Source organism: Balaenoptera ricei, chromosome 17 (genome assembly GCF_028023285.1).
Source record: "Balaenoptera ricei isolate mBalRic1 chromosome 17, mBalRic1.hap2, whole genome shotgun sequence".
Classification (NCBI taxonomy): Eukaryota; Metazoa; Chordata; class Mammalia; order Artiodactyla; family Balaenopteridae; genus Balaenoptera; species Balaenoptera ricei.
This window is the reverse complement of record NC_082655.1, coordinates 63,834,219-63,906,307: the sequence shown is the minus strand read 5'-3', so window position 1 is coordinate 63,906,307 and position 72,089 is coordinate 63,834,219.

Sequence of the window (72,089 nt, the reverse complement as noted above, 5' to 3'; positions counted from 1 at the left end):
TGTGTCTGCTTCATTTTTCTTATAGTGTTAGATAATGGTCTGGCAGTCTTTCATTCTGGCTCTGGTCCATTAGCATGATGCCCTCAGAAATTTAAATATTAAATCAAATAGATTTACTCAATAGCTGCATCATATATATTTAAGCCTGTACATAGACATTATATTTCCTTCTTTTCTGTGTGACTTTTGGTTGTTAATAATAGAGATAATAAAAAAATTACCAATAATTTATTTAGCTTGTTCAAACACTTCCTGACCCAGTAAGTAGAGTAAAAACTCCTAATGGGGTGAAAATTCTTCCCAGTGGTGAAAAGGGCCAATATTATGATGGGAGAGAAAGCATATCTGACCTGGTTCTTCCTTTTCTGCCACTATCTCAACTGACTCTCCCATCCCCTTCATTTCACATGCTTTCTTAAGGCTGTTTTCTTTGCTTGATTTAAGAAAGAGATAGAGATGCTTCATTATGAATGGCTCCAGAAGTTTCTGGCTTCAGGTTAGTTCTTCATTCATTCATTTATCTTTCAAGCAAGCTGTCTTCCTACCTTCAGGAGGGAAAGGTCATGGCACTGAAAAATGACTTTTTCCTTTCTGTACTCTGAAGGTGAAACCAAGCAGGACCCCATGGAACTTCCAAGAACAAGCCCCTCTGTGTCCCCTACCTCTTGTGTGTGAAAAAAACTTTAGTCTTCTAGGTTTCCCCGAGTTCCAAAGAACAGGCTCAAGCAGTTAATCCTTTAATAAGGGGTAGAAATAGGAAAAAAGAGGCAGTTGAACAAGGAAAAACACAATAAGCAATAAGTCAAATGGTGGATGAGGTTGTAAGACCCCATTTCTCCTTGAAGAAAACAGGTAACAATGTCTGACATACATTCTTAAGTTGTTTTTATAGGAACCAGGCCCTCACCAGGTAAAAACTGCTGACCTCAAACATGTAGACCCTAGACTAATTGGAGTCAGAAGACTGATGATCAAGATTCCTGAAACAGCACCTTGCTACCTCACAACCAGCCAATCATAAAATTCTACATGAGCTAATCATGCATCCTACAACCTTCTCTCCTAACAGTGTCTTTAAAAACCCTTGTCTGGAAGCCACTGGGGAGTTCAGGTCTTTTGAGCATGAGCTGCCCATTTTCCTTGCTTGGCACCTTGCAATAAACACTGTATTTTCCTTCACTATGACCCAGTGTCAGTAGATTGGCTTTGCTGCGTGTCAGGTGAGCAGACCTGAGTTCAGTTTGGTAACAAAGGTCTCCTTGCTTGCATTATTTTAACTCCAAAGGGAAATTATTTTCTTTTGAACATGATAAACATGAATTCTAAAACTCTCCACGCAGCAGATAGCTTAGGGCATTCTATCCTAATTGAAAAAGTCTCCCAAGTTATTCTATTTAGTTGATCCAAATTATAGAACAATGAATGTAAACTTCCTACGACATTTCTGCCAGTAGGTCCTAGGCTGCTCTTGTGTTGATGAGCCAGAAAGTTACTCTGGAGTTCTTCTTTCCAAGCTGTTTCTAGTTAATTTAGGAGAAAGAAAAACAGTTAAAGCAATAAATTTATGCTGACTGGGCTTCATAGCATAAGACCCTAAGCCACTTAAATATTTTTTCATCACTGCCTGTACATTGGAAATGATAACTCTGCACAACTCTATGGAAAGTTATAATATACTGATTAATCAAAGTAAACAAATCAGATGCTTTTCATCTGCAATAAACAGCAGAGCCATTTCCTTACTCTCCTCTGTCCATTTGATGTGTGGTTCTTATTAATAGGTTCCTAGATGCAACAATTATCAGACTGGTTCATGAGGAACAAATCAAGTATATAAACAGACTCAAAGTAATTTTTCAAATGTTATTTAAAATGCATAGTTAATAAAATGGATCCATTTGAAAGTAAAAAAGAGAGAAATTGTTTTTTGGCTTAGACTAAACAAAGACTGATGAACTTGTAATAAATGTCACCATTTCATTTCATCTTGTCCCACACACCTACCACCATTTCCTTCTTCATATGAATGACTACTTTGAAGATCAAATATGTTCTTTTTAAATTCAGATCGGAGGGACTTCCTTGGTGGCACAGTGGTTAAGAATCCACCTGCCAATGCAGGGGACATGGGTTGGATCCCTGGTCTAGGAAGATCCCACATGCTGCAGAGCAACAAAGCCCATGTGTCACAGCTACTGAGCCTGTGCTCTATAGCCCATGAGCCACAACTACTGAGCCCACATGCCACAACTACTGAAGTCCACATGCCTAGAGCCCGTGCTCTGCAGCAAGAGAAGCTACTGCAATGAGATGCCCGTGCACCACAATTAAGAGTAGCCCCCACTCACTGCAACTAGTGGAAGCCTGCACACAGCAATGAAGACCCAATGCAGCCAAAAATAAATAAATGAATGAATAAATAAATAATGAATAAAATCATTAAAAAATAAATTCAGATTGGACACTTTCTCTCCTACAATTCAGTATTTCAAAAGATGTATATAGTTTTATTTTCAGGGTAGGGTAAAGTGAAAGCAAGGAACTGAAGCATTTTTTTGCCACCATGTAGAAATGATCATAGTTATCTGCACTTGCATTTTTCACCTAGCTCTTCAGAAGTTATTGTCCACCCGTTCATTATCAGTAAGTGAATACATATGCAGCCTGCTCAGGCTGCTATAACAAAATACCATAGACTGGGGCTTAAACATCGGAATGATTTCTCACAATTCTGGAGGCTGAGAAATCCAAGATCAAGGTACCAGCCAATTAGAATCCTGGTAAGGGCCCTCTTCCTGGCTTACAGACAGCTGGCTTCTTGCTGTGTCCTCAAATGGTGGAGAGAGAGGTGGGGAGAGAGGAAGAGAGGGAGGGAAGGAACTGATGTCTCATCTTCTTATAAGGGCACTAATCCTATCATGAGGACCCCATCTCCATGACCTCATATAAACCTAAATTACATCCCAAAGATGCCACCTCCAAATACCATCACATTAGGTGTTAGGGTTTCAACATATGAATTTGGGGGGGGGACACAAACATTCAGTCTATAACAACATGTCTACTGAGCACACATGGATGTTGAGTACTGTGCTAAGTCTAGTGCTCAGAGATTAACAGGGCTCCCTGCTTAAGAGTTTAGTGGGAAGCAAAATAAATAATAGAAGGTATAGGATATGTGAAGTGTAAGTGGTTATAAAAACATGCAGGAATGGGATAGTACCTAACCTACTTCGTGAACAACTTCATCTGATATTTCAATCTTATTTTAGTTGTAAAAATATGATAAAACTGTCACTATTTGCAGATGACATGAAGTTTATATAGAAAACCTTAAAGACTCCATCAAAAACTGTTAGAAATAATAAATAAATTCAGTAAAGTTGCAGGATACAAGATCAATACACAAAAATCTGTCATGTTTCCATAAACTAATAACAAACCTTCAGAAAGAGAAATTAAGAACACAATCCCATTTACAACAGCATTCAAAAAATACCTAGCAATGAATTTAACCAAGGTGGTGAAAGGCTTGTATATTGAAAACTGTAAGACATAAATGATCGAAATTAAGCCAAATACAAATAGATAGAAAGATTTTCCATGCTCATGGATTGCAAGAATCAATGTTGGTAAAATGTTCAATGTACCCAAAGCAATCTATAGATCCAATGCAATCTCCATCAAAGTTCTAATGGCATTTTTCAGAGAAATAGAATAAAAAATTTAAAAATTTGTATGAAACCACAAAAGACCCTATATAGCCAAAGCAATCTTGAGAAAGAAGATTTATGGCATCATGCTCCATGATTTCAAACTATATTACAAAACTATAGTAATTAAAACAGTATGGTATTGGCATAAAACAGACATACAGATCAGTGGAACAGAATAGAGAGCCCAGAAATAAACCCACACATATATGGTCAATTAATTTATGACAAAGAATAAATGATATTGGGAAAATTGGACAGCCACATGCAAAAGAATGAAACTGGACCATTTTACACCATACAAAAACATTAACTCAAAGTGGATTAAAGACTTGAATGTAAGACCTGAAACCATAAAATTTCTAAAGAAAATGTAGGTGGTAAATTCCTTGACATAGGTTTTGATGATTTTTGAATCTAACACAAAAAGCAAAAGCAAAAATAAATAAGTGGGACTACACCAAAGCTTCTGCACAGTGAAGGAAACCATCAACAAAATGAAATATATATAATATCTTATATATTTAATATACATAATATATAATAAAAAATACTCTTTGGGATTTGTTTCCATATTCTTAGGTATGTCCAGTACCTGGCACATAACCAGCTTACCACAAATAATTTAAAAAGAATTACCAATAATTTTGGATCATAATATGATAATTCTTTTCCTAGGATTGTTCTAGGATTTCATAAAGTATCAAATTTTGCACTTCCATCCAAACAAAGCACCCAGTTCTACCTGCCTTTCTCACAACATGTGATGGATCTCTTAAAGAATGAGGTGAGAGTCAGATGTAGAAAGCAAACTTATGGTTACCAAGGGGGAAGGAGGAGAGGGATAAATTGGGAGATAGTGATGGACATATACACACTAATATATGTAAAATAGATAACTAATAAAAACCTGCTGTATAACACAGGGAACTCTATTCAATACTCTGCAATGACCTATATGGTAATAGAATCTTAAAAAGAGTGGTTATATGTATATGTATAACTGACTCACTTTGCTGTACAGCAGAAACTAACACAACATTGTAAATCAACTATACTCCCATTAAAAAAATTAATTAAATTAAAAAAAAAAGAATGAGATGAGAGAATGAAGACTGCTTGGGGTCTTCTTCACCACTCCTGGGAGACATTCTTTTGTTTGTGAAGGACAGTTCCAAGAGGAACTCTGAGGATAGTCGCTGAGGGAAAGCAATATCCTTTGATTGTTTTAGGGGGGTTCTTGAGGGATGATCCGGTCAACATGTGTGAGAGGCACACACTGCCCTGCTTCTATCCCCAGTCTGGTAATCTTAGTCTTGGTGAATAATATAGAAATATTTTGAACCTGAGGGATTAAAAATATTTTGCTATAGGGATTGTGATTTTTAAATATTGCTGGGGTAAAGTGAAAGAAGTTATATGTCTTTTTCATATTAAAAAAACAACAATTATGACTGGGTGCTATGGTAAACATTGAATTTATAAATTTTTGCTAAAAATAAAACCATAGCTATTGGTTTCTCCTATTTCAGGACCCATGGCATTCACTGATTGGATTCTGGATATAATCTAGATTCCCCATTATTAATATTTCTGAATACAGTGGGTTATCTTTGGCCTCATGGAAGAAAAACTATGCTATCTGGTATGTCCACTGTTAGCAAAGGGGATAATGTGAAAGTTGATGTAAGGAGCAGAGGTGTGGCTTAGTTAGGTGGTCTAACTGTTGACTCAGACTTTCTGTAATTCAAATCCTGATTCCACATTTGCTCAGTATGTGAGTTAGCTCCTTACTTAACCCCTATTTCTCAGTTTTCTCATCTGTAAAATGAGGCAATGGCAGTATCTACCCATTAGAGTTGCTATGGCACCTTCAGAGGATTTTTGTGAGGATTAAATGAGGTAATGCATGTAAAACATGTAGATCAATGTCTAGCACACGATAAACTAGATAAATATTATTTATTATGCAAAGGAGTTCTAGAACCTCTATAAACATTTTCCAGGGAATTCAGCTAAGTCTGGCTTATTGAGGAGCCCTTGTCATTTTCTTTTATTAATTGGAGAATATTACAGGCTTTCTCATACTTCCTTAACTAACTTAAATACTTATCTGGGTTTCTCTCTAAATGAACAGATTCTGCCCTAAGCCAGTGTATTAAGCAGGGAATATATCCAGACCTTCTTCAAGTTACTTTCCATAAAAATCCAAAAGTCTCTGGACATGCAGTACTATTTGAAGCAGCATTTAATCTCTGGGAGGATTGCGGTCTGTTAGTCTGGAACTACGAAAGCCATCGAGGTATACATTTTGTGTCCAAGTATCTCTGAGTGACCTCATGTACTCAAGTCCTGTGTTATGAACTTGGTACATCAGACCACAGGTGAATTTGGGAGAGATCACATTCACTCATTCAAAGCACAGGGAGGTTCCCTATTCTGACAACAGCAACATTTAACGATGGTGAACCTAAGCCTAGGCAGTAAGGGAGGAAAGAAAAAAAGAAAGCTTGTGACAGACTTCTTGAAACAATAAGTTAACAATAGAAATCACAATAAAAGATAGTGTTTATATCATTAAATGAAAAGAGTTCCCTTCCCTGAGGATGCGGCCTTTACATTTTCAGGTATTTACTGTTACTTGTAAGCACTGCCTCAGGTGACTAGTAGGTGGCGGAGGGGATATCCGTACTGTCCTCTGCTTTCCCTGAACTGTCAGCACAGAGTTCATGTCAGTGAGAGACAGAGTTGTCTTATCTCTGAGGCTGAAATCCTGGATGTTCTCAGGAGGACAATAATTGTGAAAAACAAGCTAGCAGCAAGTCCATATCTGGCTCCCTGGGGTAATTTCTCAAAGCCTACTGATGAGGCAAGTTTACAGCATCCACTCTCCCTGAGCCAGCATGTGACACCAGCACCTCTGGCAGAGAGAAGCCTGGCTGTAACTTACAAGTGTAGGCCAAAAGGGCGGGTTAGGAAGGCTTGATGTGGTTTATCTCATAAGGGAAACAGAAGAGAGTTATGACCTCACCCTTAGTTTGGAGGCTTTATAGTGTTTTGGCAGAGAGACATTGGTCTTGGGGTTAAGCTCGCAGAAAGCCCACGTCAACAGAGGGAAACTCTGTGGCCACCTGTGTACTTTGGCTGTAACAGTGTGTATGCAACAAGTGCATACGGAGGCCTGGGAAAAGCACAGGGAAGCAGAAGTTGGGGTAGATGAGGCTGAATAAGATGAGTTTTCTCATGATACCCATGAGCATCACTTAGCAACACCAGGCATTTAGATTGGCTGACCTGCTTAGATTCACCCCAAAGCCTCTTGTGAACCTGAAAGGAAGGCAGTTGACAACTGGCACGTGCTATGGAGGGATCCTGAGGTCACATTGACCAGGACAGGTGATCTAGGTAAAAAATGGGGAGAAGAATCTGAAGCACAATTGAGGATGGGTTCCGAGGAGGGTTGAAGGTCAAGTTGAAAGTGAAACTGTGAAGATGAGTATGGAACTTGAATCAGGGAGGTCCCAGAGGGGCTGATGGTTTCAGACTGATGCTGTGAATACAGAAAGTGCTTCTGATTTTAGTTCCTTCTAATGCGGGGGATGTTTATGCGGCAGGTAGGTTGCTGGGAGGCGGGAAAGGAGGCTTAAGGAGGTGTGCAGGCAACATCAGCTCAGAAACCAAAATTTCCTACCTGCACATTCAAGAGTATTATTACAACTGACCTCAGGCAGCAACTTAAAAATAAAGCATGGTTTTAGGCAGCTTCTCTGTTAATGAGTGGGGTTGAGGACACAGGGAGGGGGAAGGGGAAGCTGGGACAAAGTGAGAGAGTGGCACGGACATATATACACTACCAAATGTAAAATAGATAGCTAGTGGGAAGCGGCCGCATAGCACAGGGAGATCAGCTTGGTGCTTTGTGACCACCTAGAGGGGTGGAATAGGGAGGGTGGGAGGGAGACGCAAGAAGGAGGGGATATGGGGATATATGTATACGTATAGCTGATTCACTTTGTTATACAGCAGCAACTAACACAATAATGTAAAGCAATTATACCTCAATAAAGATGTTTAAAAAAAAGCATGGATTAGAATTAATTACTACATTACCATTCGATTCAGTTATACCTTGAAGAAGTGGAAAGGAAATCTGACTTTAAAAATCTTTTCCACTGATGTAAAAAAACAAACTTGCACAGCCGTAATCACTCCAGTCTTGTGTTGTTCTTGGTTTTGTAGTCCTTGCCTTTTGACAGGCACCCAGATTACACTGCTTTTGGATGAACCAGTAATAATAATAATGCCACTCGTTTGTAGAGTTCTTTACAGAGGATTAAAATGTTCTCACTTCTATGACCTCATTTTCTCCTAATAAGTCTGGGAGCTATTAATATCAATCTATTTTAATAGATGAGGCTCATTTTATGGATGAGATCACAGGGCTAATAAATAATAGATACAGGACTAGAATCTAGTACTTCATTTAGATTATAACACAGAAAATGTATTGTTTTCTGAATTTTAAGTTAAAACAACCTCCATTACAATATCTTGGCTTGTCTTATATATTTATTTTATTTTAGTTGTTTCTCCCTCCCTTTTTTACTGTACTACAAAAAGATGTTTGTGTGAGTATGTGGAAAAAGAACATAAATATTATAATTTTATACTCAGGACAGATTATTTCTTGAAATCCTCAGCCTGTGGTTACTCAGGCCCACTTCCTACAGAACTGGAAACTTCGTAGAGTCAAGTGGTCATTTAGAGTCCATTATCTTTGAAAGCCTTTAGTTAATATTTAATTCACTGGGCAACATATTGTAATATACCAAGTGGTCACCTGAGGCTTTGAAAGAATTAATGTGCTTACACCAGTTTACTTCCATGGTTTGCTGATTTTGGTTACTGCACTTTTAATACTATTTTCACCAATATTGGTTTCACTTGATTATGTGTCTTGAGGCACAGCACTCACTTAAGATGTGCAGACAGAGCCCAAGCATTCTGAGCCATCAAGAGACCACTGTTACTGGGAGGATGTGCATTCTATTCTTTTGGCAGTATAGATGAGCAAGTGGGGTGCACTGGGTGAAGGCCAGAAGTAAAAGCAATTACCTCACTGCATTTATCACAGGGGCATATCTGAGTACTGAGAAATAATTTGAACCACATCTCAAGTAATTTCATTAAAAAAAGTTAGATATATGCTTTTAGGCTTGATACCAGACTTCGAGAAGAGAGGGCAGAGATGTCCCTGGAACTAGAAGTGGAAAAAGTTATTTCAAACTTTTATTACCAGGTGGCAATAGAGATGAGTTTGGGTTTAACTCATCTCAGCATTCTTCATAGTGGCGGCAACAAGATAAAGAAGATCAGTTTAGATCCTTATTCTTAGTGAGGACATTTTGCAGATGGAGAAATAGTTATTGGGATCTGGGCATATTTGAAACATAATTCCAAGCTCTAGAGTGCTTAGTCTTGCTGGGCTGTTGGATAAGCCAAGGTATAAATAAATCACTGAGGTTTGATTTCAGGAACACATACTAAAGATTCTTTGTCTCCCAAAATACATCTCTACTTTATTAAAACTTAGCATCATTTTTCTCTCTTTGGGGTTTTTATAGGAAGGCTGTGTTTTTTATTTGCTTAAGGTGTAGCTAATCTGGAGAAGGGTAGCTAGTTATCATTTTTGAAGAAATTAGTTTATCTGATTGTATCATAGACATCTGCCTAATGGATACTAAGGATCTAAAAGTTGAATAAATATCTTGGGAAAATTATTCTGTGGAAGTTTTGAAGTGGGCCATCATTTGGGGGTACAAGTAGAACAGGTTCTGAGAAAAAAAATAAGAATCATGAAAACACAGGAAATCCATGGGTTCAAGAGGAGAGGGGCTGGGGAACGATGTAAGATGACGTGGTGCAGGTGTGAGTGACATTTGAGATAGATGACAGGGACTTTTATGTATCTTGGATATACTGTGTTTGGGGCGGGACATCAAATTATGTTTGTCTAAATTGCTCACTGAAAAAGTGGACCTGGAATTCTGGAGAGAAGGACATGCTAGGTGGATGTCACAGGCACACAGATGGCAGCTAATGTCAGGAAAGAAGTTGAGGCCATTCCAGGAATTCCTGAGGAATAAACATGAGTAATAGCAGCACTTACCAGGTGAGCAAGGGAAAGGGTGTCAGACACAAAGCATTTCCATGGGTACAAAGACAATCAAAAAGGTACAGTGTTTTAAAGAGGAGATAGTGATAAAAAATGCTAAACGCCATGGGGAACTTAAGATGGTGGATGAGGAGTATTATTTGGATTTGAAAATGAGTGAGATCCTATGTTTCTGCTCGAGAAATTTCAGTAGGATTTTGAGGGAAGAATCCGCAATCTGGTGGTACATGCATAAATAGTAATTGGGGAAGCAGAGGAATGGAATATAATGGTTTCAAGAGTAGATTCAAAAACCAGAATGCCTAGGTTTGAAATGCAGAATGCTCTGCATTTAGTAGCTATGGCCTTGGGCAAGTTATTAACCTCTTTGCATTTCAAATTTCACATCTGGAAAATGGCAGTAGTCATGGTTATGAGGATTAAATGTGCTATTTTGTATGTAAAATACTTAGAATTGTACCTGGTCTTTAGTAAGTGCTGTCTATAAAAGTTTTAGCAGTTTTCATTATTATGCTTTGAAGAGGGACACCTGAGAGTTGTATTAGTTTTTAATTGTTGCATATCAAATTACCAGCAATTTTGAGGCTTGAAACAATTGCCATACTTATTATCTCACAGTTCTGAAGGTCAGGAGGCCAGATAGAGCTTGACTGATTTCTCCGTTCTGTTTCTCACAAGTGTGAATCAGGGTGTTGGCTGGGATGCTTTTCTTTTTGGATGCTCTGGAGAAAAATCTACTTCTAAGCTCATTCAGGTTGTTGTCAGAATTCAATTCCTTGTGGTTGTAGGACTGAGGTCTTTCTTTCCTTGCTGACTATCAGACAGGGGCCACTCTCAGTTCCTTGCCATGTGGTCATCTCCATCTTCAGAGCCAGTAATAGAGAATTCATGCATTAGATCTTTCTCACTTCCAATCCGTTTTTCATGGAAGAGCTCCCTCCCTTTTAAGAGTTCACCTGACTAGGTCATGCCCACCGAGGATAATTTCCCTTTCTTAAAGTCAACTGTACCACATAACAAGAGTGGATTACAGGAATGATATTCTATTATATTCACAGGTCTCTTCTGTACTCAGATGGGAGATTATACAAAAGCATGGGTCATTAGAGTTCATCCTAGAACTTCCACCTATCACAGTCCAGAAGGTTAAGTTTCGTGTGGGTTAGATTAGTATGTTTGCAGGTAAAGGGAAAATAACCAGTGGAGAAGGAGACATTAAAGACAGATAGAAAGATAAAGATAGAAAACAAAGATGATTTTTTTTTCTAGTGTAATATCTTGAAAAGAAGTGGTTACACATGGGATTGAGGACAGAGCTGGATAGGTAACACTGGGGAAGAGCAGAGACATTTCTGAGACAATAGAAAAGGTGGTTAGAACATATATTATCTACCACTTCAAAACCGGTGGTGCAAAAAAATGACCAATTATTTTTCATGCATCTCAGGGTCCAGCTGATTTTGGCTGAGCTCCCTCATGCATCTGTGGCTCAGCTGGTCCAATCACATGTCTGCATGTTGGCTCCGATCCACACTTGTCTCATTTTCTTTCTGGTACCAGCAGAAAAGCCCAGGTAAGTCCTTCTCATGGTGACAGTAGAGGCACAGGAGCACAAACAGATACACAGGCAATGGTACACCGCCACTTCTGACTTATTCTATTGCCCCAAATTAGTCTCATGTCTAGCCCAGTATCAGAGCACAAGGGTACCACAGAGATATGGGGGCAGTGAAGAATTGACACCATCAATACAATCCACCAGAATGATAGGCAAGTTTGGAAGCAGAGCTGTTAGATGGTGATGAAATTCACATTTAATGGCATCTAAGTTTTTGGTGATATGAGAAGACGATGTAATTTAATTTTTAAATTTGAAGAAAAGCCACAAACAAAAGAAACTCTAGATGTTTACAGAAGATAGTAGTTTATCTTGATTAAAGAAAGTATAAAGGGGATTTGTGGTGGATAAAGTAAAATGGTCATCTGAGGATAGATCAGAAAGCCACTTAATATTAAGATAATGTGCTGGATATTTTCCCTCCAAATCCACTTTCTACTTTTCTCTACTCTTTGCTGCAGGAAGCTGCGCTCTGTGGATTGTTCTCTGTTGGTCTCTGGGTTCTATCTGGGCTCAGCCAACAGGAAGTACTGGGGGTGATCAGCATGGGGGAAGGGAGAGATGTCTGGGGTTTATTCCCTGGGTTCCTTCTCTACAGGTGAGTCCCTCTGCAAAAGGCCACGTGTAAAGCAGCCCTTTCCACATATTACCAAGTCTAAGTTCTATTAATTTTTTCTTCATCTTGCGTTTTCAGGATTAGGCACAGTGAGACTTTCCATTCTTGCTAGGCTTAAGGTTCTATGTTACAGTTGGTTACTTTCCTTACATTCTTCCCCTGACACTTAGTCAAATTTTTCTAAACTCTCCTCAGTGGTCTAGTTTTAGTATGTCATCTGTTTCCTGCTGGGACTCTGACTAATACAGTTAAGGGCTTTGGACTTCATTTAGTAGGTAATAAGAAACCACAAAGTGTTAGGAAAGGGCTGTGAACTAAACTGTGTTGTGGGAAGACTAGTATGGAAGCCACATATAGAATGTATTAGAGGAGGCAGGAGACCATATAGGAAACTCACAACTGTCCAGGGGAAAGCGTATAAGAGCCTAAGCGGGAGACAGGGCTGTGGGAATGGAAAGGAGGAATGGGAGTAAAAGCAGTTGTGAATGTAGAATAGATCAGTATCATGGGGTTTGGTAAGCGGTTAGATGGTCAGAATGAAAGAGCATATTTCCAAAATTTCCAGGCTTGAGAACTAGGAGATTAATAATACCGTTAAGAAGAACTAGGGATTACAAGAGAATAAAAGGTTCTGGTTTTGACATTTAGAATTTTCCATGTGATGTTTAGTGTCCTGTTGACTTAACCAAGGTTGAGCTTGGGAGACAGATCAGGGTTGAGAGTTAATTTGAAAACTGTCCACATAGACTCAGCAACTGAAGCCATTAAAGTAGATAAGATTGGCTAGAATTAGATACACAAAAAGAAGAAAGCAACAGAAAAAAAAATGCAGAAAATAATGACACTGAGGAATGAGAAGCATAAGAGAAGCCAGAAATAAAAAAGTGCTTAAAATTTAGGTTGAGAAACAAGAGCATTTAGTGTTTTGGAGAGTTTCAAGGAGGGTGGTGGTACCTTTTTAATGTAGTGTTACTTTTGAAGTGTTGTGGTGGAAGCCAGGGCACAGTAGGTTGAAGACTGATGAGAGGTAAAGAAGTAGGACTAGTGTAGACTGTTCTTTCAGGATGCTTGATTTCTAAGGTCTCAAGCCTTTCCTATGAAGGACTAGATAGAAAATATTTTTGGCTTTGTGGGCTACAAGGTCCCCGTTGAAACTACTCAACTCTGCCATTTTTGTGTGAAATCAGCCATAGAATATCCATTAAAAAAACGGCCCAGGCTGTGTTACAATAAGACTTTATTTACAAAAACAGATGGAAGGTAGAATTTAGGCTGCTGGTCATAGTTTACTGATCTCTGGATAAAGGTAAGAAGAATGTTCAGCAATTATAAAAGAAAGTGCAGTAGTTATGAAGATAAATCAGGGTTTAGGGAAGGGTTTTATTATTTAGTATATGAGAAACAGTAATTAAGTTGAGGTACTGGGGAAGAATCTTACAGAAGACAAAGGGCACAAAATACATGATCTAGGCTTCATTTGGAAGTACAGTTTCTGAGACTGGAGGGAAAGGAGAAAGAAAAGAAGCAGATATACAGACTACTAATTTTATTTCAGTTTAGTATTTATTTCAGCGTTTTTTGGGAATTTTTTTCAAGAAACTAAGGCTTTAGGGATAAGGTGGGGGGGTTGGTAATTTTTCTGTTTTTGTTTTATTTTAAAGGCCAAGCATCTTAACATGGGTTTTAATTTCTCTCACTAAGACCATGGGACTGGGGGGTCACTTATTTAAGGAACTTCTTAAGTGCAAACATTTTCTTCTTATTTTGCATTTACACTTCTTTTTTTTTTTTTTTTAATATTTATTTATTTTATTTATGGCTGTGTTGGGTCTTCGTTTCTGTGCGAGGGCTTTCTCTAGTTGCGGCAAGCGGGGGCCACTCTTCATCGCGGTGCACGGGCCTCTCGCTATCGCGGCCTCTCTTGTTGCGGAGCACAGGCTCCAGACGCGCAGGCTCAGCAGCTGTGGCTCACGGGCCCAGTTGCTCCGTGGCATGTGGGATCCTCCCAGACCAGGGCACGAACCTGTGTGCCCTGCATTGGCAGGCAGATTCTCAACCACTGCGCCACCAGGGAAGCCCCTACACTTCTTTATTATCTAATCTATTTCAACTGAGAGGTTTTTTGAGTAGTTTTTTTTTTTTTTTTTTTTGTAATACGATTTCATCTTGGGGCAAATAAACTACAGAAACATGGGGGAGCACCAGCAATCCATGTCCATAAAATTTATAATATCTTCTGAATATTGTTGCTGTTCATCTTGCTACTTTGCCCATATTCTCTATGGATTTCATGTTATTCAATGAATATATTCCTATATATATAAAAAAATCTAGGTCATTGGAACGTTGTGTTTAAATCTACTGGAGGCATAGTTGTTTGAAGATAAATTCTTTAGAAAGTTCACTTGTAAAGTAAATCAAGTCCTCTAATTCACCTGTTTTGAATGCTTTCCCATCTATAGACTTCTTTTGAATTGGCTTTTCTTCAGTTGAGGCACACCTGTCCACACTTTTTGCTTTTTTACTTTTTCTCTTTCCCATTATCAGTTGCACATCTCAGGGTGGGGTTTAAGCAGAGAAAAAAAATTTAAAAAGAGAAAATAAGGAATGAGCCTTTTCATACTAAATGTTTTAGTTTGTGTATAAGAATAATTTTCAGCCTTAAATTTCAGACAACTAAATACTTTTGGTGATCTTGGGGTGTTAGTTGGGAACTTGCCTTTAACACAGATCTCCAGTATATTACTTAAATCAGCAATACAAGATTTGCTATTTATCTCTTCAGTCCATTCTCATGGGGCAAACTACACCTGGTTTCAAGGAGAGAAGTGTCATAAGGAACTTTTGCTAATGGTCTTCTCACGTGTGTGCCCAGCACAATCAGTAAAGATCATTATAACACACGTCTGTTTGACTGAAGCACAGTTTAACTTCCACCTCTATAATGAAATGGTTTTCATATGTGGAGATATTTCTTTTCTGAATTATCACTTGCTAAAACCAATCTTCATTACTTAACACAAGGTCTTTGGTCAAAGCTTATGCTCTGATTCAGGAACGTGAACCTCTTTGTCATTTTGTACTGTGTCTGTTAGTAAATCAGACTACCATATTTTGGGATCTCTTTTCTCTTATATGGCACATGGAATTCAACTTAGAGTGTAAACAAAGAGGTATTAAACCATCTGTTGAGAATTCTAAACACTCCAAAAGTCAAAACAAAGTAAACGAGGCATTTTGGGTTGGAGTACATATCCTTCCCATGTGTGAGGTAATGTAATGTGCAATGCTATGTGGAGATTAGTTCAAGCTCATGTGACTGGTGGGATCTCGCAAGGCTTACTTTAAATGTAGGGTTAAAAGATATGTTTCCAAATCCAAATGTATGTAGGAGATAATATACATAAGCTGTGCCAAAACCATTTTCAATTAAAAGAAATACAATTGCAAAAATGTATGTAACCTTCCAGTGAGAGGTGGTTTAGAACAATGAAAAACAATTTTATTTTGTGTGTGTATGTGAGACAGAGCACTGGGGGAATTGTGAAATGCTTCATGTTAACTCTGGGACCTCGGACAGGAGACAACACTTTGAGCCTTCATTTCTTTAACTGTCAACAGGAAAAATATCTTCCCTAGTTACCTGTATAATAGGTCAAAATGTGATTATGTGTTTGATAAATTATGAAGTTATATATATATTTACCCAGTAACATTTACACAGCACCTATGAAGCACTGTTCTGGAATTAATAGACTTAGTATAAACAAAGATAAATAATATATCTGTCTTTTAAGAATTTATGATCTTATATGGTCAGTGTGTGTGGGAAATAAACATGTAAAAAACAAATAAAACCTACTGCAAATGTATGTGAAAAGGATATGGTGGCGGTATTAAGTGGTCATTCAGTTAATGAATGGTCATAGGAGGAGGGAAAGGATTTCTACAGAAAGTGATCCGAGTACGTGTTGCCAGACAGAAGGAAATGAAGGTGTGTTGGTAGAGATTCTTTTAGGCAGAGGCCAGTATAAACAAATGTGTATATGTTTGAAATGACATGGTTCATAAGAAGAAGTACAAAAATGCACAAGTAGGTTTTTTGTTCTTGATTAATCAAAAAGATATATGCACCCCTATGTTCATTCAGCATTATTTACAATAGCCAAGATGTGGACAAAACCTGAAGTGCCCATCAATGGATGAATAGATAAAGAAGATATGGCATATATATATATATATATATATATATATATATATATATATATATATATATATATATATATATATATATAGTGAGCCCAAAGGTTCATTTGTTTTTTTCCATAAGATGGCTCTAGTAGCACTTAGTTGTCTTTAACTTCATTCGAAACAATTTTGTTAGATTGTATGTGACAGTTGTCATATCAATGTGCATTTAAAAAAAGACTTATCAAAATTGGTGTATTTTTGTGTAGCCATTTTAATACTGAAGATGGAAGAAAAAAAGCAACATTTTCAGCACATGATGCTTTGTTATTTGAAGAAAGGTAAAAACGACACTGAAACACACAAAAAGATTTGTGCAGTGTATGGAGAAGGTGCTGTGACTGATTGAAGTGTGAAAAGTGGTTTGCGAAGTTTCAAGCTGGAGATTTCTCACTGGACAATGCTCCTCAGTCAGGTAGATCAGTTGAAGTTGATAGTGATCAAATTGAAACAATAACTGAGAACATTCAACATTATACCACGCGAGAGATAGCCAACATACTCAAAATATCCAAATCAAGCACTGAAAATCGTTTGCACCTGTTTGGTTATGTGAATCTTTTTGATGTTTGGGTTCCACATAAGTTAAGTGAGAAAAACCTTCTTGACCATATTTCCACATGCAATTCTGTACTGAAACGTAATGAAAACATTCCGTTTTTAAAACAAATTGTGATGGGCGATGAAAAGTGGATACTGGCAACAACGTGGAATGGAAGAGATCGTGGGGCAAGTGAAAGGAACCACCACCAACCACACCAAAGTCTGGTCTTCATCCAAAGAAGGTGATGTTGTGTATATGGTGGAATTGGAAGGGAGTCCTCTATTATGAGCTCCTTCCAGAAAACCAAACAATTAATTCCAACAAGTACTGCTCCCAATTAGACCAACTGAAAGCGGCACTCAACAAAAAGCATCCAGAATTAGTCAACAGAAAATGCATAATCTTCCATCAGGATAACGCAAGACTGCATGTTTTTTGATGACCAGGCAAAAATTGTTACAGCTTGTCTGGGAAGTTCTGATTTATCTGCTGTCTTCACCAAACATTGCACCTTCAGATTTCCATTTATTTCGGTCTTTACAAAATTCTCTTAATGGAAAAAATTTCAATTCCCTGGAAGACTGTAAAAGGCACCTGGAAGAGTTCTTTGTTCAAAAAGATAAAAAGTTTTGGGAAGATGGAATTATGAAGTTGCCTGAAAAATGGTAGAAGGTAGTGGAACAAAAGGGTGAGTAAGTTGTTCAATAAAGTTCTTGGTGAAAATGAAATGTGTGTCTTTTGCTTAAAAAATTGAAGGCACTTTTTGGCCTACCCAATATATATCTATATACAATAGAATATTACTCAGCCATAAAAAAGAATGAAATATTGCCATTTGCAGCAACATGGATGGACCTAGAGATTATCATACTGAGTGAAGTAAGTCAGATAAAGACAAATATTGTGATATCACTTACATGTGGAATCTAAATAATATTACAAATAAACCTATTTACAAAACAGAAACAGACTCAGACATAGAAAACAAAATTATAGTTATCAAAGGGGAAAGGGTGGGAGAGATAAATTAGGAATTTAGGAATAACATATACACACTACTATATATAAAATAGATAAACAAGAAGGACCTACTGCATGGCACAGGGAACTATACTCAGTATTTTGTAATAACCTATATGGGAAGAGAGTCTGAAAAAGTATATAAATATATGTATAACTGAATCATTTTGCTATACACCAGAAATAACACAGCATTGTAAATTAACTATACTTCAATTAACCTCTCAACAAACAAAACTCCAGAACCAGATGACATCACTGGTGAATTCTACCAAACATTCAATGAAGAATAAATACCAATCCTTCTCTAACTCTTCCAAAAAATAGAAGAGAAGGAACACTTCCAAACTCACCTTACCAGGCCAGCATTACCCTTATATCAAAACCTGACAGGGCACCACAACAAAAGGAAATTACAGGTCAATAACCCTGATGAACATAGATGCAAAAATCCTCAAAAAATACTAGTAAATTGAATTCAACAATACATTAAAAAGATCATAAACCATGATTGAGTGAGATTTATCACAAGGATGTAAGGATGGTTCAACATCTCCAAATCAGTCATTGTGATACACCCTATTACCAAAATGAAGGATAAAAATTATAAGATTATTTCAATAGATGCAGAAAAAGTTTTTGACAAAGTTCAACATCCATTTATGATAAAAACTCTCAACAAAGTGTGTATAGACTGAATGTACTTCAACATAATGAAGGCCACATATGACAGGCCCACAGCTAACATCATACTCGACAGTGAAAAGCTGTTTCAGAAAAAGACAAGGATGCCCACTCTCACCACTTATATTCAACATACTATTGAAAGTCCTAGCCAGAGCAGTTGGGCAAGAAAAAGAAATAAAAGGCATCCAAATTGGAAAGGAAGAAGTAAAATTGTCACTGTTTGTAGATGACATGACATTATATATAGAAAGCCCTAAAGAATCCAACAAAAACTGTTAGAACTAATAAATGAATTCAGTAAAGTTGCAGGATACAATATCAATACACAATAATCTGCCACATTTCTATACACTAATAACAAACTATCAGAAATAGAAATTAAGAGAACAATCCCATTTATAATTGCAACAAAGAGAATAAAATACCTAGAAATGAATTTAATAAGGAGGTAAAGATCTGCATTTTGAAAACCACAAGACATTAATGATAGAAATTAACGACATAAATAAATGGAAAGATATTTCATGCTCATGGATTGGAAGAATTCGTACTGTTTAAATGTCTATACTACTCAAAGCAATCTACTGATTCAGTAAAATCTCTCTATCAAAATTCCAATGGCATTTTTTCACAGTAATAGAACAAACAATCCTAAAATTTGTAAGGAAACACTAAAGATCCCCAGTAGCCAAAGCAATCTTGAGAAAGAACAACAATGCTGGAGGTATCACATGCCCTGATTTCAAACTATATTACAAGGCTACAGTAATCAAAAGAGTATGGTATTAGCCTAAAAATAGATGGACCAGAATAGAGAGCCTAGAAATAAACATATGAATATATTGTCAATTAATTTATGACAAATGAGGCAAGAATATACAATGGGGAAAGGACAGGTTCTTCAACAAATAGGGAAACTGGACAGCCACAAACAGAAGAATGATACTGGTGACTAAATTAACTTAAAATGGATTAAAGGCTTGAATGTAAGACCTGAAACCATAAAACTTTTAGAAGAAAACTTAGGCAGTAAGCTTGTTGACATCAGTTTTGGTGATGATTTTTTTGATGTTGAGTTTTTTTTCTTGGATCTGGCACCAAAAGCTAAGACAACAAAAGCAAAACTAAGCTAGTGAGAGTATATCAAACTAAAGTATTTATGCACAGCAAAGCAAACCATCAACGAAATGAAAAGGTAAACCACTGAATGGGAGAAAATATTTGCAAAGCATTTATCTGGTAAGAGGTTAATATCCAAAATGTACAAAGAACACATGCAACTTAATAGCAAAAACAAAACAAAATGAAACAACCGCCTGTCCTCCACAATCCAATTAAAAAATGGGCAGAGTGTCTGAGGAGACATTTTTCCATACAGATCATCAGGGAAATGCAAATCAAAACCATAATGAGATAGTACCTCACAACTGTGAGAATGGTTAGCATCAAAAAGACAAGAGGTAACAAGTGTTGGGGAGGGTGTAGAGTAAAGGAAACCCTTGTGCTTTAATTGGTGGAAATGTGAATTGATACAGCCACTATGGAAAACAGTATGGAGGTGGCTCAAAAAATTAAAAATAGGAGTATCATATGATCCAGCAATTCCACTTTTGGGTATTTATCTGAAAAAATGAAAACACTAACTGGAAAATATATCTACACCCCCATGTTCATTGTAGCTTTATCTGCAGTAGCCAAGCCATGGAAACAACTTAAGTGTCCATAGGCAGATGAATAGATAAAGAAAATGTGGTGTGTGTGTGTGTGTGTGTGTGTGTGTGTGTATACAATGGAATATTCTTCAACCATAAAAAGGCAATCCTGTTGGGACAACATGGATAAACCATGAGGGCATTATAATAAGGGAAATAAGTCTGACAGAGAAAGACAAATATCATACAATCTCAATAATATCTAGACTTAAAAAAACCCCAAAAAACCCAACTGAATAAGCTCATGAACACTGAAAAGAGATTGGTGGTTGCTAGAAGCAGGGGGTGTGGTGTGGCTGAAATGGGTAAAGAGAGTGTGAAGGTACAAACTTCCAGTTATAAAATAAATAAATCATGGGGATGTAATTCGCAGCATGGTGACTTTAGTTAATAATACTGGATTGCATATCTGAAAGTTGCTAAGAGAGTAGATCTTAAAAGTTCTCATCATAAGAAAAAAAATTCCCTAACTGTGTATCGTGACAGATGTTAACTAGACTTATTTTGGTAATCATTTCACAATATACAAATATATTAAAAAAAAATAAATGAACAGAGACGTAAAAAGAAAAAAAGAAATCATCCAAGGTTACACAGCTAGTTAGTATAGAAACTGGAAGTAGAATCTAGCTTACTTTCTGTGTGCTCTGAGGTTTCATCTTTACTCAGATGATTTACAGTGCCAACTTGAATATCTTGAAGGTTATATTATTAACCTGGGCAGATGGCCTTCATGTTTTGTCTTCAGTTTTCTGTAGATATACTCTGGAGGAACCTTGGTTCATTGCTAATCAGAGGTGGGAGCTCCAGGACAGACTCAGTTATGTTGTCTGGACCCTTCCATAATCAGAGTAGTAGAACATTGTACTAGGAACTAGGATGCGGTCCCACTGGAGAGATCACTGCATTTCCTCCAGAGTGGGACTGCAAAGTGCATTGATTTCACGCTCTAGTCAGTAGAACAAATGAGCCTTTGAGCCCCATAAGCTTCCCCAGGATCTTCACCCTGCCATGACCCTGTGTTTTCTGAATCCTTCCACTTATAGCTAGCAGTCTGGCAGGGTGGTCTTTTCCAATGACGGGACAACGTTTAGCACTATCATTGCGAAATTTCTAACTTGACTTGATGCTATTTCTATCTCTTGTTCTTAGATTTAAGGCTAGGCCTGACAAAAATATCAGAATACTTGCTAGGCTGGGCTGCTCCTCCTTTAGTATGCAGATTCAAAACACTCCCAGTTCCCTCAATTTCCATAGTAACAGGCCCAACCTCAATGTGTGTGGGTCCCAGGGCAATATCACAAGTGGAGCTCCACTTTCTGAATGTCTAAATAGTAGGAAGCAATAAATCAAAACAATAAACTGTGAAATAAAACATGTTCTATCCTCCTACCTTGATAAATTTATCTAAACTGTGAAATAAAACATGTTCTATCCTCCTACCTTGATAAATTTATCTAACAACAAAATTTTTAAATATGTGTAAAGCTGTGATTTTTATATGACTGCAAGTCAACAAAATATCGAAGACACAAATTTTATTATGTAGGACGTGTTTGGTTGATGGTCTTGCAATATCTAGATGAGTAACAAAATAAAGACATACATAATTCACTTGTTTAAAAAAAGTTGCTAAGAGAGTAGATCTTAAAAGTTTCCCTCACAGGAAAAAAATAAAATTGTGACTATATGAGGTGATGGATGTTAATCAAACTTACTGTGGTAATCATAATGTAATATATACATACATTAAATCATTGTACTGTATACCTGAGACATATAGTACTATATGCCAATTATATCTCAAGAAAACTGGAAAAAAATATTTTAAAGAAGAAAAAAGCCTATTGAATTTCAAAGATGGTAAATCCAAAAGAGGAAGAGCAAATATAATGCAATAAATACATTAAAACTGTAAACAATTTTTCACCAGATAAATGCAAACCAATAAATGATTCAGATGCCCAGATATCTACTAGATTGCTGAAATGAGATTCTTGGAAATGCCAAAGAGATTCTTGGAAATGCCAAAAGTGTACACAAGATATGTTTCACAAGGACATTTCAAACGTAAATTATCTCTTCTGAATGGTTGTTATGGTGGAAAATTATTTTCCAAATTAGCCAGTGCCATCCTTCTAAACTCTTGTCATGATAAGTTCAAAATGAAGGAGTAAAATTGATTTGACTTGAGTTTGGTAAGAGTTTTAACTTTGATCTCAGCAAATATAACACAAATGTGAAAAAATAATTTGGTCAAAGTTAGGACAGAAGAAATAAAAAGAGCAGAAGCAAGAGAATAGGTTAACTTTTATACTAATAACCTATTACTAAAACTATAAGAGTTTTCCACATAAGTTGACTTTCTAAAATTCAGTTGAATTTAATTTGAACTTTTTGACAAAATTATATATCCTCTCCCACAAATATATTAGGCATCTTAATTGTTGAAATAGAAATTTCAGGAAATATATAATTTATATAAATATTTATGTATCATCTATTTAAATATTATTTTGTACATAACAAAATAAAATTGAAAAGACCCATTCTTCAAGAGTTCCTTAATATATTTATTGTATTTTGTGTTGACTACTTTCATTTTGGTGCTTCTCAGTTTTCACACTGATATTTTTTATATCAAAGTTTTATATTTTTAAAATTATTTGAGTAGGTTTTATTATTATTTTTCTAGTTAGACAGTATAACAAGACAGTTTTAGTTTTATTAACTAGCAAAAGCCTATTATATTAACCAGGATTCATTTGGCTTCAATTGCGGTCCTATTAATTTATCTGATATAGTTAAACTTCAAACTTTTAGCTTATATTTGAAGTTCAAAAATAGCATCATTGTATTTTCTTACCATGTCTTAACATCAGCTAAAATTTTGCATATTTATGTTTAACAAATATACATGTTGCATCTATTATGAACAAAACACTTTTCTAGGTATTTTAGGAACTATGCAGATTAATTAGACATGGATCCTGCTCTCAAAGTGTACACAGCATTTAGGGAAAACAAGATTTGTACCAATAAAATTAATGCAAGTGGATAATGAAATGTAACATAAAATGTAAGGTGATATCAGAGTAGAGAGGATTTTAACTCACCTGGAAGCATAAAACAATGCCTTGGAAGATATGTCCCATGAGGACATCTTTGAAGGGTAGTTAAGATGATTGGTGATGAGGCAAGTGTTTTCCAGTTGAGTAAGTGGAATGGGCAAAGCAGAATGGGCAAAAGAATTCCATGGAATTCTCTGGGGGAAAAAAGGGAATAGTTCTTCAAGCAAATATGGGAAGATAAGGTGGGACATTAGATTAGATTAATACAGTGGTGTGCTAGAGTTGGCTGGTATTGCCTTGAGACAGCTAACTGTTACATTTTTGAAAATTTTATTAGACAGCTGACATCATTTTGGTAGCTTAAAATCAGCCAAGATGGAGGGAGTATTTACACCATGGAAACTGTCAAATGCTACAATTCAGGGCTAAAATTGTTTGGTCCAGAAAGCTGGTTGTCAAACATTTACCAGCACACCACTAGCTCTATCTGGCCTTGAACACCAGATGCTTAACATAATTCATCTTATGCTATTGGGTTTTGATATATGTTTTACTATTTTGAAGGAGACACTTTTAGAAAAAAAAATACTTAATTGGACATAAGCAAGAGTTAAATTCAGAAAGTTGCTTGAAGACAGGAATGTTTTATTAAATGAGATAAAAGCCATAAAAGTGTCTCCTACTGCACTAAACACAAGATTGAAAAGAGGTTAAGACTGGTGATGTGACACTCATTGGCATGATAGAAAAATCTAAAGAGCATATATGAAAATGACAAGTTTTAACCATGAGTAAAGAGCAGTAGTTATTAAAGTGAGTGAACAGCTTGTCATAAATGTCTATAGCTCTGCCAACACATGGTTCATATTGCTGCTAGTCTTGGGGGAGAGGGAATGAGCTACCGTTAGTTGTTTCTTCTGAAAGAACTGCCTGCATGGTGTTCTTTTCTCCTAATGACTGGAGAAGGCAGAGGGCAAGCTTCTGTATGGTGAATTGCTCTCTCTCCTCACTGATTAGAGCTCTACTTAAAACAGCACAAATTGCAAGACTAGAGCTTGAAGGAATCCCTAGAAGCAAAGTGCTGTGTTCACAGATCATCTCCTGTTCCTCCTGTCTGATGAGAAGGAAAGCTTTATTAATTATTTTCATCAGGAATGAGCTTGTTTACCAGAGAGGGAGGCATTCTATGAATAGCTTAGTATGAGTGACATTCCAATAACCATAAAATAAGCATGAAAAAATTCCCCGAAGTCTTAACATTTGGCTTCAGGTGTTTAGGCCTTTAGGAAGCAAAAAGAACAAAACAAGAATTGCTATCACAACTTTGGAATTCAGTGTAGAGGTCTTTATTCTGCACCACAGTGGGCTTCAGGGCATATGTAAATACCCTGGAAATATAGGCCAAGTTTTGTTATGTGTGTCCATGTATTATTCTTGAAAGAGTATCCATAGTTTTTCTCAGATTCTCAACTGGATCTCTGCTGTCCAGTCTTCTTATTGCCTGTCCAATCTATTGATCTCCCTGCCAGTACCCAAAGGTCAAGAATCACTTGGTTTGGCTATTCTTGGATATACTTGAATGTTTTTAGAAGATAGGAGGAAGATTCTTGTCTTTTATCAAATAGAGGAATGACTTATTCCCAAAGATTTTTTTGTTTTTTTTTGTTCTTTTAAGAAACTAGACATGAGAAAGGCTTTTAAATGTTTTGAGGCATGGTATATTTTCATATATTCTATCTTTTGATGCTTATGAGATAAGTGAACAAGGTATTATCACTTCCATTATCCTGAATTGAGAACTAGAGAAGTTAGGGCTCAGTGGTTCTTAACCTGGATTGGACATTGCCTTGGAGCTTTAAAAAAAATATGATACCCCAACACCTAAATATTCTGATTTAATTGATCTGGAGTGGAGTCTGGGTACCTACGTATTGTAAGAGGTTCTCCAGGTGATTCTAGTGTGCAGCCCAGTTTGGACACCACTGTGTTGGGTCAATTGCTTTAGGAATGGAATTTGTGTTTGATGTGGGCATGAGACTATTATAACTTCTACTATATCATTCTGTCAGTTAGACAACTAAATAATAACCAGTTACCATGTGAAATTAGTAAGACAGGAAGTGTTATTGACAGGAACAAAATTTTAAAAAAACTCTTGAGAAGTAATGGAATACCCTCAAGAGGAATTTTTGGACAAAAGGACTAGAGCAATGAATGACATTATAAAGAAAAGGAGAAATGAGACTTGCTAAAAGAACTATCACTAATTCCAGAAGAATTTAAGACTTTAAACACAGTTTAAAAAGAAGTCAGCATAAAATAAAATTCTATATGAATGATAATTGTCAAAAACAGCAACTTTCAAAACTTTTAAAATAAACATGATAATCTTTGATTTTATGCATACTATGACTTTTATCTTGTTGGGTGCTGGATATTTTTGTATTCTTACATATATCCTGAGATTTGCTCTAGGTTACAGTTAAGCTACTTAGAAATGATTTGTTTCTTGTAGGTCTTCTGATTAAAATTTGTTAACAAGAGCCAGAGCAGCATTTAGTCTAGATCTAATTGTTCTCCATTAGGGAGACAAGAATCTTCTGAGTGCTTTAGCCAATGAATTATGAATTTTTGTCCTGTTTGGTTGGAGGGAACAAGCTCTATTCCTGGTCCCACATGTACACCTCTATGGTTCCTTCTAACAACTTAGCCAACTTGTTTCTTCTTCTCAATTTATCCTTATTTATCTGTATTTATACAAGCTTCTTTACAGCAGAGGCTCAATATTTTAATCTTAAATTCATAGTCTACTACTATTCAGCTGTAATCAATCATTCGAGCTTTATTAACTTTATTATGTCTCAAAGAATTCCAACTGAGATTTTCTCATTCCTAGAAACCGTTCTTCATGTTCTCATTTTGGTATCCTTGTTCTTGCTATTCTATACGAGAGAGTGTGCCCACAACACAATGATAGGCTGCGAATGGTAGGCATTTCCCTTTCTCCTAAAGAGACTAACCTACTGCCTCATCTGCCTCATCCCACATTTAAAGATTCTTAAGGAAGTTTTCTTCAGTGCTTTCAATTGGAATAAATCTCTATAAGTTCATTTTCCCCATAGATCTTCTGATATAATATTGATCAAAATTTATATTGCACTAAAATTGACTAATGTTTTTGACAAACATTTAACTCCTACTATGTGTATAAAACCTTCCTGGTTTTATTCACTAAGCTATACTATATTTTAGGATAGGAACAGGTATCACTAATTTTTGTATCCCTTGGGACACAGCAAAATGCCCAGGAAAGCAAATGTTTAATAAATATGTGATTTGGTTGTGAGGGGGCATTGGCTGGCTACATGTACTCTGACTAGATTCTGACTGACTTCTCTTGCATTACTCAGGAGCATTATTAATCATATTTAAATGAATAAATCTCAGCATCTTCTCACCAAGAATCATACTCCACTAACCTTGTGAAAAGCAGATTGATCGTAAATTAATACCTACATTTTGAAACTTTTGCCTTAGTAAATTTTAATCAGTGTTCACATTTGAAACTACTGTTTGATTAATTTTTTTTGTCTCCATGACTTTTAATACCTACATTCTGCCTCTCCTGATCATCAGTCACATGAAATACTTGTTGCCTCCTAATTTTATTGCTCTAGAGAAGTGGTCCCCAACTTTTTGGCACCAGGGACCGGTTTCATGGAAGACAATTTTTCCACAGACGGGTGGTTGGGGGGATGGTTCAGGCGGTAATGTGAGCGATGGGGAGCGGCAGGTGAAGCTTCCCTCGCTCGCCCACCTCACCTCCTGCTGTGCGGCCCAGTTCCTAACAGGCCACGGACTGGTAGGGGTCCGCGGCCCGGGGTTTAGGGACCCTGCTCTAGAGGACAGCTCTTCTTTTTGCGTTCCTTAGGGCCCTTACTTCTCTACTCTCCAAAGTTGCACAGTCTATATTTTATGTTACCATGACTTATATAGTATTTTTAATTGACCGGGTACTATAGAGTCAGAAAGAATTTAAATATTAGCTATGATACAACACAGACACAGCAAAGTCTACCCAGGGAGGAAACTTGTAATCTGACACAAGAACTTCATTTCAAAAACATGGGCAAAGTACAGACCGAGAAGAAAGATGGGAGTTAACCTGGAGCTAAGCAGGGGAACACATAACATCACTGCTTACTGATTTGATTCCTTAGGGCATTTCACAATGAATCATTGAAATATTTCCCATTTGTTGTGGTCTTGTGACATTTAGGAGAGAACTGGAAATAGGCTTGTGAGTTTCCTATTTAAGAGTTCCCCTCTAATTTTATGAGTATGATTTCCCTCATGAATTTTATAAGGAAATCTAAAGTAGGGCTAGTTGAGAAGAAAATACTTGGAAATAAGACACTTTGAAAATAATGTCTATGTTTTGGGAAGCCATGCTGAGGAACATAGCTACAACATGACTTTGGAAGAAAACATTTTAGTACTTTGTAAATAATTAAGTAATTTTTACCAAAAGAGAATTCCAACAAAGAAAAAAATATTTTTAAGAGTCAAAAACTCAGATTTGAATGAATCACAAGCTGGACTCACACAAAGAAATTAAGAGCTCTGGACATGGTAACAACAAGGGCAAATATAAACATTATTTTCTTAATATTTATATCCCTTTAAAAGATAATCAACTGTTTAAATAAATTGTATCAGCATATTGTGCCATTTATAACATATATAGAAATAAAATGTGTGACAACAAAAGCACAGAGGCCAAAAGGGGAGCAGTGAAAGAATGCTATTATAAGGTCCTTATATAATATGTGAATTAGTATAATATCACTTGAAGGTAGACTGTGATAAGTTAAAAAATTAACCATAAATTCTAAAGCAACCATTAAAATTACACAACAAATAGCTACAAAGAACAAAAGAGAGATTAAATGAAATCATTAAAAGAAAACCCTCAATTAATCCTAAAGAAAGCAGAAAAATAGAAGAGATTAACATCAGATGGGACAATACGAAAACAAATAGCGAGAGGGTAGATTTAAACTCAACCATATCAATAATCATAGTAAATGTAATTGACCTAAAAATCCCAATTAAAGGAAAAAATTGTAGATTGGATAAAAAAGCAAAACCCAATTATATACAGCCTATCAAGACTTCTTTAAATATCATGATCCAAATAGATTACAGGGGAAAAAATGGGAAAAGTTTATCCTGCTAATATTAATAAAATGAAACCTGGAGTGGCTATGTTATATCAGACAACGAAGACTCAGAGCATAAAAATAATACCAGGGATAAGATCACTATTTCACAATGATAAAGAGAGTAAATTTTTCAGGAAGGCATAATAATCCTAAATGTTTATGTGCCTAATAACAGAACTTCAAAATACACAAAACCAAAATTGACAGAATAGCAAGGAGATATAGGCAAATGCACAATTTTATTAAGGGATTCAATTCCTCTCCTTTATTTTCATAGGATAAATCAACAAAAGAAAATCTATAAGAATACTGAAGTCTGCATAACACTATCAACCAGGTCAACCTAATTGATACTCATAGAGTACTCCATGCAAAAAAAAAAATTAGTGTACACATTCTTTTCAAGAGTCATAAGTCAAGACTCAATAGGTTTAAAAGGATTCAAGTCACAGAGCATATGTTGTCAGGCCACAATTAGGCATCAGTAATAAAAAAAACTGAAAAATCTTTGAATATTTGGAAATTGTAAACACAGTTTTCAAAATACTGTGTGTCAAAGAAAAAGGCAAGTGGAAATTAGAAAGTGTTATTAACTGAATGAAAATGAAAATGCAGCATATTTTTTATAGTTGTGGAATGCAGTTAAAACAATACTAAGAACAGTATGGAGGTTCCTTAAAAAACTAAAAATAGAACTACCATATGACTCAGCAATCCCAGTACTGGGCATATACCCTGAGAAAACCATAATTCAAAAAGAGTCATGTACCAAAATGTTCATTGCAGCTCTATTTACAATAGCCAGGACATGCAAGCAACCTAAGTGTCCATCATCGGATGAATGGATAAAGAAGATGTGGCACATATATACAATGGAATATTACTCAGCCATAAAAAGAAACGAAATGGAGTTATTTGTAGTGAGGTGGATGGAGTTAGAGTCTGTCATACAGAGTGAAGTAAGTCAGAAAGAGAAAAACAAATACAGTATGCTAACACATATATATGGAATCTAAGGGGGGGAAGAAAAAAGGTCATGAAGAACCTAGTGGCAAGACGGGAATAAAGACACAGACCTACTAGAGAATGGACTTGAGGATATGGGGAGGGGCAAGGGTAAGCTGTGACAAAGTGAGAGAGTGGCATGGACATATATACACTACCAAATGTAAAATAGACAGCTAGTGGGAAGCAGCCGCATAGCACAGGGAGATCAGCTCGGTGGTTTGTGACCACCTAGAGGGGTGGGATAGGGAGGGTGGGAGGGAGGGAGACGCAAGAGGGAAGAGATATGGGAACATATGTATATGTATAACTGATTCCCTTTGTTATAAAGCAGAAACTAACACACCATTGTAAAGTAATTATACTCCAATAAAGATGTTTAAAAAAAAAAACAATACTAAATGAGAAATTTATGGCACTAACTACCTATATTAGAAAGAATAAAGGACACAAATCAATTACCTCAGGTTTCATTTTAAGAAAATAGAAGAATAAGAGCAAATAAAACCTGATTTAAGTATTATTTATGTTGTGAAATATAAATAATAAAGACCAGAGCAAAAATTAAAGAATGAAAAAACAAAAACATAGAGAAAATTAATAAAACCAAAGGGTGATTATTTGATATCAATAAAATTAAACTTTTATCCAGCCTGATCAGGAAAATAAGAGTGAAGATACAAATTGCCAGTATTAAGATGAGAGAGGTGACAAAAATTCACTACAGAATTTATAGATATAAAAGGATTAAAAAGGAATATTATCTGAAAGTATGTCAATAAATTTAACAACTTCTAGGAAATGAATAAATATCTGGAAAGACAAAACTACTAAAGTTTACTCAAGAAGAAACAGATAACCTGAATAGTCCCATAATGAGTAAAGTAATCGAATTTGAAGTTAAAATCTTTCCCACACGGGAAACTTCAGACCCAGATGGCTTCACTATGGAATCCTGTCAAACACTTAAGGAAGAAAAAATACCAGTACTGTATACACTCTTCCAGAAAATTAAAAAAGAAAAGAGAAAGTTTCCCAGTAAATTCCACAATGCTAGCATTATTCTGACATTGAAATTAGACGAAGACATTACAGGGGAAAAACTGCGTACCAATATTCCTCATGTATAAAAAAATTCCTAACAAAATTTTAATCAAATTCAACAATGTATAACAATGATAATACATCAAGGTTACATATAGTTTATCTCGAGAATGTAAAGTTGGTTTAATATTTGAAAATCAATCTAATTCATCAAATTATCAGACAAGAAAAGAAACAATATCATCTTATTAGATGTAAAAAGACATTTGACAAATCCAATATCTATTCCTGAGTAAAAATTCTCATCAAGCTAGGACTAGAAAGAAACATCTTAAACCTACTATGGACATCTATGAAAAACCTACTGGTAATATGATCCCTAACAGTGAAAGATTGAACTCTTTCCTCATAAGATCAGGAAAAAGGTAAGGATATTTACTCTCACCATTTATATTCAACATTGTACTGAAAGTGTTAGCTAGCATACTAAAACAAAAAATTAATAGGTGCTAAGACTGAAAAGGAAATAGTAAACCTGTCTTTATTTACAGACAAAATAATCATCCACAAAGAAAAGTCTATACAATCTACAAAAGATACTAGAGTTAATAAGCAAGTTAGCAAGTTTGTAAGATATAAGATTAATATACAAAATTCAATTGAATTTCTATGTGCTCAGAACCAACTGAAATTAAAATGTAATACTATTTCAGTAACATTCAAAATATGAAATTCTTTGAGAATAATCTTCAAAAGATATTTAAGGTCAGTACAATGAAAAGTATAAAATATTGCTGACAGAAATTTTACAAAACCTAACAAATGGAAAGATGTAACATGTTCATAGTTTGGAAGACTTAATATTATTCAGATGTCAAGTCTTTCTTAATTGATCTATAAATTCAGTATGATCACTATCAAAACCCCAGAAGGCCTTTTCTTTTTTTTTAACAGAAATTGACATGCTTATTTTAAAATTCGTATTAAAATGCAAACAACCTGGAATAGTCAAAACAACTTTGAGAAGGAGAAGCAAATTTGGAGGACTTACACTATCTGACTTCAATAATTTTTATATAACAATAGTAATTGAAACAGTGTGATACTGGCATCGGGATTAAAAAAAATAAGTCCAGAAATAGACTTACATATGTATAGTTAATTGATTTTTGACAAAGATACAAAGACAATTCAATGAATGGATAGTCTATTCAATAAATGTTGCCTAAGAGTCCCAACTATCCTTATGCAAAAAAACCCATAAATACTTCAATGTCTACCTCACACCATGTATAAAATTTAACTCAAAATGGAGAATAGAGCAAAGTATAAAACCTAAAATTTTATAATTTCTAGAAGAAAACATGGGAGACATTGGGTTAAGTGAAGATTTCCTAGATACAACGCCAAAGACATGATCCATTATAAAAAAAAAAACTTGATAAATTGAACTTCATCACTATGAAGAATGACAGCTCTTAGAGAAATGCTATTAAGAGAATCAAAATACAAGTCACAGACTGGGAGAGAGTCTTTGCAAACCACATATCTGATAAAGGATTTATATGCAAAACATATAAAAAAACTTGTAAAACTCAAAAAAATTTAAAAATGAGCAAAATATTTGAACATACGCTTCACCAAAAAAGATCTACTGAGGGCAAATAAATACAATAAAATACTAAACATCGATATTCATTAGGTAAGTGCACAATAAAAACACAATGAGATACCACTACACATCCATTACAAATGTCTAATATTAAGACTGACCACGTCAAGTACTGGAGAGGATGTGGAGCAGTGGAACTTTCATACACTACTGGTAGGAATGTAAAATAGTATAACTACTTTGTAAAATAACTTGGCAGTTTCTTAAAAAGTTAAGCATAAATCTATCATATGACATAGCCATTCTACTCCTTTTTGTTTACCCATGAGAAGTAAAACTTATTATCATGGAAAGAATTGTACGTGAAAGTTCATAGCAGCTTTACCTGTAAGAGCAAAAAGCTGTAAACAAAATGTCCATTAACTGGTGAATTGCTAAACACATATGGTTTATCTGTACAACGGAATGTTCTTCAGAAATAAAAAGAAACTTTTCAATAAAAAGAAACATTCATGAAGAATGTTCTTCAGAAATAAAAAGAAACTTAATAACACGGGTCATTCTGAAAGTAATCACGTTGAGTGAAAGAAGCCAGACCAAAAAAGAGTACATACTGTATGATTCTATTTATACAAATGTATAGAAAATGCAAACCAATATATAGTGACAAAATTCAGATTAGTGGTTGCCTGAGAAGACAGTGGCAGTAGAAAAGCCTGGGCAGAAAGGAGCAGGAAGAAGAGAATATAAAAGGGTATGAGGAAACTTTTGGGGATGAATGATATTATTCACTACCTTGATCGTAATAATGATTTTATGGATATATATCCGTATATATAGACACACACATATATAAGTATATATATGTACATGTATACATATGTATCTATATCTATACATATCTATACAAATATAGATACAATTGCAGTTTAAACATGTCAATTTTTTGTTTGTCAATTATACCTCAATAGAAGTATAAAAAAAGAAAAAAATTAATCCTTCCAGGTAGTTCCAATGCCTGATAAAATTTGAGTCAAAAATCAGTTCACCAGTCTTGGGTTTCTCAAATCAGTAAAATTCAAAATTATATATTCATAGTCTCATACCTGCTGTTTTGATAGAGTCATCAAAAATTAGGACTAAAATTTAAGAAGTGGTTGATGGGACTTTCAACTATTTTTGAAAGCCCATAGGAGAAATATTTTGAGGTGTCTATTTCAGCACTTCTCATATCACATTTTATTGTCTGTGGCTCTGCCATCTCTATCTAAGCTCACTCTTAAGTGAGAGTGCCAGGGATTTAATGGAGAGTTGACATATCTTAGCTTGGGTTGGGAGAATAGCTATAGTTGGGTAGATGAGTGCTGTCCCCTAATTACCTTCTACTTGGACAAAGGCCATGCTTACTACTAGGTAATTTACATACTGTATACAATCTGAAAAAACCAACATGCAGTTGCAAGCATGAATGATGCTCTGGCTAGCCATAGAAGAAAAGAGAAGTATTTCTTCTAACTTCCTTGCCCTTTAGAAAGTTTGGAAAATAAACTATTTGTCTAATGACCTAATTATTAGTTCTACCTAAGTCTTAAGAGTCACTTCATTGTATTAAAACATATTTCTTTTAATATGTTTCAGTTAGTTTTTTCATGTGATGGAATAAAAGCAGGAAAATAATCTAAGATATATTTATTAAAAATAAAATGTTCCTCTCCAGTTCCTGTGAGATCCCAAGGTCCAGAGACACAGGTGTAGACTTTGGAGCAAGTGGAGAGCCAAGAGAAAGATTCAGAGCTGGGGCAGAACGGTTGGAAAGATCTGGGAGTACAGCTGAGCTGTGTGGGAAGAAAAGTCTCATTAAGGACAAACAGCTGTTTGAATCAGTGAAACCTCAGAAAAAGGGAACAAAAGGAGACCATTGTTCATGAAAGAGGCTATAGCTAGTTCAGTTCAGAGGGCTGTGAAAGCTTAGATTGAAATTTTTCATTTGAGATTTGAAGGATTGGAGACTGGGATCTTCAAATATAACAATTGTGTTTCTCCTGGTTCTCAAAATACACTTAAGCCACTTTATGATGACTGATACTATATGAATACCACACAATATTGTAGAAAGCCATTAATCTCAGTTTAGTATTCAAGAGTGGTAAGGATTAAATGATGATTAGTTATAATATTGTTATTCATTTATTTTAAGCTCAAAATAATTACATACCATTTGTGAAGAGAAAGTACATGTGCTTAGGCTAGTAGCAATGACTATGCTTCTCTCATCTATATTTGACACTAGGCTGAGTGGAAAGAGAAAAGGGATAGCTTAAGAGACTTGACAGAAGGAATGTGATTTTCAAGACATTAAGAGGATTTGTTGATATAGTTTTGAAGGTTTTTTAAAAAACTACATTGGTCAGATCTATTCAGAAGTTCCAGGCTGTGAATTAGGTATGTACTGGTTATTCCACTGAATTTTAGATATTTACATGGATTTTGTTGATGGAGACAGTAGTTTTAGATACCTCTTCAATTTTTATCAGGGTTTCTTTTTTCCCCTCTATTTGAGACATCCTAAAAAATAATTCCATATCTTCCTCAAAGTAAAATAGAGGATTAAAATAGTTGTTCAGAGGATTTAACGGTTGTGCTTTTACTGAATTGCCTAACATTTAAAATTATTAAATTAATGTTTTCTCTCCTTTGTTTTCAAAACTGGAGCATATAACTTTGAGAGAACTATATGTTCTATTATTGAATCTTTTCTGTTATCCAGCTACTGGGCTCTATACTGTAAAAACATCAATTGTACTGTCAGATAATCTTTGTTGGCACTTTATATCTATCACTTTTCTCTGATGACTCTGATCATTTTGTGTTTTCTCTCTGCATTCACAATTGTCATCTTACACCTGTTCTCCAAGGCAGTAATTTAAGTTTTAAGTGGATATCTTGTTCCTTGCTGTTCTAATTGATTTACCTAATATATAATGGTGCTTTTAAAAACTCTATCATCTTATCCTTTTAAAAATAATATGTTTGAGCTCAATTTTATTGAATTCACTCTCATTAAGTTTATTTATAGCTTGAAATTCTCAAGGGCAAGTTATCTTCTATTCCTTGGGTAATTTTTTTTTCAGATTGGGTTCTTTCTATAGTATTTTCCTTTATTTCTATTTCTTTTCCTTATTGCTATTCTGATTCCTACTTCTTTTCTTTCCTTTCTTTTCCATTCAAAAAATATATACCACTTTGAAAAAATCTAGCATATTTTAATAATGGAAATTCTCCAGACCAACTATTTGTTTCAACATAGTGTGGGTGACTATTTCTTGACACCAGGGGTGATATTCAACAGATTTAACTGAATACAAGTACTGCAAGAAGTAAAGGCAAAATCTCTGCCCCCAAGGAAATCAAGGTATACCAAGGGGCACATTAGGGATAGAGAATGAGTCCTGTCTTTATCATACTGGTACATGATACTATCTCTAGAGTTGTGGCGTGAGGTCACTGTAGAGATCCCTTGTCTGTTCATTCATGAGATCTCTTTAAATGTCTGACCTTCTAGACCACTCCATGCAGGCAGGGTGTAACCCACTCCCATTGGCTTTGATGAATTCTTTCAGCTTCATACAGTGCCCTGGAAAGTGAAACTCAGGCACTGGTACCCTTCCTCCCTCTGCTGAAATTCCAGAATGATTTATAGATATTTCTATTCTCATGATGTTTTTCACTATTTCTCCCTCACATTGCTGCTAGCTACCTATTTAAACCATTAGTCTTCTTTCAAATTGAGGGTATTGGTGAAAATTCTCATCATCTTCTCAACTCACTTTCTCTCTTCAGTATTTCTTCAAAGTGATAGGAGCTGGGTAAAGAGCTTACACTCATCTCTCTTCAAAGGCTATGGCCTATGGCCTTTCCTCTCACTGTTTAGAAACTGCTTGTGAATTTTGACAGCTTTGTTTTAGTTTTCAGTAGCTATTGGGAAAAGGGGTCTCTGTGACCCAGATTCACTCTGCTAATTCTACTCAGAAGTCAATCTTCAGTTTTTAAATGAATCTACAGATATCCAGATTTTCCTTCTGTGTTCAAAAAGTATTGACAGGGAATTCCCTGATGGTCCAGCAGTTAGGACTCTGTGTTTTCACTGCAGGGACCCGTGTTCAATCCCTGGTCAGGGAACTAAGATCCCACAAGCTATATGGCACGGCCAAAAAAAAAAGGGTGGGGTGTGGATTGACAGTGGTTGCCTGTCTTCCTCTAGGGCTTCTCTCTTCTATCGTAGCAATATTTATTGAGGGTGTACTCAATATCAGTACCAAATCTAAATTTCCTTAGTGTTGAATTGTATCTTGTTCATCTTTGTAACCTCAGCACCTAGCCAGAAGTTAGAGCTTAACATGTGCTTAATAAATGTTTGCTGAATAATGAGAGAAGTTGAGGTGAATTGTAATCTTCCCTTGCTCTCCTTTTATCCTGATATCTTTGCTTTTCATGAATACCTTTGTCTCTCAGGGCTCTCTCTAATCCTGTTTCTGTATTTTTCAAAGTTTCTCCTTAATCTTAATAGTTTGAATTTTAATTATCATACTATTATAATTTTTTTGTAGTTATCAGCTATTAATCTAGTATAATAAAAGTTAAAATAAGGAAAGCTCCTGTCTTCTCATCTTGTTCAGTAATCACAGTGCAAGTGACTGTTTCCAATCATGTATATGTGCAGGTGACGTTTTGGATTGGAGTCTGTTATATTCTCTCCCATAGCATCTTTCACACACCTTTCACACAGCAGATAGTCAATAGTTTTTCCTAAAAAAATCAATTACATGACATGGTTCCCAGAGAAGCTTCTTATTCCTTTTTATTTCTACTGATTCTGCTTCTCTGAGTGTGGGACATTAAAGATATATATATATCTTTACAGAGAGAGAGAGAGCGAGCGAGAGAGAAATTCTTAGTAAATTCTTTCAGGGGTGGTGACCCAACTTGGTGTCACGTTATGTAGACCTAGACCTGGCCAAGGTCCTGTGGCATATGTATAATTTTATAAGCCATATATGAAAAATATACCATTTTATTAAAAATATATTTTAGTGAATAGTGACAGTTATCTATCAGCTGATTATTTTTATTTTAAATACATAAACATAATTACTAATGGAACACAGTGAATTGGAGAACAGGAACTGCCAGGAGTTATGTAATGCAGGTAATCCTTAGTTATTTCAGGAGTGTACTCTACATTTCCCCTTTTTCTCTCCTTGTTATTGTCCTCATTTGCTTTGGTCATTTTACTGCTCACTTTACTTACTAGCTGGATTTCAATTATTGATGGCAAACCAGGCTGCTACAACCTGAAAATTTTTCTAGTCTATATCTGTGCTCACCAAATATCAACATACATTCTTTTTAGTCACAGAAATGTACCTAAAATCCAAGTCCACAGTAGAAAATTCTATGGATATCTCAATGACATACATACAAAAATATTTTCATCTTTTTTGGGGACAGATTGAATACAATTTTTGCCATGAGGCTAAATATTCTTAAGTTCTTCTTAAGAAGGTTTAAAAATTCCTCTGTATTCAAATCATTCAAGAGAGAACCATTTTCAATTTTACTTCTTTTTAGCTGTAGTGTCCATTTCCCTATTCCATTATTTTCTTCAGTCAGTTGTTGTGGTCTTCCCACCCCTCCTGAGAACAGCTGCTCTCTAACTGCGGGCTTCCTCTTTGTCAGCAATGGCCAAGTGAATAGGTCAGAAAACAGTGGGAAGGAAGCCAAGGGTGTGGTTGGATCTCCATGTGGAGCCAGTGAATGACACATGGAGCTCTATCCTCCATCCAAACTCAAATAATCTCTGAATTCCAACTATTACCTTCTTGATAATTATACCCACATTTACACTCTAGCACTAACTGTGCCTGAGAGTAGGTCATCATACATACAAACTTTGGTCATAGAATCAAAGTTAATGCAGCTAGAAGAAGTGGATTCCACTCTGCCTCACCCCATCTTACAGATGATGAAAACTGAGATCTGGCAGAATGTTTGTCCTAAACTTACACAGCTAGTTAATGACAGAGCTGGACATAGTATCCAGGCCTCTCTCCATCTGGTCCCATGCTCTTTTTAAAATCACATCTTAGTGCATCCATTCTTTAAACTCAATGGTTCAAAACATAATTTATATTTTCCCTAATAACCAGCTCCTCACTTAAGCTTTTTTGTGTTGACATCTTAATTATTCTATGTTCTCTATTATTTTGTTCTTCATATATATGATTATCTACCATGTCTGCTAAATTATTTGCTTATACCATATTTCACCTTCCTTTCTTTTTCAGTATCACCTTCCCTATGTTCTGAGTACTTTATGCTTATGTAACTGCAGAATTGTGTTATTTTCTGTCCCTGTTTCTGGGTTTTGTATTTTATTAATATAAAAATATAACCTAATGTCTATTATGTGCCAGGCACTGTGAATATATGGCAAATCTTCATGTAATTAAGGAAGGAAACACACACTGAAGGACACAGATAAAGACAATTTCTCTGCTTTCTCCCCTCCCATGGTATCTTAAACTCACTCCACTCAGGCTTTTGATCCTACCACACCACCCAAACTGCTCTTGACCTGGTTACCCATGACCTGACCTCCACATTGCTAAATCCAATGTTCACATCTTAGTCCTCATCCTATGATTGGTTATCATTTAACAAATGTTATTGAGCAAATGCCATGTGCCAGCTCTGTTTCAGGTACTCGGGCTAGAAAAGCAAACAAAAGAGAAAATAAATTCCTGCCCTTATGGAGTTTGCATTCCATAAGAATCATTTGAAGAAGTTGATTATACTGTCTTACTAAATACCTCCTTTTTTCAGTAACCCCTGGGATATGACTTTGTTTCTCCTACCTTTCTGACTGTTTCTTGTCAATTTCACTTGCTGCTCAAGACTCATCTTCTCAATTTCTAAGCAGTGGAGGGCCTTATTTTTCATTCCTTGGGCCTCTTCTCTGTTCTTCCATCTGCATCTATTTCCCAAGTGATGTAACACAGTCCCATAGCTTTAAGTATTATCTAGAACCTTCCCTCAGAAGCTATCTCAACTATTTCTTTATCAGCAGGTATTCCTTGACTGCTCTATCCAAAAGTGTACCTGACCATCATTTTCCATCCTCTGGCCCTTTTATATTTTTTTCATAGTATTTATCACTATCTGTTCTTACACAGTGATATGCTTATTTATCACTTTCTTCCTCTTATAAGAATAAAAGCTCCATGAGGACAGGGACTTTGTTTTGTTCACTGTTATATCCCAAGTGCCCAGAATTGTACCTGGCACATATTGGGCACTCCGTAAAGATTTGTTGAATGGGTGAATAATAATAAGGGTTGGAAGGGAGAGGCTTCTGGTACTATAAGAGTATATTTGACTTAGAAAGGTCAGTGAAATTTCCCTGAGGGGGTGACAATTAAATTGAAGATAGGTAGGCAATAACCAGACAAACTGAGGACATTCTACACAAAAGGAAGATGTGCAAAGGCCATAGGTCAAGAAGAGGAATGATCAATATGAATAACAGAAGACAGGCCCATGTAGCTGGAGCACACAGCGTGTGCAGGAGAGGAGTACCAGATGAGGCTGAAGAGATAGTCAAGAACACACACTACTCAGGATTTTGTAGAGGATGTTAAAATTTGTTTTTTGATTTTAGAATTTATTCTAAAGGAAATGCAAAGCTATTTAATTGTCTTAAGCATCTGAGTGACACAATTAGTGTTGGATTTCATAATTACTCTGATTAACGTATACAGAACAGACTACAGATGGATAGAAATGAACATAGGGAACTATTTAAGAGGATACTGAGATGGTCTAGAAGAAAAATTATGATCATAGAAATTGGGATGTGTGATGAAAGAGAGAAATAGATGGATTTGAGAGCTATTTAAGAGGTATAATTGACAGTAAAGAATTAGATATGTGGAATGAAGGAGGGAGAAATACCAGTGACGACTTCTAGGTCTTTGGCTTCCCTTTCTTTGAGACATGGAATTCTACAAAAGGACAAGGCTTACAAAGTGATGGAGGGAATTACCATGAATTCAATTTTGCACATTCTTGTCTCTTTTTTAGGATATGTGATAAAAATCTCTGTCAATCCCTGTTTCTTTCTCTTTCTCCAAAATATCACTCCAAAACATTCCACTTACTTGCCATCTCCTCAAACATTGCCCTATCCCTATTTTTCCCCTTTTCCAAACTTCTGGAAGGAGAAGTCTATATCTGGGATTTCTGCTACTCTCTGGTACATACCTAAGCTTAGCCTCATGCTGTCTGGCTTCCTCACTGTTCAGTCCATTGCCTCTTGAGTTTATAGGTGCTGTTACAATGAATTCTCTTCTTTTCTGATCACAGTTTCTCTGTAATGCTCTATAACTCTACCTTTTCCAGATCCAAATAGGTGTTTTTCAAGGTTGCGTCCTTCAGGGATCCCTTCCACTTCAAAGCAACAATCATCACCTTAATGCAGCAGAATCACTTTTCTGAGCTACAGGCATAAATTTCTAACTACCTATTAAGCACCTTCATACAGCAACAACACCTTCAATGTAGAGTCTCAAAAAGAGTCATCATCTTATCTCCCAAACCAGATCCTTGATTTTCCTTTATTGTATTAATGCTTTTACCAACTTCTTAGCTACTTAGGCTGAAGACCTATCATGCTTTATTCTTTATGCCTTCATCTTATCCAATTAATTGCTATATCCTGTTGATTTTCTTAGTTCAAATCCCTTTTGCATTCAATGTTTGTTCTCTAGTGTTCATATTGCTCTACTTTAGACTTTCATTACATCACATTAGGATTTTTAAAGAACACATCCTAAGTTTTATTCTTGTTTCTAGTTTATCTCTTTATCTAAGATCAACCTTTCAAATATGATTTAATCATTGTTATTTTTCTATGTAAAAATATTTGATGGTCTCTCATAGCCTACAGAGTGAGGTTCAAATTCCTCAGCCTGGTGATTTCAGAGCCTGGTTCAGTATAGCTTTATCCTCCTTTTCCATCTTCACTTCTTAATTTTGCCTTTGCAAAGACAAAGACTTCTCTTCTGATACAACAGAAACAAGACTACTGGTTCTCTTTTCACAATCCATGTTCATATGTTTCAAAGCTTATTCCTTTCTTTAAGAATACATTTCCTCTACATCTCTGCCCATCAGAATCTTCCTCATCTTTTAGGATCTTTTAAACATCACATTCTTCATGAAGTTAGGTACTAACATAAGGCTTGCCATATCTCTCTAGGATTGTGGTCAACATACTCTAAACATGTTAAGTAATCAAAGACTTGGGGGGAAGTTAGGGATTTTTTTCAACAGCACAAAGATGTGAAAAGAAATGAAGTGGGTCTGTGACTCACTTATCTTGGGTCTCAGAATAGAGTTCTTTATATTAGGCATTTATCTCAACTGCTAAATGAACTGCTTGGTGATCTGTATGAACATTGATCAGGCCAGGGAAAGAGAAATCTTGTTCAAGGTTGCTTGAGTTATCAAATTAGAAAAGCACAATTTCCAATCATAAAGTTAGAAAAGCACTTCCTTTCACCCATCTCAGAAGCACTGGAGCCAAGCATAACCTGCTCTGGTTATACTCCATATTATGTTTGGCACCCTGGCTGTGTTACCTTTCCAAAAACTATTTATGGCACTACCCAAAAGATCCAGCTTGTGACTAAATGGCAATGTTTTGTAGAGAACTAATATATATTTGAACTTTGGTAAAAAGGAAAACCATGGACATTTTGGTCCAACTGATTTTCCATTTTGTTCCGGGAACAATTAGCCACAAACATGTTATATGGTTTCTAGGGCACCATCCAATGGACAAATGTTTCTCTTCAAATTGAAAGCATATTTTCATATGCTTTCAATTGCATATGAAAGATCTTTTTCAACATCATTGTTGCCACAGCCAAATTCCTGCACTTATGTCACTTTGCCCAAAGTCCCAAGAGGGTCAACCCCTCTTTCACTTCAAGCACATTCTTGATCTTTCTTCTGGACAACCAGTGTGGTGTGATTAGATTGGTTCACTTTAAATGCACTGGAGTACTTTGTGGAACCTGTCTGTTATTGAAATGAAGTATTTGCTACTAATCAGTTGTGTACTATTAAGAATACAACTGGCTCGGGGCTTCCCTGGCGGCGCAGTGGTTGGGAATCTGCCTGCCAATGCAGGGGACACGGGTTCGAGCCCTGGTCTGGGAAGATCCCACATGCCACGGAGCAACTGGGCCCGTGAGCCACAACTACTGAGCCTGCGCGTCTGGAGCCTGTGCTCCGCAACAAGAGAGGCCACGACAGTGAGAGGCCCGCGCACCGCGATGAAGAGTGGCCCCCGCTTGCCGCAACTAGAGAAAGCCCTCGCACAGAAACGAAGACCCAACACAGCCATTAAAAAAAAAAATAAAAAAAAAAAAAAAAAAAAAAAAAAAATAAAAAGAATACAACTGGCTCTTCACTTACTGATTTTTAAAATCCATATCTCGAAGATGGTGTACTAGGAGGACGCGGAATTCATGTCTCCTTACAAATAGAGCACCTACCAGGCACCGGTGTGGGAACACGGACACCTAAGGGGATGGGAGGAATGCTGAGCAAACGGTTGTTTCATTTTAGTTTCATTTTTCCTAATATATTTTTATATTTCTAATTTTATTTTGTTTTTTACTCTTTGATATTGTATTGCTCCTTTTGTTCTTTCTTTTTTCCTGTTTTTTTTTTTTTTTAATTACCATGCCACGAAGCTTGCAGGATCTTGGTTCCCAGGCTGGAGGTCGGGCCTGAGCTCCTGTGGTGGGAGCTCCAAGTCCAAACCACTGGACTAACAGAGAACCTCAGACCCCAAGGAATATCAATCAGAGTGAGGCCTCCTGGAGGTCCTCATCTCCGCACCAAGACGCAGCTCTATCCAACTGCCTGCAAACTCCAGTGCTGGATGTCTCAGACCAAACAACTAGTAAGAGAGGAATACAGGACCTCACATCAAAAAAAAAAAAAAAAAAAGAAAGAAACGACAAAAAAATATGTAACAGATGACGGAGCAAGGTAAAAACCTACAAGACCAAACAAATGAAGATGAAATAGGCAACCTACCTGAAAAAGAATTCAGAGTAATGATAGGAAAGATGATCCAAAATCTCAGAAACAGAATGGAGAAAATACAAGAAACATTTAAAAAGGATCTAGAAGAACTAAAGAGCAAACAAACAGTGATGAACAACACAATTACTGATATTAAAAATACTCTAGAAGAAATCAATAACAGAATAACTGAGGCAGAAGAACGGATAAGTGAGCTGGACTAAAATGGTGGAAATAACTGCCAGGGAGCATAATAAAGAAAAAAGAATGAAAAGAATTGAGGACAGTTTCAGAGACCTTTGAGACAACGTTAAATGTACCAACATTCAAATTATAGGGGTCCCAGATGAAGAAGAGAAAAAGAAAGGGACTGAGAAAATATTTGAAGAGATTATAGTCGAAAACTTCCCTAATATGGGAAAGGAAATAGTCAGTCAAGTCCAGGAAGCACAGAGAGTACCATACAAGATAAATCCAAAGAGAAACACGCTGAGACACATATTAATCAAACTATCAAAAATTAAATACAAAGAAAAAATATTAAAAGCAGCAAGGGAAAAGCAACTAATAACATATAAGGGAATCCCCATAAGGTTAACAGCTGATTTTTCAGCAGAAACTCTGCAAGCCAGAAGGGAGTGGAAGGACATATTTAAAGTGATAAAAGGGAAAAACCTACAACCAAGATTACTCTACCCAGCAAGGATACCATTCTGATTTGACAGAGAAATTAAAACCTTTAAAGACAAGCAAACGTTAAGAGAATTCAGCACCACGAAATCAGCTTTACAACAAATGCTAAAGGAACTTCTCTAGGCAGGAAACACAAGAGAAGAAAAACACCTACAAAAACAAACTCCAAACAATTAAGAAAATGGTTATAGGAACATACATATCGATAATTACCTTAAATGTAATTGGATTAAATGCTTCAACCAAAAGACATAGACTGGCTGAATGGATACAAAAACAGGACCCGTATATATACTGTCTACAAGAGACTCACTTCAGACCTAGGAACACATACAGACTGAAAGTGAGGGGATGGAAAAAGATATTCCATGCAAATGGAAATCAAAAGAAAGCTGGAGTAGCAATTCTCATATCAGACAAAATGGACTTTAAAATAAGGACTATTACAAGAGACAAAGAAGGACACTACATAATGATCAAGGGATCAATCCAAAGAAGATATAACAATTGTAAATATTTATGCACCCAAAATAGGAGCACCTCAACACATAAGGCAAATTCTAACGGCTATAAAATGGGAAATTGACAGTAACACAATAAGAGTGGGAGACTTTAACACCTAACTTAAACCAATGAGCAGATCAGCCAAAATGAAAATAAATAAGGAAATACAAGCTTTAAATGATACATTAAACAAGATGGACTTAATTGATATTTATAGGACATTCCATCCAAAAGCAACAGAAAACACTTTCTTCTCAAGTGTTCATGGAATATTCTCCAGGATAGGTCATATCTTGGGTCACAAATCAAGCCTTGGTAAATTTAAGAAAATTGAAAGCGTATCAAGTATCTTTCCCGACCACAACGCTATAAAACTACCTATCAATTACAGGAAAAAATCTGAGAAAAATACAAAAACAGGGAGGCTAAACAATACACTACTAAATAACCAAGATATCACTGAAGAAATCAAAGAGGAAATCAAAAAATACCTAGAAACAAGTGACAATGAAAACACAAGTACCCAAAACCTATGGGATGCAGCAAAAGCAGTTCTAAAAGGAAAGTTTATAGCAATACAATCCTACCTAAAGAAACAAGAAAAATCTCAAATAAACAACCTAACATTACACCTAAAGCAATTAGAGAAAAAAGAACAAAAAAACTCCAAAGTTAGCAGAAGGAAAGAAATCACAAAGATCAGATCAGAAATAAATGAAAAAGAAATGAAGGAAACAATAGCAAACTTCAATAAAACTAAAAGCTGGTTCTTTGAGAAGATAAAAAAAAATGATAAACCATTAGCCAGACTCATCAAGAAAAAGAGGGACATGACTCAAATTAATAGAATTAGAAATGAAAAAGGAGAAGTAACAACTGGCACTGCAGAAATACAAAGGATCATGAGAGATTACTACAAGCAACTCTATGCCAATAAAATGGACAACCTGGAAGAAATGGACACAGTCTTAGAAAAGCACAACCTCTTGAGACTGAACCAGGAAGAAATTGAAAATATAAACAGACCAATCACAAGCACTGAAATTGAAACTGTGATTAAAAATCTTCCAACAAACAAAAACCCAGGACCAGATAGCTTCACAGGCAAATTCTATCAAACATTTAGAAAAGAGCTAACACTTATCCTTTTCAAACTCTTCCAAAATATAACAGAGGGAGGAACACTCCCAACCTCATTCTACGAGGTCACCATCACCCTGATACCAAAACCAGACAAAGATGTCACAAAGAAAGAAAACTACAGGCCAATAACATTCATGAAAATAGATGCAAAAATCCTCAACAAAATACTAGCAAACAGAATCCAGCAGCACATTGAAAGGATCATACACCATGATCAAGTGGGATTTATCCAAGGAATGCAAGGATTCTCCAATATATGCAAATCAACCAATGTGATACACGATATTAACAGACTGAAAAATAAAAAAACATATGACAATCTCAATAGATGCAGAAAAAGCTTTTGACAAAACTCAACACCCATTTATGATAAAAACTCTCCAGAAAGTAGGCATAGAGGGAACCTACCTCAACATAATAAAGGTCATATATGACAAACCCACAGCCAACATTGTTCTCAATGGTGAAAATTTGAAACCAATTCCACTAAGATCAGGAACAAGACAAGGTTGCCCACTCTCACCACTATTGTTCAACATAGCTTTGGAAGTTTTAGCAAGAGCAATCAGAGAAGAAAAAGAAATAAAAGGAATCCAAATAGGAAAAGAAGAAGTAAAACTGTCACTGTGTGCAGATGACATGATGCTATACATAGAGAATCCTAAAGACGTTACCAGAAAATTACTATAGCTCATCAATGAATTTGGTAGAGTAGCAGGATACCAAATTAATGCACAGAAATCTCTTGCATTCCTATACACTAATGATGAAAAATCTGAAAGAGAAATTAAGGAAACACTCCCATTTACCACTACAACAAAAAGAATAAAATACCTCGGAATAAACCTACCTAAGGAGACAAAAGACCTGTATGCAGAAAATTATAAGACACTGATGAAAGAAATTAAAGATGATACAAACAGGGGGAGACATATACTATGGTTTTGGATTGGAAGAATCAACATTGTGAAAATGACCAAACTACCCAAAGCAATCTACAGATTCAATGCAATCTCTATAAAATTACCAGTGGCATTTTTCAAGAACTAGAACAAAAAATTTTACAATTTGTATGGAAATGCAAAAGACCATGAATAGCCAAAGCAATCTTGAGAAAGAAAAACGGAGCTGGAGGAATCAGGATCCCTGACTTCAGACTATACTACAAAACTACAGCTATCAAGACAGTATGGTACTGGCACAAAAACAGAAATACAGATCAATGGAACAGGATAGAAAGCCCAGAGATAAACCTACGCACATATGGTCACCTTATTTTTGATAAAGGAGGCAAGAATATACAATGGAGAAAAGACAGCTTCTTCAATAAGTGGTGCTGGGAAAACTGGACAGCTACATGTAAAAGAATGAAATTAGAATACTCCCCAACACCATACACAAAAATAAACTCAAAATGGATTAAAGACCTAAATGTAAGGTCAGGCACTATGAAACTCTTGGAGGAAAACATAGGCAGAACACGCTATGACAAAAATTACAGCAAGATCCTTTTTGAGCCACCTCCTAGAGTAATGAGAATAAAAACAAAAATAAACATATGGGACCTAATGAAACTTAATAGCTTTTGCACAGCAAAGGAAACCATAAATAAGATGAAAAGACATCCCTCAGAATGGGAGAAAATATTTGTAAACAAAGCAACTGACAAAGGATTAATCTCCAAAGTATACAAGTAGCTCATGCAGCTCAATATCAAAGAAACAAAGAACCCAATCCAAAAATGGGCAGAAGACCTAAATAGACATTTCTCCAAAGAAGATATTCATGTTTTTCATGTGCCAACAAACACCTGAAAATATGCTCAACATCACTAATTATTAGAGAAATGCAAATCTAAACTACAATGAGGTATCACCTAACACCAGTCAGAATGGCCATCATCAGAAAATCTACAAACAATAAGTGCTGGAGAGGGTGTGGAGAAAAGGGAACCCTCTTGCACTGTTGGTGGGAATGTAAATTGGTATAGCCACTATGGAGAACAGTATGGAGGTTCCTTAAAAGACTAAAAATAGAAGTACCATATGACCCAGCAATCCCACTACTGGGCATATGCCCTGAGGAAACCATGATTCAAAAAGAGTCATGTACCACAATGTGGTACAATAGTGCTTTGCAGCACTATTTACAATATCCAGGACATGGAAGCAACCTAAGTGTCCATCGACAGATGAATAGATGAAGAAGATGTGGCACATTTATACAATGAAATATTAGCCATAAAACGAAATGAAACTGAGTTTTTTGCAGTGAGGTGGTTGGGCCTAGAGTCTGTCATACAGAGTGGAGTAAGTCAGAATTAGAAAAACAAATACCGTATGCTAACATATATATAGAATCTAAAAAAAAAATGGTTCTCATGAACCTAGGGGCAGGACACGAATAAAGACAGAGACGTAGAGAATGGGATTTGCGGACACGGGGAGGGGGAAGTGTAAGCTGGGACAAAGTGAGAGAGTGGCATGGACATATATACACTACCAAATGTAAAATAGATAGCTAGTGGGAAGCAGCCGCATAGCACAGGGAGATCAGCTTGGTGTTTTGCGACCACTTAGAGGGGTGGGTTAAAGAGGGTGGAAGGGAGATGCAAGTGGGAGGGGATATGAGGATATACATATGCATATAGCTGATTCACTTTGTTATACAGCAGAAAATAACACAACACTGTAAAGCAATTATACTCCAATAAAGATGTTTAAAAAAAACCCCAGATTCTCCAACTATTTTCTACCTGAACTTTTGCAAGAGTGATGAATTTTCTGGAATTTGCATACTTGACAAAGTCCAATACTGTACATTGAAGCCACTATTTATCCACTCACAAAATTGTTTGTAAATGCATCTGATTAATCTGTTGATATTTCTGTTTTTAGACTCATATTTATAAAGCATTTTTCCTTAATATTTCCTTTTCAGGGATCGTGAAACTTTGGTATTTGGGTTGCATTTGTGTTATATAGTCCTGACTTAAATACTTTGAGGCTTATTCTTTCTGATCATAGCTGCCAGTGGGATTTCATACACTTTTCTCAGTCACTAAAATAATTTGATCAGAAATGTGAAAGAAGAAGGAAATATAATTCTCTTTTTGGATCTTAAGGGGCCAGGGATCTATGGAAGCTGATCAAGGAAAATTGGGTGGGCACAGATGAAAGTAGCAAAACACAAACACACGTATTCTCAAACTATATGGGTCCAGGAGTAAAAAAAAATTTTTTTTTTTAATTTACCATCTGCCATTATGGGATCTAAACAACGTTTTGGAAGTGCACAAAAATGATAGAGTACATTTAGGTAAGCTGATAGAGATTTAAGGGCATCTATACAGTGTCTGGTGGCATATAATTATAAAAATAAATTACAAATTTTTAAGGAACCCATGACTATTGGATTTTGATAAAATGTCACAAATTTTGAAGAAAATTGAGTTTTTCTGTTTTATTTTAGATAGGTTACATATAATTCCTGTTTCAGTGATTATCTCTCCAGCGATTACATGGAGAGACTATCTCTCCAATGATTATACCATCATTGAGAAACAGTTTGCATAAGCAGTTAATATATAAAAATTTTTTCTTGAACTCATTTAAAAAATTTAAACAACTGATGCTGTATTTTACATACTATTATAAATTCTTTTTCTTCTATTGATGAGTACAATGTTAAAGATTCTTGTATTAATACAAAATTGATTTTGGATCCAATTTCAAATTAGTGATGAATTTATAATTTTCATGCAGACATTATAGAAGCAGTCACTCTGCATCAGCCTTGGATGCCTTTAAATGCTAAATTAGCCAAAATGCAAAAATAAATATTTGGGTCCACCTCCTGTAACCATTATTACAGGAGGCCAAAAGTGGCTTCCTTCCTTCCTCCCAGCCCCCAGACTAATGCTTCTTGGGCTGTATGCGTACTCCTTGGACATCTGAAATAGGAACTTCTCCAGCAGCTCCATGACCCCTTGTGCACAATGGCAGCACTGGGCAGCTGGCTGCTGAAATGGGAGCCCAGGTGCAACAGCACCTCCTTGGTTCAATCAGAACCTCAACACAAAGCAGCAAGTGATGGATTTTGCTTCCACTTTGCTGTTAGCAGGAATCACCAGACACCCCTTTAGAGACACTCCTCATGGGGTGCCCCTGTAGGGTGTTCAGATGAGGCTGCTGGCAGCAACAAGATTTTACCCTTAGTTCCTACACTCCTAGGTCCTGGCTTGGCCTGTAAGGGCTGACTGGATCATTTCCTTGCAGCAACCTGTAACTCATTCATGGCACACTAGCATGCTATAGTACAGAGACTGGGTCATTCCCAATCAGTAATACCTTTTCTGTGGATGGAAATAAGAGGGTTCCCAGGCAAGGTGCCTGAAAAGTTGTACCAGTTTCTTTGAGAGTGTGGAGAATGTCCTTGGGTTATAGAAAGGAAAATTGGAGTCAAGTCTGTTACAAATGTCCCATGATATAAGTTTGAATCTCAGGGCTCTAAGCACTAAGGTACTTTCTTTACCTTTATATACTATTTATACTACTGCTGTCTACCAATGATAGGAAAGGTGTTATCACAATCTGGACACATCCCCGTCCATATTTTTTGAGCCATCAGTATTTTCAGATCTTGCTAATAAGGCCAAGGTCACCATTGTTTCACCCCTGGACAGCTCCAAAACCTGCCCTGCCACCCAATACATTTTCTACATTGCAGCCAGCCTGATCTTTTACAAATGTTAACATGGCTTTAAGGCCTTTATGTTTTAGCTTCTGCTTAGAACAGTCAACTCTTCTTTTTCTTTACTCCGCAGCCACAGTGGTCTCTGTCAGGCCTTTGACCATGGCCTGTTCGCTTTTTGCCTCTCACTCCACTCACAGTCTTCTTAATGCTCATTCATCTTTTAGAGCTCAGAACCAGTGCCATCTTAGAAAAATCAACGGTTTAGTCAGGTTCCTCTGTTTTATATTTTCAAGAAAGCATATGCATTTCCTTTAGGAAACATCACAGTTGATAAGCATACATTCATTGGTGTCATCATATATTTAGTATTTGTCTCCCACTCTCTACTGTAAGCTTCATGAGAACAAGAAAATTTCTTCTTTTTGCTCATCATTCTATCTCTAGAACTGGCACTTAGAAAGAACCTGACCAGTGGCTGATGAATGTTGTTGAATAACTGAAAATATGGGTTCATAAAAATTCCACCAAAATGAATTATTATATAAATAATTTGGATGTTATGGAAGCATCCTGAAAAAAATGCCAGTGGAATAAAGCATATGTAATGTCTATTTGAAAACTTCAGGTAACACTTCCTATTTTTGGTCTAGATTTTAAATAAGGAAAATTGAAGCTATTACCTGGGTAATTCAGATCATAGATTTGAAAAAAAAGCCATATTCCACTTTTACATGAGATAGGTAATGACAGGGAGAGGCAAAAGTGAATTTGTTCTGTACTACCTGAATAATGTGTCAGTTATGCATTTAACATTATGGGTGTCTATGTAACTGTATATTTTTGTGTTTGTTGTTTTAGACATACCTGAGTACACTGGAAGTCCACCATGGCATCTGAATGTAATTAAAGTATGGAATAACCAGTTTTTAAATTAAAATCCTCAGTAAAGCTATTAAATCTCCACTTTCTTAATGATGTTTACATGTTAACATGATTACAATCAGGGGTCTGAGGATTTGAAAAACCTTGAAGTTCAAATCTATCAAGCTTAATAGCCATGCAACTTTGCTGAGAGGTTGAGTTGATTGCTGGCTTAAATTTCAACATGGTGATAAGGACTGCTCCCTCCCTTTCCATTAGTGCTGGATTTATGTGACTCTTGGTAAAAGGGAGAGTAATACCTTCAGATTGCCTTGTTCTGCTTATTCTCATTGCTGACAGTCAAGGGGAAGAGAGAGAGTAACTCACGTTTGAATTAAAGACCAGTTAAAAATTAGAATGAACATCTGTTACAAAAGATTTGGCCTTGGGGCATTGGAGAAAGAAGAGAAGAGAGATGCATAAACCCAAAGGAAATAAGGCATATGGAGAACCCAAGAACTCTTTGACAATGGCCTTTGTATGAATGCTAAAACTAAGCATCTGTTTAAGGGCTTGGATGGTCCAAAGCAATAAAACATAACTACCTTGTGAAACGAGGGGAAGAGAAACATGATATTCTCTGAATCAAGATTAAAGTATAAAGGTATGTTCATGTGGCTCAGATGAAGGTCAGAATTGAAAAATATTTTGTCAAAATCTAGTAGACGCGAAAGGTTGAAATGGTAGTGGGTCCCTCCTGTCAACCTAGCTCTGTGAACTGCTTGTGTCAGTGAAAGCCTACATTTAGTTGTTTCTATTTTTGTGGATCTCTAATGTGAAAGATATTGGGTATTAGCAAAGCAGAGAATGAGGCATGTGGTGGGAGTCTTCTCATTCGTCTGGATCTCCACAATTCAGGCTCCAAACTGCTTAGAAGATGTCTTTGAGTCTTGGGTGACGATTAAGGATTATCAGCTCTACGAGAACTGAAGTTTGCTTTCTAGGAGTTCAGTAGTCCGATAAAGAAGGTACTTACTACTGTTATAGGTAGAGAAATATTATAAGGCACAATTCAAGGAGGGTGATATTGTATAAATATAAGTCTGATGGGATCTTTGGTGATGATTTCTATCTGAAAATTGTCTTAACTTAGTATAGAGTAGACTATGGTAGCACAGGAAGCCGAGAGTTGGTAGGAAAGAAAAAAAAAGTGGTATATTGCTGATGATATAAGAAGGGGCTACATGGTTTTCCAATAGTCTCATGGATGTTTTATTTGAAAAAAATCTGTGAAAGATTTTTATGGGGAATCACCTCCAGTTCACTGATTTATTAAACTGACACTGAGTTCTTCTTATGTCAGCCAGTGTCTACATTGCCATCATATACATTTTCTCATTAAATTAATTTACAGCCCTAGCACGCTCTTTCATTTAAACATAAACATTAAAAAAATTAAAGATGTTGGCAAGTACCTTATCTGATGACAGAGACTCTGTGTCTTTTAGGCCAAGGTAAACTATTAAATATTTACATAAGCAGCACTTTGGCAGAGAATCACTTATTTCTTCATTCCTTGACACAACAAACTTTTAAAATTGATGTATAATTGATTTACCATATTATATTCGTTTCAGGTGCAAAACATAGTGATGACATTTTTATACAATACAAAATGATCACCATGATAAGTCTAGTTACCATCTGTCACCACACAAAGTTATTTCAATATTATTGATTATATCCCTATGCTGAACACCCCATCCCTGTGACTCATTTATTTTGTAACTATAAGTTTGTACCTCTTTAATATCCCTTGACTATTTCACTCATCCTCCAACCTCCTTCTCCTTTGGCAACCACCTGTTTTTTCCCTGCATGAGTCTGTTTGTTTTCTTATGTTTGCTCATTTGTTTTGTCTTTTAGATTCCACACATAAGTGAAATTATAAAGTATTTGTCTTTCTCTGATTTATTTCATTTAGCATAATAACCTCTAGCTCCATCCACATTGATGCAAATGGCAAGATTTGATCCTTTCTTATGGCTGAGAAACATATATATATATTTATCACATTTTTATCCATTCATCTACTGATGGGCACTTACATTGCTTACATATCTTGGCTATTGTAAATAATGTTGCAATTAACATAGGGGTAAATTTTATTGGTGCATAACTGTTCAGAGTAATCTCATGATTCTTTGTATTTTTGTAGTGCCCTTTAGTGTTCTCTTTCATTTCCGATTTTATTGATTTGGGCTCTCTCTTTTTTTCCTGATGAGTCTGGCTAAAGGTTTATCAATTTTGTTTTTATTTTCAAAGAATGAGCTTCTAGCTTTATTGATATTTTCTATGTGTTTTAAATCTCTATTTTATTTATTTCCACTCTAGTTTTTATTATTTCTTTCCTATGACTCCCTTTGGGTTTTGTTTGTTCTTCATTATCTTGAACTCTTTTATCAGGTAGATTGCATATCTCCACTTTGCTTGGTTCTTCTTTTGGGGTTTTGCCTTGCCTCTTCATTTGGAACATATTCCTGTGTCTCCCAATTTTGCCTAATTTTCTGTGCTTTTTTTTTTTTTTAAACAGAAGATTAGTTACATTTCCTGATCTTGGAGAAGTGGCATTATGTAGGAAACATCCTATGGGGTCTAGAAGCACACTCCCCTCTGGTCACTAGAGCTGTATGCTCTAGTGGTGCCCCTATGTAGACTGTATGCGCCCTTGCTCTGAGGAGTGGGGCAACTACTATGAATATGTTGGTAGGCAGGTCTGGTCCCAAGCCCAGCTGATAGACAGACCCTGCATTTTGTGGTGGCTGCTGGCCTGCTGATGTGTAGGGCTGGGTCCCAGGGCAGCTGGCTATGGGAGTCTGGAGTGGGGAGGGGCTCAGGGCTGGTGCCATCAGCAAATTTTTATTAAACAAATGATATGATTCACGAAGTATTCCTGATTTAGGAATTCCAAGGTGAATCAGACATTTCCACCATCCAGGCACATCCAGGTTAGTGTAGAAACAAACCCATGATTAGACAATTGCAACATAGTGAAATGACAGAAGAAAGGAGTGAAGGGCAAGGGACACAACAGAGAGTACTTAGCCTGGCTGGGTAAGTTTGTTTTCAGGAATGTTTTCTTTAGAAGTGATACCTAGGGTGAGGAACTGGTGAAGGTGGTCTAGGAGGATGAGAAAGTAAAAACGAAGGTGTGGAAACATAAAACAGTAAGGCAGCCAGCCTTTTGTTCCCCAGTGTAGTGTCCATCACAGGATGTGGGCCTCTCCTTGAGGGTATCAGTTTAAACCCCAGACAGCAAAGTGACTGCTGTTGGCTGAGGGCAATTCTTTGGAGAAGTGGAGCAGCTGTGAGCTTTCAGCAGTCAGCACACACAGAATCCAGGGATGGTGCCCTAGCCTGGAGGAGGCGGTCTGGCTGATGCACCCAATCAGCATCAGTCAACCACAAAGGTGCTGGGAGATGAATAATAGAGATATCAAATGTTGATCTCTCTTTCAAGAAGCTTGAATATGGATGTTTCCCAGGAAACATCCTTGGTCTCATTCTCACAACTGACATTTCTCTCTAGGCAATGTCTACTACTCTCAGCTGCAACTCATCACCACCTTCTATGTCCTGGTGAATCGCACACCCACACATCCAGCCAGACATTTCCCTGAATAAAAGCTTATTGAATGAATAAATGTACTAGGACTTCTCCAGCTGAAGAAGAGGGAAAAGTTCATTATAGGCAGAGCAAAAAGTTGTTCAGAGACATGAAGAAGTGGAGGATAAGCTAGGACAATGAATTTATAGTGGCAGTTTATCAGGATGATAAACAGGTGAAATGTTCTGGTTGTATCTGATAGTAATAAACATATTAATTTTTTGGTTAAATCAAAACAGTTATTTTTTCTGTTTGGCTCAAAAGAGACACTCTAGATAAGCTCCCAAGAACTCTCTCCTCCCTACCGATTTTGTTTCCAGGAGAGAAAATCTGACACAATTAATTGAAAATCAAGTTCCTCTTTTCTCCCTCAAGCAGTAGGTTGCTGCTGGCTCTGGATGGTGGGGGCAGGGACAAGTCAGGATATGGTTGGTGTCCTGACATCTGCAAATGTCCATCTTTCTGTCCAAACAAAGAGAAGGGGAGGAGCCACAAGGAAATGGTTAAGGAAACCTGGGCAAGCCTTTGCTTCAAAAAAGAGGAAGGAATCTTTAGACAAAGGACAGACGTATAAAAAATATTTCTTAGGAAAACAAAAAAAAGAAGGGTACTTCAGCTTACAAACCTTTGATGATAAAGAATTTTCTAAGGATAGATAACTAGGGAAAACATGCAGCTTACTTTCAGAAACAAGCCATCTGGAAATGGAGGGAGAAAAATGTTGGCTGAAAATTCTTGGCAATAAGCTACAGACAACATATCATAGTATCTGCATCTTCTTAGCAATCTGCTCTATTTTGTCTTACACTAACAAGTGACAAATAGGAAGAGTGGAAAGTGTTGAGGTATTACCATTTGGTGGCTCTTATAAGTTAGCCACTGTGTGAGGTGTTTTATATACACCACCTCATTTGATCCTTAGACGAATTATCTTGCTATCTTCATTATAAAGATGAGAAAACAGGCTCAGAGATTCAGTGATTTTCCCAAGTTCATACAGTTACACAGTGACATATTCTTTCATTTATATTTAAAAGTAGGTGGTTTTCAAGATGGCAGAGGAGTAGGAGGACATGGAGTTCATCTCTCTCCACAAATTCATCAAGAATACATCTATGGATGGAACAATGGTCACAAAATACTGGCTGAACACTAGCAGAAGACCTTGGAAACCGGAAAGGACAATAAATATCCCCGCATAACTGGGTAGGATGAAAGACAAAAGGGAGAAAGAAGAGGAGAGGAAGCAGGACAGGACCTGCTCCCCTGGGGGAAGCTGAAGAGGAAGTGAGGTTCCTGCATCCGGGAAAACCCCCTCACTGACGGGGAAATTGGTTGGGACAGAAGGGAAGCATCTGAGGCTTTCAGAAGAGGATGAAATGGCTGGTCTGCGGCAGACAGGACAGTGAGAACTACACAGACAGTCCATGCCATGGCCCTGCATGCCCCTGACTGGGACGTGTGTCTGCTGGTGAGCATGGGGGCTGGGAGCTGGATCGTGGGGATTAGAGAGCAAACCTGGGGCGAGGACTGCTGTTGGCTGCGGGGAGACGGCCTGAGGGGATGGGAGGGAGGAAATCTGCAACTGGGAATGCCTGTGGAGGAAACCCAGTCGGGCATGGAAGCAAGTCACCACTGTTGAATGACCTGCAGAGCGTGGAGCCACCATTTTAGCCTCTCTCTCCTCACGCATTGCCCCTGCCCACCCAGGCACCAGGAAAGGGCCCTGCTAGGGCTGGCCCTTGTGTGCCTGCCACTGGGCACTAGAAAAAGCCCGTGCCAGGGCTGGCCCTTGTGCACCTGCTGCCAGGCACTAGAATAGGCTCCCACTAGGACCGGATCTCTTGCACCCATGGCTGCTGGCTTCCCCATGCTCCTGTCACTGCTGGGGCTCCTGCAACCCAGGCAACCATGCCATCTCTGCACCCTCTCCTCACTGGGGCAGACCTGAATGCTCAAGGGCAGCCTTGGGGGCAGACTCCTGTAGGTGGTCCAAACACAGAGATGGGGCTAAAGCCACAGCTGAGCCCCAGGGGTGGGGTGACTAAGGAAGAGGAACGAAGATATTTCTGTCAGCTGCACAAACCGCAGATTAAATTCCTGCAGTCAGCTTGGTAGACCCTGTGTCTATGGAATATCTGAATGGACAATGAGTGTTCCCACAAATGAAACTGGTCTAGCTCTGGCAGCTGTAGACTTTGGGGGCAACACATGTGGGAGTTGGGTCAGATCAGAGTCTGAGCTGTCCCCACAGTGTCCACAGTGGATCCAGAGACCAACCTAGAGGCATTGGAGAGCCTCCTGGGGAGACAGAGTTTGTCTGTGGCTCATGGTGGGGGGCAAGGACACTGACAGCTGAGACCCCAGGAAAATATTATTACTATTATTTTTATTATGTTTTGATTTGTTCTGTTGTTGGTTTATTTATTTTTTTTTATTTTTATTTTTTTTTAGAAATTCACGTTCTTTTATTTATTTATTTATGACTGTGTTGAGTCTTCGTTTCTGTGTGAGGGCTTTCTCTAGTTGCGGCAAGTGGGGACCACTCTTCATCGTGGTGCGCGGGCCTCTCACCATCGCGGCCTCTCTTGTTGCGGAGCACAGGCTCCAGACGCGCAGGCTCAGTAATTGTGGCTCACGGGCCCAGTTGCTCCGTGGCATGTGGGATCTTCCCAGACCAGGGCTCGAACCCATGTCCCCTGCATTGGCAGGCAGATTCTCAACCACTGCGCCACCAGGGAAGCCCTGTTGTTGGTTTATTTTTTAAATTATTATTATATTTTATTTTTATTTAGTTTTTGGGGGGTTTTGTTTGGTTTTTTTCTTGTTTTAAACATTTTTAAAATATGTTATTTATTTTTTTATATTTCTACTTTTAGTTTGCTTTTTCATTGTTCTGTGTTTTTTCCTTTCCTTTTTAATCGTTTTTGTTCGTTTGTTTTGTTTTCTTTGCTTTATTCTTCAGTTTGAATTCTGCTTTGGTTTTGTATTTTGTTTTGTGTTTTTGTTAGTTTTGTTTTTAATTGTTTGATTTTGTTTTTGGGTTCTTTTGTTTGTCTGGTTGTTCTCTTGTTTTTTGTTTTCTTTGTTTTTCTTTTTTTTTTTCACACACACACACTGTATTTTATTTTTACAAGAGATAAGTAGACTGACACCAAGCATTGTACATGGATGACCACAACAAAAGCAAAAATGTCTTTGTTTTTCTTTTTGTTTCTTTTTGTGTGTGTTTTTCTTTGTTTGATTTTGCTTTTGCCATTTGTCTGAGGTTTCCTTTTTTTTTTTTTAATTGTTGTTATTGCTGTTTGTTTTTGTCTTGGTTATTTGTCTTGGGATTTGTTTCTCTGTTTGTTTTCATTTGTTTTCTTCCCCTTCCCCCCCATTTTTCCCCTTTATTGTTGTGACATGCAGCTTTCGGGGTCTTGGTTCCCCGATTGGGGATTGGGCCTGAGACTCTGGGGTGGGAGCGCTGAGTCCAGGATGCTGGACCACCAGAGAATTCCCGGCCTCAGGGAATATTAATTGGCAAGAATTCTCCCAGAGGTCTCCATCTCGAATCCAAGACCTGGCCTCACCCAACTGCCCACAGGCTCCAATACTGGACACCTCATGCCAAACAACAAGCAAGACAAGAACACAAGCCCACCCATCAGCAGACAGGCTGCCTAAAGTCATAGCAAGCTCACAGACACTCCAAAACACACCATCTGACAAGGCCCTGTCCATCAGAGGGACAAGATCCAGCTCCACCTACCAGAACACAGGCACCAGTCCCTGCCACCAGAAAGCCTACACAGGTCACTGGACCAACATCACCCACTGGGGGCACATACCAGAAGCAAGAGGAAAAATGACCCTGCAGTCTGCAGAAAGGAGACCTCAAACACAGTAAGTGAGACAAAATGAGATGACAGAGAAATATGTTGCAGATAAAGGAGCAAGGTAAAAACCCACAAGACCAAATAAATGAAGAGAAAATAGGCAATCTACCTGAAAAAGAATTCAGAATAATGATAGTAAAGATGATCCAAAATCTTGGAAATAGAATGGAGGCATGGATCGAGAAAATACAAGAAATGTTTAACAAGGACCTAGAAGAACTAAAGAATGAACAAACAGTGATGAACAACACAATAACTGAAATGGCAAATATACTAGAAGGAATCATAGAATAACTGAGTCAGAAGGATGGATAGGTGGCCTGGAAAGATAGAACGGTGGAAATAACTGCCATGGAGGAGAATAGAGAAAAAAGAATGAAAAGAAATGAGGACAGTCGCAGAGACCTCTGGAACAACATTAAATGCACCAACATTTGAATTTTAGGGGTTTTGGAAGAAGAAGAGAAAGAGAAAGGGTCTGAGAAAATATTTGAAGAGAATATAGTAAAAAACTTCCCTAAAATGGGAAAGAAAATAGTCAATCAAGTCCAGAAAGTGCAGAGAGTCCCATACAGGATAAACCCAAGGAGAAACACACTGAGACACATATTAATCAAACTAACAAAAATTTAACACAAAGAAAAAATATTAAAAGCAGCAAGGGAAAAACAACAAATAACATACAAGGGAATCCCCATAAGGTTATCAGCTGATTTTTCAGCAGAAACTCTGCAGGCCAGAAGGGAGTGGCAGGATATATGTAAAGTGAATGAAAGGGAAAAACTTACAACCAAGATTACTCTACCCAGCAAGGATCTCATTCAGATTCAATGGAGAAATCAAAAGCTTTACAGACAAGCAAAAGCTAAGAGAATCCAGGACTGCCAAAACAGCTTTACAAAAAATGCTAAAGGAACTTCTCTAGGTGGGAAACACAAGAAAAGGAAAAAACCTACAAAACCAAATGCAAAACAATTATGAAAATGGTAATAGGAACATACATATTGATAATTACCTTAAATGTAAATGGATTAAATGTTGCAACCAAATGACACAAACTGGCTGAATAGATACAAAAATAATACCTGTATATTTACTGTCTACAAGAGACCCACTTCAGATTTATGGACACATACAGACTGAAAGTAAGGGGATGGAAAAATGTATTCCATGCAAATGGAAATGAAAAGAAAGCTGGAGTAGCAATACTCATATCAGACAAAATAGACTTTAAAATAAAGACTATTACAAGAGACAAGGAAGGACACTACATATGATCAAGGGATCAATCCAAGAAAAAGATATAACAATAGTAAATATTCATGCACCCAACATAGGAGCACCTCAATACATAAGGAAAAAGCTAATAGCCATAAAAGGGGAAATCAACAGTAACACAATAATAGTGGGAGACTTTAACCCTCCACTTATGCCAATGGACAGATCATCAGACAGAAAACTAATAAGGTAACACAAGCCCTAAATGACACAACAGACCAGATAGAGTTAATTGATATTTATAGGACATTCCCTCTGAAAGCAGCAGAAAACACTTTCTTCTCAAGTACACATGGAACATTCTCCAGCAGAGATCATACCTTGGTTCACAAATCAAACCTCAGTAAATTTAAGAAAATTGAAATCACATCAAGCATCTTTTCTGACCACAATGCTATGAGATTAGAAATCAATTACAGGAAAAAAACGTAAAAACCACAAACACATGGAAGCTAAACAATATGTTATAAATAACCAAGATATCACTGAAGCAATCAAAGAGGAAATCAAAAAATACCTAGAGACAAATGGCAATGAAAACACTACAACCCAAAACCTATGGGATGCAGCAAAAGCAATTCTAAGAGGGAAGTTTATAGCAATACAATCGTACTTCAAGAAACAAGAAAAATCTCAAATAAACAACCTAACCTTACACCTAAAGCAACTAGAGAAAGAAGAACAAACAAAACCCACAGTTAGTAGAAGGAAAGAAATCATAAAGATCAGAGTGGAAATAAATGAAATAGAAATGGAGAAAACAATAGCAGAGAAGATAAACAAAACTGATAAACTTTTAACCAGACTCATCAAGAAAAAAAGGGAGAGGACTCAAGTCAATAAAATTCAAAATGAAAAAGGAGAAGTTAGAACTCACACTGCAGAAATACTAAAGATCATAAGAGACTACTATAAGCAACTATATGCCAATAAAATGGACAACCTGGAAGAAATTAACAAATTCCTAGAAAGGTACAACCTTCCAGGACTAAACCAGGAAGAAATAGGAAATATGAACAGACCAAACACAAGCACTGAATTGAAACTGTGATTAAAAATCTTCCAACATACGAATTCCAGGACAAGATGGCTTCACAGAAGAATTCTATGAAACATTTAGAGAAGAGCTAACACCCAGTCTTCTCAAACTCTTCCAGGAATTGCAGAGGGAGGAACACTCCCAAACTCATTCTATGAGGTCACCATCACCCTGATACCAAAACCAGACAAAGATATCACAAAAAAAGAAAATTACAGGCCAATATCACTGATGAATATAGACACAAAAATCCTCAACAAAATACTAGCAAACTGAATCTAACAACACATTAAAAGGATCATACACCATGATCAAGTGGGATTTATCCCAGGGATGCAAGGATTCTTCAGAATATGCAAATCAATCAATGTGATACACCATATTAACAAATTGAAGTGTAAAAACCATATGATAATCTCAATAGATGCAGAAAAAGCTTTGGACAAAATTTAACACCCATTTATGATAAAAACTCTCCAGAAAGTGGGCATAGAGGAAACCTACCTCAACATAATAAAGGCCATATATGACAAACACTCAGCAAGCATTATTCTCAGTGCTGAAAAACTGAAAGCATTTCCTCTAAGATCAGGAACAAGACAAGGGTGCCCCCTCTCGCCACTATTATTCAACATAGTTATGGAAGTCCTAGCCATGGCAACAAGAGAAGAAAAAGATAAAAGGAATCCGATTGGCAAAGAAGAAGCAAAACTGTCCGTGTTTGAAGATAATACTGTACATAGGAAACCCTAAAGATGCCACCAGAAAACTACTAGAGCTAATCAATGAATTTAGTGAATTTGCAGGATACAAAATTAATGCACAGAAATCTCTTGCATTCCTGTACACTAACAATGAAAGAGCAGAAAGAGAAATTAAGGAAACAATCTCACTCACCACTGCAACAGAAAGAATAAAATACCTAGGAATAAACCTACCTAAGGAGGAAAAAGACCTGTATGCAGAAAACTATAAGACACTGATGAAGGAAATCAAAGATGACACAAACAGATGGAGGGATATACCATGTTCTTGGACTGGAAGAATATTGTGAAAATGACTATACTACCCAAAGCAATCTACAGATTCAATGCAATCTGTATAAAATTACCAGTGGCATTTTTTACAGAACTAGAACGAAAAATTTTACAATTCGTATGGAAATGCAAAAGATCATGAATAGCCAAAGCAATCTTGAGAAAGAAAAATGGAGCTGGAGGAATCAGGCTCCCTGACTTCAGACTATACTACAAAGCTACAGTTATCAAGACAGTATGGTACTGGCACAAAAACAGAAATATAGGTCAATGGAGCAGGGTAGAAAACCCAGAGATAAACCCACGCACCTATGGTCACCTAATCTATGACAAAGCAGGCAAGCATATACAATGGAGAAAAGACAGCCTCGTCAATATGTGGTGCTGGGAAAACTGGACAGCTATATGTAAAAGAATGAAATTAGAACACTCCCTAACACCATACACAAAAATAAACTCAAAATGGATTAAAGACCTAAATGTAAGGTCAGGCACTATAAAACTTAGAGGAAAACACAGGCAGAACACTCTTTGACATAAATTGCAGTAAGATCTTTTTTGACCCACCTCTTAGAGTAATGAGAATAAAAACAAAAATAAAGAAATGGGACCTAAAGAAACTTAAAAGCTTTTGCACAACAAAGGAAACCATAAACAATACAAAAAGACAATCCTCAGAATGGGAGAAAATATTTGCAAATGCAGCAACTGACAAAGGATTAGTCTCCAAAATATATAAACAGCTCATGCAGCTCAATATCAAAAAAAACAAACAACCCAATCCAAAAATGGGCAGAAGACCTAAATAGACATTTCTCCAAAGAAGACATACAGATGGCTGAGAGGCACATGAAAAGATTCTCAATTACTAATTATTAGAGAAATGCAAATCAAAACTACAATGAGATATTACCTCATACCAGTTAGAATTGCCATCATCAAAAAATCTACAAACAATAAATGCTGGAGTGGGTGTGGAGAAAAGGGAACCCTCCTGCACTGTTGGTGGGAATGTAAATTGATACAACCACTATGGAGAGCAGTATGGAGGTTCCTTAAAAAACTAAAAGTAGAACTACCATATGACCCAGCAAACCCACTACTGGTCATATACCCAGAGAAAACCATAATTCAAAAAGACACATGTACCCCAATGTTCACTGCAGCACTATTCACAATAACCAGGATATGGAAGCAACCTAAATGTCCATCAACAGAGGAATGGAGAAAGAAGATGTTGTACATATATACAATGGAATATTACTCAGCCATTAAAAGAAACGAAACTGGGTCATTTTTAGAGACATGGAGGGACCTTGAGACTGTCATACAGAGTCAAGTAAGTCAGAAAGAGAAAAACAAATATCATATACTAACGCATATATGTGGGATCTAAGAAAATGGTATTGATCTTATTTGCAAAGCAGAAATAGAGACACAGATGTAGAGAACAAACATATGGATATCAAGGGGGAAGGGGGGTGGGATAAATTGGGAGATGGGGATCGACATATATACACTACTGATACTATGTATAAAATAGATAACTAATGAGAACCTACTGTCTAGCACAGGGAACTCTACTCAGTGCTCTGCAGTAACCTAAATGGGAAGGAAATCCAAAAATACGGGATATATGTATACATATAGCTGATTCACTTTGCTGTACAGTAGAAACTAACACAACATTGTAAAGCAACTATACTCCAATTAAAAAAAATAAAAGTAACCAGACTCACAGACTTTGAAAACAAACTTGTGGTTACCAAAGGGGAAAGTTGGGGGAGTGGGGGAGGGATAAATTAGGAGGTTGGGATTAACATACACATACTACTATATGTAAAATAGATAATCAACAAGGACCTACTGTATTACACAGGGAACTCTACTCAGTATTCTGTAATAACCTATATGGGAAAAGAATCTGAAAAAGAATGGATGTATGTGTACGTATAATTGAACAACTTTGCTGTACACCTGAAACTAACACATTATAAATCAACTATACCCCAATATAAGATAAAAATTAAATTATAAAAAGAAAAAAAATAAAAGTAACCAAGTGTACCTAAAGCAAAATATACTCCTCCATTTTCCTGCAGATCCAGGATTTCAGGGAGGATCAGATTTTTCTCACTTGTGATGGATAATGAAAAATAACCTTTCATACTAGGGTAATTTGCAGGTAGTACAATGATCATAAAATGTACACTGCTCACAGCCGATGCCTGCCCCTGTCAGGGCATTCTCAAAATAAATACAGGCCTTTGGTGCCCGGTGGGCTAGTTAGTCACAGATTTCAGCCTGTCCTCTTCATTTGGTCATCTGTGGAGTAGGAGGGAAATCAAATACGCACCTGCCCCTTTGTTTCCCAAAAGAAATCCTGGGAGAACATTACTGGTTATAGCAACAATGGTTTTGGTAGAAGAATAGAGGGAAAACAATATTTGATATATTTGAGTATAGATCTTCCTTGACTTATGATGTGTTATGTCCTGATAAACACATTGTAAGTTGAAAATATCACAAATCAAAAATACATTTAATAAACCTAATTTACCAAACATCATAGTTTAGCCTAGCCTTAAATGTGCTCAGAACACTTACATTAGCCTACACTTGGGCAAAATCATGTAACACTAAGCCTATTTTATAATAAATTATTAAATTTCTCAAGGAATTTATTGAATATTACACTGAAGTGAAAACCAGAATGGTTGTATGGGTACAGAATGGTTGTAACTGTATTGGTTGTTTACTCTCATGATTGCGTGGTTGACTGGGACCTGTGGCTCTGTTGCCACTGCCCATCTTTATGAAAGAGTCATAGGGCATGTTGCTAGCCTAAGAAAAGATCAAAATTGAAAATATTAAGTATGGTTTCTACTGAATGTGTATTGCTTTTGTACCACTGAAAAGTCAAAAAATCGTAAATCAAATCATCATAAGTCGGGGACCATCTGTAGGCAGTTCCTTCTTTTTTTTTTCTTAAAGTTTTATTTTGAGAGTTAACAATTTGTCCTTATTTTTCTGACACAAATTAGAGAAGTTTATACTTCTTCTTTTGACTTTTAAATATCTAAAGTCTTTATACTTTGTCTTACGTAGAAGATTTAATGTATCATAATCTAATTACCTAATTGCATATTTTCCTGTTAAAGATACTTCAACAGCTGTTGGTGTAAATGACCCCTGTGAATTGGTGGAAAGAATTTGGACAGGTAGAAACAGGGTTTCAAAACCACCTTATTCTCTGTAGGCGTATACTGAGCACATTCAACAAGAGAAACGTAAGAGGATGAGAACCCTATACATTAGGTGTTACAGCTCCACTATGAGACTATTTTCCTATGCATGGATCCAAAGCAGGCTATGCTTCTGGTCTAGGACTATCTCATCTTGAGAAGACTATGGCTTCTTCTGCATCATGGTATGGATGCACAGGTTCCTCCCAAGACTCTTCCTGGGAGATCTAGAGGAGCAGGTTTGGTCTCAGGATGTCACCAGTAGGATAGGTTGCAGTGACCACCAGGGCCTGGGTTTGTGGTTGGTTCTTATGCTCCTGTACTGTCCCCTGCAGTTTCTTTCAGGGGAGGGACTGCTATGCCTGTGTGCCTCTCCCCAAGGTTGTTACAGAAGAAGCAGTGGCATACCTCTTACTGGCTCGTGTATCCCTAAAGCCCTGTCTGAAACACTGGGGACTGATATTTACCTAGAAATAAAAAAAACTTGCTTAGGGAGACAAAGTTATATTAATTCTGGAAATCAAAGCTTTTATTTATCCAGTCTCAAAATTATCTCTAATTTACGACAATTTTAAAGCAAAACATACACATCTAAATGGGTATATATTTGATAGGACTTTAGTGTTTTCCTTCACCAATATTCTGTATGAAATTCTGAATGTTTAGGTTGTCATGTGCTCTCCTCTCCTCATTCCCTTGGGTGAGATAATTATGATGGGAACTGGAAGAAATATTCCTCATGGCTCTTCTCTGAAGTCAAACTTCTTATCGTGGCATACAGAATTCTTGATAATCAGACCCCTGTCTCACCCTTTTCCACAGTAGTCTCTGTTTTATGATGCAGACAATTACTCTCCAGCTCTCTGTGTCTGTTACCTGGCTCTCAGCTTTTACCAACATTAATCTGTACAATCTGACCTTTAGGGTTCAACTTTGATATTTCTTCTTCCAGGGCCATATGTATGTTACTATTCATTGTGATAACCCTAGTGGTATTACTTAGGCATTCTGACTTGTCAGGCACAAATTAGAAAAATTGAATGCTCTGGTCCCAGGAACACACAAGCTACTTTTGTTGTTTTTACTCTTGCTGCTGTTGTTGTTCTGCCTTAGTCCCATCTTTTACTAAGTTTCCTACTCAGAATGCTACTTCATCTTGCTAAGTGACAGAAGGGGTTGGTTTCTACATTGCCAAGTAATTTTCATAAATTGCATTTCATTGCCATGGTGTTTTCTGGGTCCAGAGTATGCTAATTCTATTGTATCTTCTTAGATATCTTTTTGCACATGTACTGCCCATTGGAGTTCTACTTACTAATGAGAGTAACTTTATTTTAGGCTTTTATTGTTGATAGTCCTGATAGGCCTATTAGAAATATACAAGATCATAAAGAAATCACATGGAGATGTGAGTACGAGCCTTTGGCTGCTTGAAGGATAAAAAACATAATAGAGATATGATGCTCTGTAAACTCATGAATGATTTATGCATTTATAAGCTGGTTAATGCAGCCACTCATTTATTTATTCATCAAGCAGTCAGAGCACATTGGATGTGCCATGCCTCTTTTAAGAAGTGGGGAGGGGAACCAAAAATTATTAGTAGACAGTTCCTTTCTTTAATTATCTAAAAGTCTAATGGGGGAGACAAACGTGTAAATCATTTTAGTAAGCTGTAATAAGCTTGATTGACATTTTACCATATATTGTAGTACTTGTGAAGACATACTTGCTTTTCACATTTAAGTTTCCTAAAAGGTAGGAAGGTTATGGTATTGGAGACATCAGGAACTAATATTACCTGGAATTAGTGTTCAGGTAAGCAACTTCAGCTTTGAGAGGAGGCAGGGATTGACAAGAATGGTCAATTTCCAGAATTAAAGGGCCCAGATTACCAGTGTTATCATTATGATATTTACTTAGGCATAGAAAACAAGGCAGAAGTTTGGATATCACAATCTGTGCACAAAGTCATAGCTGAGCCACAGGCAGGAGAAATCTGTTGCTGATACATAGTATTTGACAGTTCATAACCTGTCTTGTTCCTAATATTCTATCAAAAATAATCTGGAACTCTTAGAAAGTAATCTCTTAATATATTTTCATCTTCAAAATTTTTTTGAGTCGTATTATTTTCAAGTAGGTTTGGCAATTAGTGTAATATTTACACAGTGCTTAATCTTGGGATTAAGTTCCACTGAAGACTTATCTGGTTCGATATAGTCAAACCTACACTTCTGCCATTATGAGTGGGTGTAGGACATGATCTTTCGAGAAGCAACATCATGATATCTGCATGCATTTATCTACTTTATAACACCACTTAGGGAACTGGCATCAGCAAGATGATCAAATAAGATATCCCCCTCTCATATCCCCTCTGAACAACCATAATTTTACATTCATTCACAAAGTGCTTTGATGTAAACTTTGGGATCCAGTTAGGAGATTGTGATACCCTGGTGCAGTCAAAGGCTGAGGGATGTAGTGGGAGACACGCCCATTAATGTCTCCAGAGCCAGATCTGCCGACCTCAATCTGGGCTATGGAACCTAAAACATCTCTGGGGATTGGTTCCAGCTCATCTCAGCCACTGTCCAGTGCCGGTCCTCCTCAGCCAGGGACCCATCCAACAATCCAGCAAAAGCATTCACAGAGACATGGTGGTAGCTATATCCACCTGTGTACTTGGTAATAGAACGTGTGAGGACTGAAGTGTGGATCCTGAAGCAGACCTTTGTCCCGGTGCCACCCTACTTAACAAGGTATTGGAAGCAGTCCCATCTACTGAGGGACAAGAAAGGATCCACACCCAACCAAACCCTTGGTAAGAAGTCTGTCAATTGTGTACCCCACTGCAGACCAAGAGATAGCCTTGAAATTGGCTCCAACTCAGCATGACTTCAATTTTGGAGGTAACTGCATCAGCCTGGAGAGCTAACAGGAGGTCCTTATCTGCCAAAACCATAATGAATATACTGGAAGAGGAGTTTGCTCCTTCATGTGCACAGACCCCAGTGCAAGGCTGCACGGATCATGAAAAATTAAGCAAACATGATACCCCAGAGGGAACCGATAAAGCTTGAGTAACTGAACCCAAGGAAATGGAAGTCTATGACTTGTCTCAGAAAGACTTCAAAACAGTCATCTTAAAGAAACTCAATGAAATGTAAGAGAACACATATAACTAAATGAAATAAGGAAAACAATGCACGAACAAAATCAGTTAATAAGTAAAAAATATGAAAAGAACAAAACAGAAATACTAGAGCTGAAGAACACACTGACAAAACTGAAAAATTTAATATGGCTTCAACAAAAGACTTGATCCTGCAGAAGAGAGAATCAGAAAACTTGAAGAATAGATCATTTGAAAATAGCCAGTTAGAGGAATAAAATTAAAAGAATAAAGTGTAAAGAAAGTCTATGTGATTATGGGACAGCATAAAGTGCATGAATACTTACATTATAGGATTCCAGAAGGAGACAGAAAGAGGAAGAAAGCTTATTTCAAGAAATACTAGCTGAAAAATTCCCAAATCCTGGGAGAAATATGGATATTCAGGTACAGGAATATCAAAGAACCCCAAGTAAGATCAATTCAAAGAAGAATATGCAGAGATGCATTATAATCAAAATATTAAAAGTCAAAGACAAAAAGAGAGAATTATGAAAGCAGCAAGAGAAAAACAACTCATCATATGGAAGAAAACTGCTATAAGTCTATCAGCAAATTTTATGCAGGAACTTGAGAGGCCATGAGGGAATGGGATAATATATTCAAAGTGCTGAAAGAAAAAATTGCTAATCAAGAATATATCTGGCAAATCTGTCCTTGGGAAATTAAGAAGAGATAAAATCATTCCCAGACAAATAAAATCTAAGGTAATCTATTACCACTAGTCAAGCCTTACAAGAAATACTAAAGAGAATACTTCAAGTTAAAATGAAAGGAGGCAAAGTAATAACATAAAAACATATAAAAGTATAAAACCCACTGGTAAAATTAAATATATAGCCAAGTTCAGAACACCCTAATACTGTAATGGTGGTGTGTGAATTGCTTTTATCTCTAGTATAAAAGTTAAAACACCATGATATTAAAAATAACAATAGCTGCAATAATTTGTTAATTGACGCACAATATGAAATGATGTAAAGTAGCATAAAATGTGGAAGGAGGAGAAGTAAAAGTGTAGTTTTTGCATGCAACTGAAGATAAGTTCCTGTCATCTTAAAATAGGCCATTATAACTTTAAGATGTTTTATGTAGCTTCCTGAAAACCACAAAGAAAACTTACAGTAAATACAGAGAAAGGTATTAAAGCATATCACAGAGGGAAACATAAAGGAACCCACAAAGGAAGACAGCAAGAGAAGAAGAAAGTAACAAAGGAATTTAGAAGCCAGTTAGAAAACAATTTAAAAAATGACAATTGCAAGTCCTTAGCTATCATTAATTACTTTAAACATAAATGGACTAAATTCAATAATTAAAATACATAGTGGCTGAATGAATTAAAAAACAAGATCTAACAATATGCCACCTACAAGAGACTCATTTTAGATTTAAGGACACACATAGGCTAAAAGTGAAGGGCTGGAAAAGATATTCTATGTAAATGTTAACCAAAAGAGAGCAGGAGTGATTATACTTACATCAGATAAAATAGACGTTCAGATAAAAGCAGTCATAAGAGACTTACAAGGTCACTATATAGTGATAAAGAAATCAATTCCTCAAGAGTTTTAACAATTGTAGATGCAGATAACTGCTGGGTGGGTGACTCACAAACTGGAGAACACTTATACCACAGAAGTTCACCCACTGGACTGAAGGTTCTGAAAAACATGTCAGGCTTCCGAACCTGGGGGTCAGGCAATGGGAGGAGGACTTCCTGGAGAATCAGACTTTGAAGACTAATGGAATTTGATTGCAGGACTTCAACAGGACTGGGGGAAACAGAGACTCCACTCTTGGAGGGCACACACAAAGTAGTGTGTTCATCAGGACCCAGGGAAAGGAGCCGTGACCCCATAAAAGAGTGAACTAGACCTACCTGCTAGTGTTGGAGGGTCGCCTGTAGAGGCAGGGGGTGGCTGTGCCTCACCATGAAGACAAGGACACTGGCAGCAGAAGTTCTGGGAAGTACTCCCTGGCATGAGCCCTCCCAAAGTCTGCCATTAGCCTCAACAAAGAGCCCTGGTAGGCTCCAGTGTTGGGTCGCCTCAGGCCAAACAACCAACAGGGAGGGAAACCAGCCCCACCCATCAGCAGACAAGCAGATTAAAGTTTTACTGAGCTCTGCCAACCAGACCAACAGCCAGCTCTACCCACCACCAGTCCCTCCCATCAGGAAACTTGCACAAGCCTCTTAGATAGCCTCATCCACCAGAGGGCAGAGAGCAGAATCAAGAAGAACTACAATCCTGCAGCCTGTGGAACAAAAACCACATTCACAGAAAGACAGACAAAATGAAAAGGCACAGGGCTATGTACCAGATGAAGGAACAAGATAAAACCCCAGAAAAACAAATAAATGAAATGGAGATAGGCAATCTTCCAGAAACAGAATTCAGAATAATGATAGTGAAAATGATCCAGGACCTCGGAAAAAGAATGGAGGCAAAGATTGAGAAGATGCAAGAAATGTTTAACAAAGATCTAGAAGAATTAAAGAACAAACAAACAGAGATGAACATACAGTAACTGAAATGAAAAATACACTAGAAGGAATCAAAGCAGAATAACTGAGGCAGAAGAACGGATAAGTGACCTGGAAGACACAATGGTGGAATTCACTGCTGTGGAACAGAATAAAGAAAAAAGAATGAAAAGAAATGAAGACAGCCTAAGAGACCTCTGGGACAACATTAAATGCAACAACATTCATGTTATAAGGGTTCCAGAAGGAGAAAAGAGAGAGAAAGGACCCGAGAAAATATCTGAAGGATTATAGTTGAAAAATTCCCTAACATGAGAAAGGAAATAACCACTCAAGTCCAGGAAGCACAGAGAGTCCCATACAGGATAAACCCAAGGAGAAACATGCCGAGACACATAGTAATTGAATTGGCAAAAATTAAAGACAAAGAAAAATTATTGAAAGTAACAAGGGAAAAATGACAAATAACATAAAAGGGAACTCCAATAAGGTTAACAGCTGATTTCTCAGCAGAAGCTCTACAAGCCAGAAGGGAGTGACATGATATACTTAAAGTGATGAAAGGAAAGAAAATACAGCCAAGATTACTCTACCCAGCAAGGACCTCATTCAGATTTGATGGAGAAATCAAAAGCTTTACAGACAAGCAAAAGCTAAGAGAATTCAGTACCACCAAACCAGCTCTACAACAAATGCTAAAGGAACTTCTCTAAGGGGAGAAACACAAGAGAAGAAAAGGACCTACAAAAACAAAAACACAAAACAATTAAGAAAATGGTAATAAGAACATACATATTGATAATTACCTTAAACGTGAATGGATTAAATGCTCCAACCAAAAGACACAGGCTTGCTGAATGGAAACAAAAAGAAGACCCATATATATGCTGTGTAGAAGAGACCCACTTCAGACCTAGGGACACATTCAGACTG